The sequence below is a fragment of the Chenopodium quinoa genome, unplaced genomic scaffold (genome assembly GCF_001683475.1).
Source record: "Chenopodium quinoa cultivar QQ74 unplaced genomic scaffold, ASM168347v1, whole genome shotgun sequence".
NCBI lineage: Eukaryota > Viridiplantae > Streptophyta > Magnoliopsida > Caryophyllales > Amaranthaceae > Chenopodium > Chenopodium quinoa.
Window position 1 is genome coordinate 681326 of NW_018742597.1, and position 72089 is coordinate 753414.

The following is a 72089-nucleotide window of genomic DNA, read 5'->3' on the forward strand; positions in this document are numbered from 1 at the left end:
CTCCACCCGATCATAAGCCTTCATCATATCCAGCTTTAGTGCAAGCGTACCATGCCTCCCCTCCCTCTTCCTTTTCATAGCATGAAACACTTCAAAAGCAATCAAGGCGTTATCAGTGAACAAACGCACTCTGTTGGGGGGATATCAGCTGCTGTAGCAAGGGTTTGAGACGATTTGCCAGGAATTTTGAAATGATTTTGTATAAGACATTACATAGACTAATTGGTCTATACTCGGTAATCTTTTTTTGGATCATGACATTTAGGAATGAGGACAATACATGTTTTACTTACTTCCGAAATGTCCACAAGACCATGCCACCAATTAATAATGTAATTCACAATATCATTTTTAACAATATGCCAAAATTTCTGGTAAAAGAGAGCATGCATATCGTCAATCCCAGGTGCCTTATTTGGGTGCATTTCAAAAAGAGCTATTTCAATCTCCTCTCCACAACTCTTCATTCATTGTTGTCGTAATAGCCGGGCTAACTCCACCTAATGCCTCCTTCAAATCTGCTACGCCTTCGGATGTAAAGAGTTGGGAAAAATATTCCGTGATCACGTTATTGATACTCAGCTCACCTTGGACCCATCTCCCACTTTGATTTTCAATACCCACGATCGAATTTTTTGCTCTTCTTGCACTAGCTTTGTGATGAAAATAAGAGGTATTTTTATCCCCATCATGTAACTTGTTATTCCTAGCTCTGGCGTGCCAATAAGACTCCTCAAGTAAGTGAAGATTGTCAATCTCCTCCGATAGTTCCCTGCATTTAGCTAGCCTCACATTATCCATCGCTCCCAACTGAATTATCTTGAGTTGCTCCTCTGCATCCCGTATTCTCTTCGTGACACTACCAAAAGTTTCAGCAGCCCACTTGCCCAACTCATGTGCACAAGAGGCCACCTTGTCCGTAGTATGGCCAACAGTAGCATCATTTCATGCAACCTTCACTACTCTCTCGCATTCCGGGCTCGACAACCACATTGCCTCAAATCTGAAAAGCCTCTTTTTCCTCCTATTTTCCTCTCGTCGTCCAGCCTTCAAGTGTATAGGTGCATGATCTGATCATTTTACTCTAATCGGGAAATGGATTACGTCATGGGCTGGGAACAAATTGCACCATGAATTGCTTGCCAGATTTCTATCGAGCCGCTCTTGAACAAGAGTATCTTGGGACAACCCACGTTGCCAAGTATATTTATTCCCTTTGTATTGCAAGTCTCGAACTCCGATGCTATCAACAGCCTCTCGAAAACCATCCATGCTTCTCTGAACTCCTCCCAATTTCTCATCATCACTCAGAATCTCATTAAAATCACCAAAAAATATGACCCGATCTGGACACTCTTGCCTCAAATTCTTCATTAACAACCATGTTTTATGCTTGTTGATACTTTCCGGCCACCCATAAATGCCTATTGCCCTCCATTTCACCTCTTCATTATCGTCCAGCACATCCACCGCAATATGATTAGCTGAGTAAGACACTACTCATACTCTAATATCTCTCCACCACATCCCCAAACCACCTGACAAACCCGTACTGCTTACCCCAATCCCCTCCACGTACCCACATTTCCTTCTCGCTCCCTCTAGCTTCTTAGCGTCAATCTTGGTTTCCATCACGAAAACCAAGTTCGGCATCTCTCTCCAGCACCGCTCCTGGAGAGAGCTCACTGTCCGAGGGTTGCCAAGCCATCGACAGTTCCAGCTAAGTATTTTCATTGTTGTTCGCGGGGTGAGCTTTTACCCACCTCCGCTACTTTCTTAATTGCATCTTCTAGCTCCATACATTGTTGTGTCCTGCTCTTTTTCTTTACAGCCTCCTCCTTTTCAGCTTCCCCTCCATCCACCTCCATCTCATCAGGGACTTTCCTCTTCTCTCCCATCATTCCTGACATAAGAGATTCTTCTTTTCTCCGAATAGGGGCGTCGTTGCTACTCATTATTTGGGACTTTTGAGCATTCTTTGCAGCGCCTCTTTTCCTCACTCTCGTTATTTTCCTCCTTTCACCCGTCATTTTACCCATATTAAATTGGGTAGGAGCCTCTTCTGGATTATTAATCCCATCAATTTCTTGCATATTATTCGACAATAATCCCACATAGCCCCCCTGGCTTATCTCATTACTACTCTCTTTCACCTTATCATGCAATTCCCCATATATTTTCCCCCCTTCTTCCCCTGCTCCCCTTTTCCCATACACCTCCATTGCCTTCATCTTTCCTTGCATGATCTCCTCCCATAGAACATGAAATTCCTCCCTTATCTCATCAGTTGTATTCATGTTTCCATCCTCGTTCTCCTCACGTTCCTCCGTTCTACCTCCCCAACCCTCCTTCCGGACTGCCCATTATGTTTTTCTGTTATTGAGTGCACACCTCCCTCCTTCTCAACCAACCCCTTCTCCTTAATATGATGAAGAACCTCTTTCTCGGTACTATATAATGCTTCTGTCTTCGATGTGAAAGTCAATCTCTTCCCAGTTAACAACTCTCTCACCTCCATACCCTCCTGATTTGGGATTTGTTAAACATCGCCCGCAAATTACCATATAAAGCCCACAAATATGACTTGGTGTGACAATTATGCCCATTTTCTAAAATTGAACAAATCTCGATTTAAAAAATGTGGAGCCGTACTGGCTCGCCGGGGGAGACCGGAGGGCAGGCCGGAGATGCGGGGGACGCCGGAGGTACGTCATCGTCGACGAAAAACGAGGTAAGTCACCGTTAAAATTCACGGTTTACCGTAGTAGTGGCTCCGGCGCCTAGGATGGACGCCTTTACCGTAGCATGGACGTCCAAGCCAGACGCCAAAACCACCACACCGGCGTCCAGCCCAGACGCCTAGACCACCAGACAGGCGTCCTGGCCAGGCGCCAGTCCATTGGCTGAGGCGGCCCTGCCAGGCGCCATTCTAGTGGCTGTGGCGGCCCTGGCAGACGCCACCCTTTTTTTTATTTTTTGATTTTGTTGTTGTTGTTGTTGTTGTTTTTTTTTTTTTTTTTTTAAATCAAAAATGATTTTTTTAAAAAATTCGAAATGGGTTTTTTTTAAATTAATTTTGAAAATTCGAAATAGGTTTTTTTAAAATTAAGTTTGAAAATTCGAAATGGTATTTTTTTAAATTAAGTTTGAAAATTCGAAATGGGTTTTTTTAAAAATTAAGTTTGATTGTTGAGAAAGGTTTTTTTTTTAAAATTAAGTTTGACAATTCGAAATTGTATTAAAAAAAAATTGGAAATGGTTTTTTTTTTAATTTATTTCAAATTGAAAATTCAAAACGGTGTTTTTTTTTAAAATTATGTTTAATAATTTAATGTTTTTATTTATGTAGTGAGTAGATTTGTGTTAATGTATATCAAAATATTTAATTGTTTATGTGACTTTTATAAATGATTGTGTTTAAAATTTGTATGTGTATGTGTATGAATAATATTATACATAATTATGCTTTTTTTTGTGTTAATTCTGTGTAAATATAGAAATTAAATGTATTATCCGTTAAATGTATTTGTTATAATATATAATTGATGCAGGATTATGGTGGAGACGGAAATGATTACAGTGGGATATTTGGACATGATGGTCCATTCGAAGAAGCTCAACAAGCGATTGATTGGGCAAAACAGGTTGCAATTGCATCTGGATTTTGCTTGGCAGTAGTAACTCATAAATCTCAACGGGATGGTAGAATGGATCGCATTTTGAGATGTGACCGTTATCGCAAAAGAGAAGAAAGAGATTTTCGTACAGCCACTCGGTTTGATACAAAGCGGAAAGGTTGTGGGTGTGAGTTCAGAGTAAAGGTTCGACAACTACGGAGTCCTGACGGTTGGGAAGTGATTGGTTACTCTAAATGGGGGTATCACAACCATGAGATGATAGTATATGAAGAGGGTCATCGACAGTTGAGCGGCTTAAGTCCTGCTGCGATACTAGTTGTGAAAGAAATGAGTGATGCTCAAGTCAAGCCTGCTAAAATATTAGCATCTGTGTTAGAGAAATTTCCAGAAGACCATCCAAACCGAAGACACATTTACAACGTCAGACATCAACTCAGGTTTGAACGGTCAGAGGGAAGGAACCCTATACCGCAGCTGCTACACCAGGCACAATCACGTGGTTACCTGTTCTGGTTTGATTCTGATGAAGATACAGCGGAGGTGACTCATCTTTTCCTTGTGCATCCTGATTGTGCTGATATGATCAAGTCTTGGCCATTTGTGATTTTGATCGACTCAACGTACAAGACAAACAAGTACAAGTTCCCACTGGTTGAGATCATGGGGATGACTCCAACGAACCAGAACTTTCTGATTGGTCATGCAATCATCAAGGATGAGACGGATCCAAGTTATTATTGGGTGTTGGAGAAGCTGAGAAACTACATCGGGCCTAATGTAGCTCAAAAACCCATTAAAGCTCCTCACTTTCTCTCTCTAAACTACCCCTAAGCTGAGAAATTAAAGCTCTTTAAATGAGAACATTAATTTTTTATATTGTATTGCTTATTGCATTCTATATGTTGCATGGGTAAGTTGCGCGGATCCACGAACGGTTATGTCAAAATTTAAAAACATCAATGATAATATGTCAAAGTTGAAAGCTAAAAGAACAATCTAAAATGTTACAAACTTAAAACATAATGTCCAATTTAATAAATTAAAACGATAATATGTAAAGTGCTCTATAAATAAAATGACAAAACCATCAGTAATCCCTCCTCGACGCCGACTCCCAATGCGCAAAGGTCTGTTCCAGACTATCAACAGCAGCTCTCACTGTTGCACTCATGCTGTCCTTCTCCAGAGAGAGTTTTTGTACGTCCGGCATTATCTTTCCCATCCACTGCATACAACAAAAAATAAAACATGAAATATAGTAACAACATATAAAACTTAATTAAAAAACAACGATAAATATTTTATGAGACATACCGCTTCCATGGCAGTAGGCGGTGGCATATAATCATCATCGCTGTGGTCGAGATCTGCGATCAACCTCGGGTGCGAATACCGGTTGAACCATTCCATGTAGTAGTGGTCACACATGGGAGGAACCCCAGATGGCGGCCTCTGCAACTCCGCAGTCCATAAGCGGGCCACCATCGGAAACTGGTCCCACGTCCCAGTCATGATATCCGGCCATTGCACGACGTAGTCCCTCGACGATGCAGGTCGGACCGCCTTCATCGGGCATGCCGGGGGAGGAGGGACAACTTGGACAAATCCAAGTTGGCGAAGACAACGCTGGGGCATATACGCCTCGACGATCTCACGATACTGAATGAGTCCCGTGTAGAGGGTCCTGGGTACCCTAACACTAGGGTTCGGGCCGAAAGGCATCCAGTTCACCTGCACATAGTTTTAAAATTTAATAACATGAATATAATAAGTGCATATAATAAAATGTAGAATTAATTTATAAACGTTACCTCTAAGGGGGACAGCCTGTCAAGCAATAACCGTATCGATCGGAGGCGGTCTACGGACTTCTTCTCCGAGCGCGGACTCCACGCACAAGCATGCGGCATCCCCTCATCAATAGGAACCGGGTCACGATGTGGTCGCAATGCAGGAAAGTACTCGTATATCCAGGTCTGCAATAAAGTCAGACACCCAGTGATACCTGCCGAGTCAGCCCGACTCGCAAATCCTAGTTGGCGATACAAATACGCCAACGTAGCCGATCCCCAAGAAAACTAGCCTACACTGTCGTGGTCACACGCCTCTACTATGTCGCGTGGCCTGAGCTTGTTTCCGCCGCTCTTATCCGGAAACAAGGTACATCCGAGGAGTAGTAAAACATAAGCAGCCAGCTGTGCGTCGTGCGTCCTACGTGCACGGGGGTACAAACACCGCTGCAACATGGATGCGATCTTCACACCGCCGTGTTCCCAAACACCAAGCGCCTCGGTGTACAGTGCAGCCCTATCCACCGCCAACAACTCCGCCAGCAAATCTGCCTGATCCGCATCAGCCACAGCACAAAGTCGTTTACCCTCAACACGAATCCCCAAAATGGCCTCGACGTCATGTAACATGATCGTCATCTCACCGAACGGAAGGTGGAAAGAGTTTGTATCCGGCTGCCATCGCTCAACGAAAGCCGCGATCAGCGTACTGTCAATCTTATCGTGCATGGTGGCAGGAACGTGATTCACCCCAGTGCCCTCCAGTCGCTCGAACATCTCGCTCTCCGCCGGCCAAGCCTCAACCCATGTACGCAAAAAGCTACAAGTATTTTCCCCGGTATGACATTTCAACAACCCCGTAACTGAAGGCCTCTCCTGGTCCTCCCAAATACGGGCAGCTATGTGTCTTAGAAAGCTAGGAATTACACTCCCGTCAACAGGCCCACCGGGCACCTCACTCCTAACAACCCAAGAATCATTAACGGCCCTCGACCGTTTCCTGCTTGCCCCAGATACAGTGGACGCAGATGATGTGCCAGATCTACTGACAAACCTACCACCTCTACCCTTACGCACCTCCACCATATGTGTCTCGTACATGTCATCAACCCTCTGACTGAATGGACCGTAATCATCATACGGTCCACTCCCATCGTCCACATCCTCATCCTCATATGCGTCCTCCTCCTGCTCCTCCTCATGGTCACCCTCCTCAGCATCATTATCGTCATCGTCATCCTCATCCTGACGGTGGATCCGTTCTCTACGAGCCGAGGCCGAAATACCACGGGATCTAACATGTCTATGCCCCGACCTCTCCACTGAATAACTTCTACTAAGAAGCTCTACATTCTTCCCCGCACCATGACGACCTAGTAAATTCTACAAAAAATTTAAAAATATATAAACATACAAAAGTTTTTTAGAAAAATAAATAACTACCTACAAATACAAAATACCAACACTTCCAACTAATTAAACATAGAAAAATATTATACGGCATACACAAATACACACATAATACCCTAATATATTACAAAATTTATGATTTACAAAAAAAATGTATAAAAATTATTTCAAATAATTAAACATAAAAAATAAAAAACAAATATATTACACATACACAAATACACACATAATACCCTAATGTATTACACATTTTAAATTAAAAAAACAATTACACATTAACACAAACAATTTCCACATACTACATCAATTAAGGCATAAAAAATGTTTAAACATCACATAAAAAAAATAAAACATAAACACAAAAAAAAAAATCTGATTTTATAAAAATAAAATATACACGATTTATAAAAAAAACACATAAAGTTGATAAATATTTAAAAAAAAATAAAACACATTAACAAAAAAAAATTAGACATAAAACAAATTTATTTTAAATAAAACTAAATTTCTGATTTTGCAAAATAAAAAATAAAAAAAAGCAAAAACAAAAACAAAAAAAAAAACAAAAAAAAAAAGGGTCGGGCGCCTGGCCAGGACGCCCACCCACTGGCGGTAGCGCCAGCTCCGGCAGCCATAGCAAGTGGGCAGGCGCCTGAACTGGACGCCCACCCATAGGCACAGGCGCCAGATCTGGACGCCACAGCCAATGGGCTGGCTTCTGGTTTGGACGCATGTCCGGTGGCTGGGCTTCCAAGCCAGACGCCACGCAACCGGCGTTGGCTGCCGGACCTGACGCCCAACCACGCGCCACCGTCGCCCTTTTTTTTTTTAAAAAAAATAATTAAATAATTAACTTGCCACCAGGTCGCCGCCTTTCCTCCGCCGTCGCCGCCACCACCTCTTTCCCTTGCCGCCTCGACATTGTCGTAATTAATTTTTTTAAGAGAGGTAGATTTTCTGATTTTTTTTAGAGAGAAGTGGAGAGTGTTTTTTTTAAAAGGAAAAGGGCAATAAAGTCACTTCAACACATATTTGTGGGCTTTATATGTTAATTTGCGGGCGATGTTTAGCGATTCACCCTGATTTTTACCCTTTATCGGTGACGCCTTTAACCAAGCTCCCCACTCATGGCCTTGCTCATTCGAATCATCCGACACCAAGAGACAATCCTTCTCACTATGCCCCATTGTCCCACACGAAAAGCAAAAGAACGGTAATCTTTCATACTTCAGATTTATTCTAATCACATTACTGTTTCGGGGTTTTCTGATGTCCTGCGGGAGAGTTACAATTCCGAGACTGGAACCGGACGCCTGTACCTGCAAAACAACGGAGACTCCTGGTGGTGGGAGCTCCGCCTCCAACGGTCAAGTTAGTACTTGATTAAGGAGTAATTAATGCGGAAATTAAAGTGATTGGGTCTCTCTAGGTGAGAGTGTTTAATGTAGGTAATCTGCTTTGTTAGCGTGATCAGCCTGTAAATCATGTCATCCCCCCTTAATGAGGATTAAGGGAGGTATTTATAACCTTGGGAAACGTGCCAATCCTAGGTTTAGGTTAACCTAGGGCTGATTGGGCTTCCCTCGGAAGTTGGGCCTGGGTGGCCGGTTTCTCCATTCGGCATGGAGTATGCCACGTGTCATGACATAATAGGTCCAAGGTGGACGAATAAGCGTGTGCCACGTGGCAAGCCCTGACAGTTCCAACTGGGGGACACTTGGCAGGACCTGATTGGCCCACGTGGCGCATTCCGATTGGTGGGAGCAAAATCCCCTAATCATTTGCCCCTCACAGGTGGCACGTGACTGGTCACGTGTTACCTGTGACAAGTGCCGCACTGTAACAGGCGACGGCCTGCTACAGGTGTCACTCGGCGAAAGGCCGAGAGATTCTCCCGCCCAAATTTTGAATTCTGGAAGTGACCCTTCGCCTTCTCACTTCGCCTATATAAAGGAGTGTTGACTTCATTCATTTTCACACTTGAGAACTTTGTGAGAGAACATTCGGACCCCTGAACTTGCTCTGACATTTTGGACCCTTTCTGCCTACCGCCTGTTCTGACAAGCCGACTGCACAGAATTTTCAGCACTTCATCAATCGTCACTCGTTCAGGTAACTGTCGGTTCTCTTACTCTTAATTTTCTTTTTATTCTTTTTTTGAAATGGCACCACGGAAGCACACGACACGACCTAGGTTAGTGATCAGCCGGTCACCGGGGACGGCTGAATCTAGGACTAGGAGTGCCGCCTGCCCTTTTCCGGACCCATCTTTGCCCTTTATACAAAGTCCGACTGTATCTGTGTCTATGCAGAGCATGATGGCCAGAACAAAAAAGACTGCCAGGATCTCAAATTCAGACGGCTCCTCCCACAGGGTGCCGATTAGTGAAACATCTGACCAGGCGCCAGATGTGGAAGTGAAACAAAGCGGCTTGAAAGCCGGCTGTTTTGAGGGAGGAATCAAAGTGACCTCATCCCATTTCACAGTTGACAATTCTTCATTCTCTCCTGCTCCTTTTAAAGGAGAGGAGGCGGGCCCCTCCGGGAGAGGGGAGGAGTCGTCCTCTTCGGACTCGTCAGAGGACGATTCCGAGTCTAGCTCTTCTGGCCATGCTTCTCTGGACACAGAAGAGAAAAACAGTCGCCTGCAAGAGGCAAGGCTTTCTCACGCAGTTGAGAAGGGGGACAATTGGGCGGAGCCATCCGCCTCTTACCGAGAGCAAAATACCCCCTACTACTACACGGTACCTCGGGGCCGGATCACGGCCATGCAAGAGAAAGTGGAGAGCTTTATCGCAAACCACACAATGGGCCCCGGCTTTTTAGTGTTTGTGCCGGATCCAGAAGACACAGTCGTCTGGTCGGCTGGTACCAGTTATGATAGCGCCTGCTTTGGCTGCTACGAGGCGGCCATCAAGGCTGGGCTGCGCTTCCCATTACATCCGGCTGTTCAGCGGATCTTGGATGGGTATGAGTTGGGGTTATGGCAGTTAGCCCCGAACTCCTAGGTCAACGTACTCGGCTATGTGGCCGGGTGCGAACTGCACGGGGTGGAGCCGAGCTTCGAGGCTTTCGCCCACATGAACTACCACAGCCGGACCCCTAAGGCAGGCGGTACCGGCTGGTATCAATTGACGAGCCACAGGGGCTACCTCATGACGAGAGGTAAAGCAAACAAATGGAAGGACTGGCGGTGCACCTTCTTCATCATTGAGAGTTCAGACACAGAGCTGAACAAGCGCTTCAACAGGTGGAACAGGAATCCGCCCCTTCTTGCAGGCGGCCGTAGCATGCCGCCTGTTCCCCCCAAGGCTAAGAAAGAGATCCTTGATAAAGGACTCTTTAAAGTAGAGTCGAAGGTGAACTCTACTTCAGGGGTACGAGAGCAAGTACCCCTGCACTGCGTCCCGAGCTTCAAATGGATCTACGACGAGTACTTTTTGGCCGCCTGTGGCCTCAGCAGTCGGTGCTCAAGAGGTAGTCGGCCTGTCGAATACTCTGCTGTTCCGTGCATTTTGTTATAACTTTTATTAACTTTGCTGTTTGTTTTTGCAGCGGACGCCATGAGCAAAATTACCGCCTCCAAGACTGCGGCGGCCATGTTGCGGGCCTCCATCATGCAACAGTCTTCAACCGACTCCCCCAAGAAGGGGGCACCCTTGGTGGGCTTCGAACCTTTCACCCTCTTTTTGGAGGTGTTTATGCATATACTGACTTTTTTCTTCTTTTTTAGACAGGCGCTCCAAGAGCTTCTTCTTCCCAACAGCCGGACCCCAAGGCCCGGAGGACGACTGTTGCGTGCTCTCCTGGTTCTGCCAGGAAACATGCGGCGGCTGAGAAACAGCCAGCCACTTCTTTTAAAACTCCAGCTGGGCCGCCTAAAAGTATGAAGTTGTCCTTGTAAATTTTAGAATTGCTCCCTTTTTTACTAGGTCTAATCCGTTTGTTTATGCTTGATGCAGCCGGCCCTCAGGAGCCTGACTTGGTCGAGGTGGCCAAGTCTATGATCAAGGCCGTTCCTCCAGCTGAAAGGGAGGCGGTCAGGGGTGTCGGCACCCTTGACCTAGACGGGATTGCAGGGGTCCTTGCTGAGGTATACTTAGCATATTTTTGAGTATTTGAATTCCAGGGCGCCTGTTTTCTTTTTGTTTGGAAACTGACGCCTGTTCCCCTTTTTACTTAGGCCCTGCTCCGAGTGAACGGCCTTCGCAAGCCGCTTGACCGGAAGAACAAAGAGGTAAGGGCTGCAAAAGCTATGGCCGCCTCTGACTGTGATAAGGCAATGTTTCAAATTGCCCAAAATGAAGTTCTGACCATCGATATTCTTTATTATCAGGCGCAGGCTACCGCCGCTATCCGGGCTCAGTTAGAGGCGGCCCAGAAGAGGAATGGCGAGCTAGAGGCGACCATCAACAATCTCAAGGCCGAGCTGAGACCTCTTCGCCTAAAGATGTACTCATACGAAGCCTTGGAGAAATCCTTGGCCAACGTAAAGGAACGCCTGGTGACCCAGGAGAAGAGTCTTACTCAGGAGCTCTCAGAAAAGGCCGAGCAAGAAAAGAAAGAGCTGGTCCGGGAGATGATGGAAGACTCTGCTCAAATCCAGCGCATGACTTGGGGCCGCCTCTTCCCCAATGCCGACTTTGCCTCATGGGAAAAAACGTACCGCCAGTGTTCTGATACATATAATCAAGAGATCCTGGCGGCTGCTGAGGAAGAGGCGTTGGAGGAAGCGTTGGAGGAGGAGGAGCCGGTAGTGGCGCTTGTGCCGCTTGGGGGTAATGCATCAAAGAAGGATGCAGCTGAAGCCGAGTCCAGCAAGAAGAGTGCTGACCAGGAGGCAGCTACTAATATTGAAGATCTGCCCCCTTCTTAAGCTTTATGTCTTCTTTCCACGGCCTGCGTGCCGTTTGTTTTGTATTTACCCGGCCAGGGGGCCGGGGCTCTGAATATTTTGCCGGCCTTTAATGACCGGCTTCTTTTTAATGAATTTTTTTTGTTTTGCTTCAAATTTGTCTAAGTATTGAATATTCTGATCCAATTGTACACTATACCGACTGTTTTACATGGCCGATAGTTGCAGACAGGTACGGATAGTTAGTCACGCCGCCTATGCCCCTGGACGACTGGTTGTCTGTTTCCAGGATAGACGATCAGTCGGCCATTTATCCAATCGGTATTCGAACCATTTTAAAGACTGGAAGTGGTTTGACCAAGTAAACATGATTGTTACCTAGTCGCCAAGTATCTGAGTAGTAGAGGTATCAAGCGGTGGGTACCGGTTGTTCCCCTTTATTCGCCAATGTTTTGTTGGCTTTTAACTCATAGGTTGTTAACCTAGCAGGAGTAGTGGTTGAGAGCCCCTGTTTGCTAAAAACAGGCGGACGACTCATACCTTTTAGGCTCCATACTAAGTTTGAGAGAGTGAATATGAGTTAATTTTGGAGTTACTCAATCGTCGTCACTCCTGCTTGAGTAGTAAAGGTACCAGGCGGCGGAGGCCGGCTGATCCTTTTGATTCGCCAATGTTTGTTGGCTATTAACTCAAGAGGTTACCTAGTAGGAATAGGGGTTTGAGTGCCCCTGTTTGCCAAAAAACAGGCGGTCTACTCAAACCTTTTAAGTTCCATACCAAGTTTGAGGGAGTGACTATGAGTTAACGTTGGTGTTACTCAGTCGCCGTCACTCTTGCTTGAGTAGTAAAGGTACCAGGCGGCGGAGGCCGGCTGATCCTTTTGATTCGCCAATGTTTGTTGGCTATTAACTCAAGAGGTTACCTAGTAGGAATAGGGGTTTGAGTGCCCGTGTTTGTCAAAAAACAGGCGGTCTACTCAAACCTTTTAGGTTCTATACCAAGTTTGAGGGAGTGACTATGAGTTAACGTTGGTGTTACTCAGTCGCCGTCACTCTTGCTTGAGAAGTAGAGGTACCAGGCGGCGGAGGCCGGCTAGACCCCTTGATTCGCCAATGTTTGTTGGCTATTAACTCAAGAGGTACCCCCTGCATTTATCCCAAGTAATACAGGCGGTCATCTGACTCAGATGTCAACTGCTACCACTGGTTTGGTTAGTGATAGAGTTATCCTTGTCTCAAAAACGGCTACGTGGTTGCCCTTGGGGACAGCCGTATAGGTGCCGTGTAATTAGTTTATAGAGCAATGTTCCACCCAAAAGGGAGTTGCTCTCTGCGACGAATTTCATCCGGAGGGATGCCGCCGGACGCCTGCTATGATGTTGGGACAGGTCGTATTAGTTTTGAAGATTGGATCAGTTGGCTTGGCGCCTGGTCTGATCATTCGGCCTGTGGCCTTGGTTAGTTCTTGGTGAACGTAGGTGCTAAGTAAAAGGAGGGTAGCCGCCTGTTAGGCACAGGGTCGGCCAGGCCCTAATCCTTTTTAGCTAAGTATAAGGGTGGCTGTGTGTTTGGAACCAGTTGGCCCTCTTTTATGGAGAGTAGCCGACTATATGTCCAGACGGCATGCCCCTATGGTGATAGAGTAAAATATTTAATGTAGAGTAGCCGACTATAAAGGTACAGGCGGCATGCCCCTCTGAGGATAGAGTGAAATACTCAATGGAGAGTAGCCGACTGTAAAGGTACAGACGGCATGCCCCTCTGAAAATAGAGTAAAATACTCAATGAAGAGTAGCCGACTGTAAAGGTACAGACGGCATGCCCCTCTGAAGAGAGTAAAATAAATGGAGAGTAGCCGACTGTAAAGGTACAGACGGCATGCCCCTCTGAAGATAGAGTAAAATACTCAATGGAGAGTAGCCGACTGTAAAGGTACAGACGGCATGCCCCTCTGAAGATAGATTAAAATACTCAATGGTGAGTAGCCGACTGTAAAGGTACAGACGGCATGCCCCTCTGAAGATAGAGTAAAATACTCAATGGAGAGTAGCCGACTGTAAAGGTACAGACGGCATGCCCCTCTTAAGTAAGAATAAAAACTATGGAGAGTAGCCGACTGTTTGTTAGTAGGCGTGCCCCTCTTAGTACAAAATTGAATATTAAGTATGCAAAATTTTATTAAGTAGCCCTTGACTATTTACATCATTCAAAAGAAATATGATCATCCGGCACGGTACCGTTTGTCAGATATGCCCTGATTGGATCCATCCAGGTTGAGCTTCTGTCTAGGATGTCTTTCTCTTCTTGCCGCCTGCTTTTTGAACAGGCGCACTCTCCTTGACATTGTCAAGGTCTGTTTTTCCACCACTTGACCCAGTGGCCATAACAGTGGGTTTGACATCCAAGAGATAGCACTCTCGGGCCATCTTCTGATCTCCCCTTAGGGACCCGACTGTTCCATTATCCCTCTCAAACTTGAGCAACATAAGAGATGGGATTATAACAGCCTTGGACTTATTCAGGGTTGGTCGTCCCAGAATTATGTTGTAGGCCGAGAGTTCTTCTACTACCAGGAACCGGACTACCATGTGTCGTCCTTCCCCTTTTTCGCCCAGGCGGATGGGTAAATCCACTCGTCCCAGTGGGTGGACGACTCCTCCTCCAAACCCTACTAAAGGATGGGATGCCGGATGTATGCAATCAGTCTGATATTTTAGTTTCGACAGACATTTGCTACTGAGGAGCTTCCGGTATCTATGAGGATTCGGCCAACTCTCTGGTTGGCCACTTTACATTCAATAACAATAGGGTCGTCATGCGGCCCTCTTACCCCTCCTAGATCTTCTTCAGTGATGACAATCTCAGGAAATGAATATTTGGAGGGCCGTTCTTGGTGAACGAAATTTACATCTAACCGCCTGATGTTGTCTTTGTTGCCCCTAATAGTGGGGCCGCCTCCTGAGAAGCCGCCTGCAATGGTGTAGACGACTACATCATCTGTATCGGAGTTGTCGGCCTGTTGATTCTTTTTGGCCGACTGCTTTTTTGAGGAAGTGTTCCCCGTAGATTTCTTGACATAAGTGTCAAGATCACCTTGCTCAGCCAGGCGGTCCAGATACCGCATGAGACTGATGCAATCGTTGGTGTGATGACCAACATCTTCATGATAAGCACAGCATTTATCTTGGTTCCGGTTGTTTGCAGAACCCTTCATGGGGACCGGCTTCTCAATTGAGATCCGTCCCTTGATTTCTTTTAGGATAAACTGGTTATCCTTGTTAAACGCATACTTTGGGGAGTATGGTTTGAATTCTTTTTTCTTTTTCTGGGCCGGCTGTTTAGAGGAATCAGCCGCCCAGACCTCTTTTCTCTTCTCATCTTTGTTTGACGACTGTTTCTGTCGTCCTTCTCTTTTGTCGGACCTTTTCCCGTCCGACTGTTTTACCGTACAAAGATCAGTCGCCTGTATATAGGCTTCCGCTTCAATCAAGGCCTCTTGAAGAGTCGCCACCCTCTTTCGGACCAAATCAAATTTGAAGGTCGACCCGTCCTTGAGACCTCTGAAAAAGTCAGTATAGGCTACTTCATCCGGTAACCCTTGAATCTGTATTCTCATCAGGTTAAACCGCCTGATGTAAGAACGAAGCCCCTCCTTCTCGCCCTGCTAAATTGTTCCTAAATCAAGGGTCGTCTTCTTCGCAGGGATGTTCATGGCGAAGTTGGAGGCGAATAAGTAAGCAAGCGTCCTGAAGCTATTTACACAACCAGTCAGCAGGTTGCCGAACCATTGTTGTGCGATTCCTTTGAGAGTCGCTGGGAAACACTTGCACCAAGTGGGATCATCCAACCCTTGAAGGTACATCAGGTTGGTGAATGCCATCAGATGGTCTTCTGGGTTAGTAGTGCCGTCATAGGCGCCTACTAACACATTTTTCACTTTGGCCGGCTGAGCGGCTTCAGTAATTTCCTTGGAGAAGGCCGACGGCTGTTCACCAAGTCTAAGAAACCGAAGCTGCCAGTCCATAGGTTGGACATTTTTTGCTGCATGACCACCAAACGGAGGTGGCTGCAAAAAATACTGTTGTTGCGGTACAAACGGTAAGTTTGGTACCGCCTGGTCGCTATGAAAGCCGGACTGACGGGAGGTGCCGCCTGACTGACTCTCACGATACTACTGAGTATGCCACATTGAGGTATTTCGCAGACTGTCTTGGAAGTTTGAAGTAGAGGCCGACTCTGACAATCGGTCACTCTTCTTTTGCTCTAGCAGTAGCCGAGCGTCTGTGAATGTTTTCCTCGACCCGTCCGCTTGAATATGACGAACAGGTTTCCTATTTCCTGGAGTAGGAAAACGGTATTTTGTGAAATCAAGGGCAGGTGGCTCCCGCTTCCTAGATTTAGGATGAGGAGTCGCCTCTCGCCCTTGAACTTGCTTCCTCTTTAGTGAAGTGGAGGGTTTCTTAGCCGACTGCTCCTTGTCCAGAGCAGGCGGCTTCTTGTTGATCAACTCTTGAATTTCTCCCTTGAAGTCCCTCATGAAGGTCATGAGTTCGTTCCTTGTGATGGGAGCAGACCCATCAGTCGGCTGTTGCCGAACAGGCGGTGCGCCTGCTGGCTCGCTTCCTGTTTGAAGATGTTCCCGTTCCCTTCTTTCGGTATGACGGGTACGTCGGACCCTTAGGGTCCCGTCTGAAGCTGTGTGAGCTTCAACTTCAAATTCATCCTCAGTATCGTGGTCCGACTGAACTTGAGGGTCGTATAGGGGACGCCTCTCTTCAGGAGTTGGTACAGACTTGGATGCCATCTCAGAAGTACTCTCCCCACAGACGGCGCCAAATGTTTCGGGGTTTTCTGATGTCCTGCGGGAGAGTTACAATTCCGAGACTGGAACCGGACGCCTGTACCTGCAAAACAACGGAGACTCCTGGTGGTGGGAGCTCCGCCTCCAACGGTCAAGTTAGTACTTGATTAAGGAGTAATTAATGCGGAAATTAAAGTGATTGGGTCTCTCTAGGTGAGAGTGTTTAATGTAGGTAATCTGCTTTGTTAGCGTGATCAGCCTGTAAATCATGTCATCCCCCTTAATGAGGATTAAGGGAGGTATTTATAACCTTGGAAAACGTGCCAATCCTAGGTTTAGGTTAACCTAGGGCTGATTGGGCTTCCCTCGGAAGTTGGGCCTGGGTGGCCGGTTTCTCCATTAGGCATGGAGTATGCCACGTGTCATGACATAATAGGTCCAAGGTGGACGAATAAGCGTGTGCCACGTGGCAAGCCCTGACGGTTCCAACTGGGGGACACTTGGCAGGACCTGATTGGCCCACGTGGCGCATTCCGATTGGTGGGAGCAAAATCCCCTAATCAATTACCTTCTTTCGTACGTATGGTTTGATATCTATTCAGGGGTTTTTCGCACATCCAACATGACCTTCACTTGACGACTTTTGCATATGGCTACTGAATCTTCTTCAATTCCAACTACGTCGCCTAACTTCGATGCTATCATATTAACATGACTATTAGTACGACAGTTAAACGACAAGTCTTCAATTCTCACCCAGAATGGTGAAAAATTTAGATTCACATTGCGCGGCTGTTCTCCTCCAGCAATCTCATTGAGAATCAGCAGATTATGCTCGAAACACCAAGGTCTACTCATCATTACTCTCTCCTTATCCTTCAAGTGAAGAAATTGGAACGCATAGAGGTTTGCCCCAATACAACGAATGATAACTCGCCGGCCCAAGATTGGGTGATAGTGCGTTTGAAAGCTTCTACGTTAATGCTTCTATCAGTTAACAATCTTCCGATCAACATCAACAAAACCCTAATTTCTTCTCCATTCGTTTCTATTTCTCCTACATCAATAACTTCCTCCTCTTCTGGACTAATTTTGAGTGACGCACACTGGTTGATTAGATCATCGGCCATCGTTACCGAAAACCGCAACGCAGTTGTTGCGGTGAAATTTCCTTTCTCGCAAGGTGGGTTTTCCTCTCTCAAGGTAGGGTTCCCTCTCTTTCAAGGGGGTTTCTAAAATAGTTTTACTTGAACCTAAGCCTACTACATTAAAAGATTAATCTAGCTCATCTACACTTATTTACCAATCAATGATCAAATAGAAGTGGTAACATATTGAAATTTAAAAAAATGCCATTAATATTACTCCCAATCATCTTTTACAACTTAAAAAAAATGCCATTATATCGAACAAAATTGAAAAAAGCCCCTACACCAGAGCTACTATAAAGCTTTTCCTTCGAAGCCCGCCAAATATACAAGGACAAGCCAGGTAAATTCAGTATCTAGCATGCCCACTGTTATCCGCCCTGCTGAGATGCAGAACAATTCCAACTCTTTAGTTACTCTGAAGATTGCCCAACAAAATTGCACTTCACTTTAAAAAGTAGATTTTCCATGGAAGTTGAAATCGCCCAAGTGCATTTCTTGCTTGCCTCCTAAACTTAGTCAGGGATCTTGGCCTGGATAAAATGCCTACCTTCGCTTATACCTGCACATATTGAATAAACTATAAGAAAACATGTACTTGGAACAGAAGAATTCAAATCTCAACAGGACAAAAGTTGCTTGCATCACAAGAGTCATCTACTCATCTACATGTGAAAGTAGCCACTACCAATGTTGCACCCCCCACTAGTACAATGATCCCACTAGTACAAAAGCTCAACTCATATTCTCATAAAATCAATCTCTGCCTTTGAATTAGTACAATGATCCCTTTTATAGGGTTATTTGACTAACACAAACCCTAAAAGATAAATTTCCATTATTAATAAGATATTATATATTAAGATTCCTAATAAAATAAAACAAATAACATTAATAATGATAAGACTAAAGTATCCTAATTCATTACTGACTAATAATAAATGAAAATCCGTCCACTTGCTTCCACATTAATAAACTCCTTTGTACATGTCACTTTAGTTTCTACTTACATTTTCATATTTTATTATTTGGTGAGGGGTAGATTACACAGGCAGGATCATGAAGTAAGCACACAATTATAGCACAAATCTTTTAATAAATAAACATGTTACATGCGAAGCATCAGTAGCATAGTTATACCTCGATTTACTCTTAAATGAATTTCTTGACTTCTTTTGAACATGCTGAAGGTTCTTTTTCCCCCGTTTCTCACTCATATCAGTCTGGAATAGCTCCTGCATCTCATCTGTTCTTGACTGAGGTTGTGCTGCTTTCTTCCCCATCTTTTTGATATTTTTACCACCATCTTGTGCTTTTTTCCCAGCCTTGATTGCTTTTGCTTTGCGATAGGCAACATTGACAAGCGGTATTCCACTTTTATCTTTCTTACTCTTTTTATTCTCCTGCCATCACACAGATGGTTGATTAGAAAAAAAATAATGTAATTCCAAACAAAAAAGATAATATGATGCTGATCAGATTAACTATTAAGAAACAGAGCTATTCCCCAATGTAGCATGTTAAAATGAGAGATTCAGAACCTGAGGACATGGGAATTAAAAGGGGCATGGTGAACATGTGGAGCAATAGCAGTCAGGATGCCAACCCAAATTACAAGCAGAAAAGTGTAAATAAGCTTCAAAAAATACCAATTCAAATAATAAAAAAAAAAAAGTCTTCCGTGCAACATAAAGTATAAATCCAAATACACATTAATGAAAGCACAAGATTGATACTCACCCCTTCTGAATCATCAGACTCATTTTCCTCTTCCAGCATCTCTCTCTCCGCTTCCAGCTTTCTGCGCTTTTTCCGGGGCAAGTTTTTCTGCTCAAAGACAAAGTATAACAATGAGATTTTATCACCATAAATCATTACACAATTGCCAGATGATATAACTGTGGGAAATAGGACAAATACCTCACGCTCTTGTTTCCTCTTTTCCTTCAATTTCAAATCTTCTGCTTGCTTGGCACTGACAATGACATTACCAGATTTTTTCTTCGTCTCCGAGGATCCCTATTGAATTTATATATTTAAATTAAGTCGAGAATCAACCAACATTTACACTTAACAGACAGAATAATCTGCATCCTAAAAAAAAAGAAGATTTTTCTCAACTGTCATAATTAGCATTAGATTCCAAGCTTTCTTGACTCAAAGGCTTAATAAAGTAACACCATTTCCCTCTAAGTTAAAATGGACAATTTAAGGCGTCTAGGTTTGACCAAGCTTCACCAAATAGTATTTAAGGGATTTAGTTTGATATACTTATAACATTCAAGAGCCTCCATAGTTACCCCCATCAAGTGAATATGGAGGCTCTTGAACTTAAAAGGGGTCAAAACAGATTCAAAATTAAGATTCCTGAAGGAGCTTTACAATCTGTGGGTAAAAAATAATTTGAAAATGTATCCTCTAGATGCAATCATAGAGTACCATAAATATATGGATAGTGTTATAGGCTGATTTTGTTCCTTCCTCAACGCCTCAAAGTACTCAACTATGGCACGTTGAGCGGCCTCAGCCACTCGATCCATGGCTGCTGTTATGGCAGCCTGCAAATCCTTTTTTTTTTTTTGATTGATGATCAGAGGGTTGTTTCCGGCAGCGAAAGCCCAGGACACTGCTCTGATACCAACTGTTATAGACTGATTTTCTGATTGTAAATATTGTATGAATTTTAAGAATTAATAAAGATAAAGGCTTGATAATTTGATTGATAATGGCTGAAAGCTTACAAAGGTAGTAGGTTTAGCCTAGAACTCTCCTATTAGCAACTTGAGGTTGCCACTCTCTATTTCCAACAACCTAATTCATGCCTGCCTTTACCTTTCCCCCCTCTATCTATTTATACTAAAGCTAGGGACTATAAACCTAATAACACTAGACTTCCCAAATTGCCCCTCCTAAGATTAGTCTATTACAGATAGGTAGCTGGAACCATAATTTTGTGGTCATATTTCAACGAAAATACTTATTGAATGGCATTTCCAGCAAAGGTGTAAACACAACCACAATGTATTGGGAGCTAAAGCAATTCATAGCAATACCAATGGTAAACAAACTACAGCTTCATAGAAGACAAACAAAGCCATATCCTTCTTCAGTTTCTCAAATTAGTGTCCTAATAAAATACATTTCAGACAGAATAATTTTCTGATTGAAATTTTGTAAAATTAAGAAATTAAGAGGAACTACCTAATCATTACATCCCAGACTACAATATTCTGATAAAATTTTAAAAAATTAGGAAATAAAGTGGAGACTATCATAAAAGTATTTAAGGGATTTAGTTTGATATACTTATAACATTCAAGAGCCTCCATAGTTACCCCCATCAAGTGAATATGGAGGCTCTTGAACTTAAAAGGGGTCAAAACAGATTCAAAATTAAGATTCCTGAAGGAGCTTTACAATCTGTGGGTAAAAAATAATTTGAAAATGTATCCTCTAGATGCAATCATAGAGTACCATAAATATATGGATAGTGTTATAGGCTGATTTTGTTCCTTCCTCAACGCCTCAAAGTACTCAACTATGGCACGTTGAGCGGCCTCAGCCACTCGATCCATGGCTGCTGTTATGGCAGCCTGCAAATCCTTTTTTTTTTTTTGATTGATGATCAGAGGGTTGTTTCCGGCAGCGAAAGCCCAGGACACTGCTCTGATACCAACTGTTATAGACTGATTTTCTGATTGTAAATATTGTATGAATTTTAAGAATTAATAAAGATAAAGGCTTGATAATTTGATTGATAATGGCTGAAAGCTTACAAAGGTAGTAGGTTTAGCCTAGAACTCTCCTATTAGCAACTTGAGGTTGCCACTCTCTATTTCCAACAACCTAATTCATGCCTGCCTTTACCTTTCCCCCCTCTATCTATTTATACTAAAGCTAGGGACTATAAACCTAATAACACTAGACTTCCCAAATTGCCCCTCCTAAGATTAGTCTATTACAGATAGGTAGCTGGAACCATAATTTTGTGGTCATATTTCAACGAAAATACTTATTGAATGGCATTTCCAGCAAAGGTGTAAACACAACCACAATGTATTGGGAGCTAAAGCAATTCATAGCAATACCAATGGTAAACAAACTACAGCTTCATAGAAGACAAACAAAGCCATATCCTTCTTCAGTTTCTCAAATTAGTGTCCTAATAAAATACATTTCAGACAGAATAATTTTCTGATTGAAATTTTGTAAAATTAAGAAATTAAGAGGAACTACCTAATCATTACATCCCAGACTACAATATTCTGATAAAATTTTAAAAAATTAGGAAATAAAGTGGAGACTATCATAAAAGCATTTGAGAAGAACTCGAACAACCAACAAAAGAGAATATCTAAACAACTACCTAATTCCTACAAGCAAGCTTTTGTTTTGGCGGCACAGCCAATTAATGGAACTGTTTGGCAAATCCATCCAAAAGGCCACTCCCCCCCACCCCCCCCCCCCCCCCAAAAAAAAAAAAAAAAAAAAAAACTCCCTTGATGGCCTTGAACACTGATAGATTTGTCACACAAAAAGTGTGCAATTTCAAAAATCCCAGCAACTAACTTATGAAATTGGGGAATTGCTTTTTGATTAGCTAGGGTAGTAATAGAAAATTAAGTAACTATAAACACATGCTTTTTAATCTTTAGTCATCAATTTCCAAATTAGGATTTCATTTTGAGGGTAGTTGTTCATCATATTGACCAAAAAGATTTCATTGGGAGGGTTTTAGTTGTGAAACTAAAATGAGGGGTATAATAGTAGTATAATACTCCCTTCGGTCACATTTGTTCTTTCCCATTCAGAATTGGGGAGTAAATCAAGAAAAATTCTATGGAAAAGAGAAGGTAATAAATTTTGGCACATTCACCAAATAAACATAAGAAAATTGATGGGAGTTTCTTAACATATATGGAAAGAATAGAGGGAAGAACTTTTTATATTTTCCTAAGAGGGAAATGGGAAGACCAATTAGGATCGGAGTGGGTAGGATGGTAGAAGGGGTGGAACCATGGAATGGAATGGAATGGGTTTTCTTGGATGAAGATACTAAGGGGGCGTTTGATTGAACAACGGGAAAGGTAAAGGGAAAGAGTCTGAGAAAGGAAAACAAGGTAATGGAAACCTAAACCCCAAAATTCACTAAGTTGTTTGTTTTAAATAAGAAAGGGAAAATCATCCAACAACCCAGACTTCCCTTCAACCACCAGCCCACCACCAACACCACCACCCTATGCTTCCATTTACCCTTTACCATACAGAACTGCCTTGTTGACAATACGGGAAAGTGAGACGTAGCATGAAAACTGGTGCTCAATGAAGAATGATATGAAACATACAATGATGTCTTCAACGATGACAACTAACTGCAAAGATCTGCGTTTGGCAGTACTTCCATAGAGAAAGAAATTATAAGCAGGGCAGAAATGAGATACTACTTGAAGGGCAATATCTAATATCTTGACTAGGAGGGTATGATAATGACCACCCCATTTTTTATTTAAATAGTTGTCATCTTACTCAGCAATACGATTTTTAAGGCCATAGTTGGAACTTGAAAGAAGCACCACATATTTTAAAGGTAGGAAACATATGTGAATTAGCAAAAGGGTTTATTAGGAATTGCTGCAAGTATTTTATAACTCAAAAAAGTTCTTAGCTTAAAAAATGTACTGCAGGCTACACTGTATCTTATAATTGGACAGCATATGAGTATCTCTTGCAAGTGGTAGACTGGTAGGTGCTCTTTTGCTATTGGTTAGTGGCATCATAGTACATATAGATATTGTTAATTTGTGGCATCATAGAACATATAGATATTATGATATTGTGGCATCATAATACATAGAGATATTGTGATACATGAATCATATACTGAATGTCAGATTTTAGTTACATTTAACATTGTTATGTTCGTATAAATCTCCAGAAGTAGAATCCTTTATGACAGACTTATCAGATAAGTTAACTCTGACCTATAATAAACAGACATTTAGAGGCATTTCTTCCAAGCAAGTGCGATTCATAAAATTATGTCCCCTTTATGACATTTTATATAGATAATCCAGAACGGCACATCTTGTCTTTTAATAGCCACTGCATCACATGTTAAAAAAACAAAAGATAATACAGCTGACTCACAACTGCATCATCGATCAATGACAGAATTTTAGCATTTCAGTAGCGGAGTCTCATCTTTCTTTTATAACTTCGTTTCAGTGACATAAATGAAAAATGAAAATTAGAAAGGATCTCCAAGTATCTTGTGATATCAGTTATTGAATTGAAATATATAATTAGCAATCTATTCCAAAGTAATAGCATCATCACCATGGCTTCTAACTACAAGTAATTCACAATAATCTCAAGAAACAGTACCTTCACCTCCTTTGCAATTAAGTTCTTTTCTTTCTCTGTTATAAACCACGTCTTTTTAGGCCGGGAAAATATTTCTTCCCTGTGCTCAATCATATTTTCAGCCTGAAAAAATGAAAGTAAATGTACATGTCAGCAATGATGGAAAGTTCAATATATCTGGACTCTGAGATAAGATGCAGAACATTAGTGGCCAACAAGTAGTAACATAATGGAATTAGTTAGCTTTAAGATAATCTGTTAAACTTATACTCCAACTCCTCGCAACGATTTAGGATATGATATTCAAGCAAGTTCATAATTTCATAAAGAACGTGAGAAGACCAAAATCTTCCATATTTTTTTATAGCAATCCTCTAGGATGTTAAATCCAAGCATGTCAATAAATTTACAACTTATCAAAAACTTCAAAGTCAATTAGTTTCTGAAGATGCAATTTTTCATAAGTTAATCCATAAAAAAAAAGTCACAATTGTTGATGCTAGGACAATAAATCATCAAAGTCAAGAAAATTTTATGCAAATTCAAACCACACTATCACTGCATATAATGCTTCAATGGACAGATCAAGCTATTACATTCCTCAAGTTCTATATTTAATTCACATTCAGACACAGTATTTAATTATGGATTATATGGACTTCTGATATATAGTGTGTTTTCCAATCACTATAAAATTCATGATCTGGTTGATAATTACCAAGCCAAAAACTCCAATTTGCAAACAATTTGACATCAAATGGATGTGAGGGGGTAGTAGTTGCCATGCAGAAAGAAACAAAGCATAAACAAACCTTTGCTGCTTCCATCTCTGCTTTTCTCAAAGCCATTTCTTCTTTCTCTTCTTGAAGAATAGTAGCAACCTGATCTTCCATCTGCTCAATTGTTTGCGCCCACTTATTAATTGAATCTTCAGCAACAATTCTGCTCTTTAACCTAGAACCAGCCTTTTTAGCAATGGCTTTTAGTAGAGAGCGATCATTATCAGTGACAAATGTGACTGCGTATCCTTCCCGACCAGCTCTTGCTGTACGACCCACTCGGTGTACATATGTTGTGAGATCACGAGGACAAGCATAATTAATAACTGTCCGAATCCCAGCTATGTCAAGCCCTCGAGCAGCAACATCTGTTGCAATCAAGAAGTCTACTTCCTGTTTTCTGAAAAGCTCAAGAGAATCAAGACGCTGCGCTTGTGTAAGATGGCTATGAAACTCGGCTGCTTTTAAGCCTGCTAATCCAAATAAGATCTTCAACCTATGAGCAGCAAGCTTGGTTCCACTAAAAATGATTACTTTGGATGTGAATGTTTTTGAGCATAATGCAAGAAGCACTGCCTCATAATGTGCTTCACGAATTCTTCTTATTCTCACAACCTCCTCAGTCAAAGCTGCTGGTCGTTGGGCAGACGGATCAGCTGACAACCGTAGTGGTTTCTTTAAGGATAGTTTGACAAGCTCTGCAACCTCTTCAGTCATTGTGGCAGAAAACAGCATTGTCTGCCTCCGTTTTGAACACATACGGACGAGTTCCTGGATCTCAGCATTAAATCCAAGCTCCAAAAGTCGATCAGCCTCATCAAGAATCAAGACAGCAAGATCATCTAGATCCACAGACATTGAATTACGTAAATGGTCAATCATACGCCCTGGAGTTGCCACAACGACATCTGGCATCGACCTTAATGCAGCCTCTTGCACCTGAGTTCATTTATAATGTCACTCAGTTATGACAGATATAGAAAAGAAAGACATCTATAACAGCCAAAACCGGAGATAGTTGAAGCAATGAAAAACTTTCAATGTTTTCCGTAGTAGAAGTATTTAGTGAAATTATGGTTATTTCCATTTGAACAAAGGAAGTCACATTAAAATATCAAGAGGACTGAAACACACACATGCGTAAACAACCAGCACAAGCATGTAAGGGTCGCAGGCTCATAGTAAAATTCACACTTGCACACATTTCAGATAAGGACCCACTAAAATTGTAAAACCATTGCATCAAACCAATCTCAATCAGGGGACAAACTACTTTGAAATGTAAAATGGCAAACAACAGACATGATAGATTAATTTTACCAAAACAGAAAAGAGCCAATAAGAAAGTATCATAACCTTATTTGATAGCCCACCAACAATCAGGCAGCATCTTATATCTGTAAATTGAGCAAGTTTTTCTATCATACTGTGAACCCTGAAAAGCCACATCAGAGCACTAGAGTGAGAAAAAAAAAAAGAACACTATATGTTTGAGAAAGTTTACAATTACGAATCAAGACAAAAAAGAAACATGTAAAGGATATACACAAAATTATGTTCCACAAAGGCCAGTATCTTAGGGACTCGTTTACTGCAAGTAAAAGGCAAGAAGAAGTGGAAGACAACCCTCAAAGACTTTAAATGTCATACATTGTTAAAATTCTTTGGAAGCTACAAGCTTTTTCTATAAGATGGACTAAATCACAAGTCCATGGAAGAAATAACAAAAAGGTATTCTGTTTCAGTCTGCTTTTAAGTATTTTGATAATCAGGGATTCACTCAATCCATTGATTACAAATCCAATTAATGAATGGGAATATATATAATTTTATTAACTTAACAAGGAGAAAGGAACTTTGTTTGAGGATATTGCAACATAGCAACAAGGATCCTGATCTCAGAGACAAAGAAGTATTTCTTATGATACTTTTCTGGTGCATTATTCACAAAATATACCACCAAAAACGAGCACTATATCCTGTGCTCCTTACACCCCACAAAACCTTTGGGCGTTCTCCCAATTCTTTAAGGCAAAAAAATTTAGAAGTGATATTATGGTGGAGTTTTTATTATAAAAAAAATGAATATTAGTGTAAAGGTAATTGAGACCAATACTGAAACTGTTTTTATTATAGAAAAAATGAATATTAGTGTAAAGGTAGTTTTAATCTTATTTTATCAAGTAAAGAATATGTACAGGAAACTTTTTATAAATGGTGGGCAAGGAAAACAATACTGAAAACTTTTTTAAGGGGAAAACATTAGTGTAAAGGTAATCGAGACCAACAAAAATGAAAATTAGGACAAGTTTGTGGTACAATTGTACAAGGATAGTATATCACTATACAAGTATACATTATGCATAGATGCTTCAACATTTTGACAATCCTTTTTCCAAATAGGATTGAATTTCACACACAGGCAATACTTTGTTTTCGCTTTAACAGATTTTTATAAAATCAAAGATGCTGGAGGAAAAGAATAATAGCAAGGCAGCACTCTTTTAGTTTCTAATGCCTATATAAACATGCACCAAACCTCATCTTACACAGTTACCCTTGACCACAACGATTACAGCAATGTTCAATGTGTCATCTGTAATGTTAGATCAGGACATGTTATTCATGACTATTTGATATCCTTTAAATTGGAACCTTTATGAGAATTTTAATTCAATAAGTATATAAACACATGCTTATGAAAATATACATTCAATATAATAAGGAAGAAAAGAGTTCCTCAGTTTTGTAGTTTGTTGATGTAAGTTATTAGGTTTACAGAAATAAAATCTTCTTGATGACCAAAAAAATGGAGTTAGTAGTGAAACTTACTGGACAGCTAGCTCCCTTGTAGGAGTAAGAATAAGAACCCTAATTGCCGGCACACGCTTTGGGCGGTATAACAACCTCTCCAAGGTTGGCAATGAAAAAGCTGCGGTCTACAGAAGCCGAACAGAGAGAAATATAAATAACAATTATATCCAAACCCATCATATTTCCCCCCAACAAAAGAATAATGCACACAAGAGCAACCCTTGAACAATTCCAAATATTACCAGATTCCAGTACTAGAAAGCATCCTTAAACAGCAGCAATCAGCTAGCTACAATCAGATTCTTCTTTTTCTTTTCTTTTATATTAAGTCAGTCTAAGATAAATCCAATAACAAACAAAGTCCAACCTTTTTATAAAGTTTTTATTTTAGAATTAAGAGCTTGTTTGATATCGTGTTTCTAAGGGGTGGAAGTGGAACCAATTAACCATTTACCAAGTGTTTGGTATGAAAGGTAGGATAACACACCCTATTTCTCAAAGGTAACCATTAATTCCTTCCTCTCTTTAGGTATATCGAACATCTAATAATGGTAGCACTTCCTTCCTTTCTTTAGGTATATCGAACATCTAATAATGGTAGCACTTAACAACATTACCCCTTCCTCTTATTATTCGTTTCCATTCCACTTCCTTACCTAGATTCAAATCAAACAAGCACTAAAGGGAGCTGCAATCATGAATTCCAATCTTTTCAACAATTAACCTAAATCAATGAAATAAATCAACGATTTACCTTCCCAGAACCGGTTATTGCACTCGCACAAATATCACGCCCGGCCATTGCCAATGGTATACAAGCAGCCTACAAACAATGCTTCCATTTTCAGTCATATCACAAATTCATTTGAGCTAATAATTATAGTAAAATCCTAGAAATTCATTTAAAAAAAAAAAAAAAAAAATTGCTCCTAAAAAAACCTGGATTGGTGTAGGCTTAGAGTACCCTAACGCTTCGCAAGCTCGAAGCAACGGCCTCGAAAGATTAAGCTCCAAAAACGATTTAGCTTGATAGGAAACACCTTCAGCAGCTGCAAAGAAAGGTTTATCACTTTCAACAACATCGTTTTCATCATCATCTCCTTTCTCAGCCTTGTAATCCTCCTAATAAAATTATCAACCATTATCAAATTTACAATTGAACTGAAATTGAATTGAAATACAAAACAGGAAGAAAAGGAGAATGAAATAGTACTTGTTTATTGGATTCGGAGTCGGAGTCGGAGTCGTTAGGGTTAGGGAGAGAGACGGCGCGCTGTTGACGAAGCTTGTGGATTTTTTGGTCGACGGAGGTGGTGTGACGGCGGGCGTGTTCTTCAGCGACGGCTTCGGAGTAGGCGGCGAAGTCCCAGGCAGATTCGGAGGCATTATCGTCGCCGGAATGAATGTCGTCTTCGAGTTCTTCGTCGCTAGGAGGCTCGAATACGAAGCCTGAACCCATTATAGTAGCTCTGTGAACAAACGTTGAAGAGGGTTTTTGTGTTAGTTTTATAGGGTTTTAGAATAGTAGAATAGGAAATTTTGTTTAAAAAAACCTTTTAAATGTCTTATTTTGGGTAAATACAAGTTAATCTCGGTGATAAACACGTGAAGTTTATAACAGGGTATTGTGGTCATTTTGCAGTTAAAATAAGGGGTATTTTTGCCATTTGAAAGAGGAGATCCTCCAAGCAGCTTTAATGGGAGAATGCAAATCTGATGAAATCGAAGAAGCTGACGAGCTCCATCAATGGTGAATACCAATAGAAGGGGGATATCAAATAAGCAAACAAAAACACTTTCCCTTTAGGGATTAACCATTCCCTTAATTTCTACATATTTACACAGGGTTTTCGTTGGATTTGGCGACGAAGTCGCCGAAAATGGTGTTGAGGTTTCGTATTCACCATTGAAGCATCTTGAAGAAGAAATCAGAAGATTAAGGTGTTTGGGGATCAGAGAAGGAGGAAGAAGATGAAGGTGCTAGCAGGGTTGGGAATGTGAAGGAAGGAAGAAAGGAAACCATGGATTAATCATGGAGATGGGTCACGGTGGAGTGAGGAGGAAGGTGATGGTGATTTTTTTTTTTTTTTTTTCAAAATTTAAAAATATTTACAATTTTGCCACCAAGATAAACGTATCCGTTTATCACGGAGATCAACATGAGCTCCCTCGCAAGAAAAAACCTTTTAAATAGAGGTGATCATTGGGCGGGTCGGGCCGAAACTAAAAAATTATGCCCACTTCTCGGGCAGGGCAAGGTCGGGTCAAGCTTCGGGCCGAAACTTTTGTGCCCAAACCCGCCCAAAATGGTCAGGCCGTGCAGGCTTTTTGGGCCATTTTCGGGTCGGGCCTACAAAATCAACTAAATATGCATAAAAACACATTCCCAAACCCGCCAAAAATAAAATTTTGGGCCTAGCCGGGCCCAACCCGAATTCGAGCCAAAAAAATATGCCCAAAATCGGGCCGGGCTAACTTTGATCACCCCTACTTTTAAACGATTCTTTGTTTAAAAAACCACCACGATCACTTTTTTTGTTTACTGAAACCTCACCCCTCTTTTCTGACATTGACTCCAACTTTCAGGCATTTACTCAAGATTTTCCCGACTTACACCCAATTGTTTTTATATTTTGCACTCCCTCTTTATTTTTCCCTCTTATTTTCCCAGCAAAGTCTTTCCCCTGTATTCTATATCTCCTTTCTTCCATGAATGCTCTGCAACACCATCACATCAAATTGGGTTTCTCTTTATCTCTCCTCTGCTACGCCATTAATACTTCAAGTCTTCAACCACAACCTGAGGTAAGTGTAAATTCATTAATTCTTGACTCGAAATAGTAAAAAAAAAATTGGGGTTTTTTTTTAACAATAGAAAAACTCGGGTTCTTTTGGTTTTCAATGGCTAAAGGAGGGAGAAAGGAGACGTTTGGACGCAAAACAAGGTTTCCTAATTACGTAGTTAAGTACAAACTCAGGTAAGTTCTTCAAATTTGTACTCAATTGTAGAATTTGCGTTTAAATGATTAGGGTTTATCAGAATAATTCGACTAAAAATAAACTCAATTAACCTAATTGTTGCTGGTTATTTGGTGATTTTGAACTGTGACGCTTAAATATAACACACAAACTTGCTTGGATTGTTGAATTTCTTCAATAAAATTGTTCAATTGTTGCCCTAATTTGTTGAATATCTGCAATTTTGTTTGTTTTGGTGTGTTTGTCAGTGTTAATGGTAGAGTGAATTAGAGAAGATAGAGGAGAGCTAGATTGAGTGCTACAATGGTGAATTAAGCACTACAATTGTTGAACAAATTGTTGAAGAACCTTAATTTACCTATCAATTCATATGGTTTGGAGGAGATATGCCCTCATTTTTCGTTGAAATGATTTGTCCTAATTTTTCGTTGAAATGATTTGGGGATATTTATAGAGGGGAAATTAGGAGCCAAAAAAGGAAAAAGAGGGAAAAATACCCAACAGTGGCTGCAAGTAGGGAAAATCTTGAGTCAACGCCTGAAAGTCGGAGTCAATGCCGGAAAAGAGGGGTGAGGTTTCATTAACCAAAAAAGGTGATCGTGGTGGTTTTTTCAAACAAAGAATCGTTTAAAAGGTTTTTTCTTGCAAAATGAGGCATTTAAAAGGTTTTTTCTGACAAATTTTCCAGTAGAATATGCCACAAAGGGGATATTTTTTTTTTATTTATTTATTTTTTAAAATTGGGAATTTCGACTCTCTATTATTGACTTTTCCAAGTTCTAGGGGTGTAGGGCGCTTAATTGCTTATGATTTTATGAGACGAGACAACTTGCGAGCTATTAGAGCTTGAAATTGACTCGAAATATTGATGAGTCGAGTCAACTTGAAAGCTCGTGGAAACTTGAATTTCTTTATACGGTGTTATATTTAATAAAAGAAAATTTGTTTTAAATTTTTTTTATATAATAATAATTAATAAACGTACATTATTTATGTAGTCATATGATCATATGTATATTTTTCAAAAGACAAAATAAAAAAGAAGGAAGAAATGTTACACAGAATAGGGGGTTCTATTAAGATGGATCAAATTGCAAACTACTCGAGATCGACTCGGTTAAATTTGGTCAAATCTCGACTTGGTCAAAGCTCAGCTTGATATGTTAATGAGTTGAGTCGAGCTACCCCAAACTCGAACTCGACTCACATCATAAGCACCCCTACCAAGGTGTGACCCTGCCCTCTTTTTGGAAGTTACATATTGTGACCCGCTTGTCTAAAAAAAAAGTGCATAGTAACTAATTCGGAATTGGTCCTTGATCAAGAGTTCGTGCAAGCCAATGAGTCAAGTGGTCCAAGTGGTCTAAACACACATTCAAGGGTCCAAAAGAATCAAGTTCCTATTGTCCATGGGCTATTCATTCAAGGGTCCAAACTTGATCATGTTTCACGCATGGGTTTCAACATATCCTCATCTTTGTACAAGTCATGCGTGACTTGGATGGATGAGTAAGCATGGAATTAATTTTCCTTGGATGCCTTAGATATTTTCATGAGCATTGGGGGAGGAATATTCCTTGTTCCTTTCTGATTTGAAGGCAGCTAAGACAAGGGAAATAAATAGGGGGTTACACATGTTAATTAAGCATTCAAGTGGGTTTTTATTCACTTGTTTAGGCGCCATTCATGGAGTATAACCTCCTTAGTTTAATTGATTTTTATTACTATTTATTTGCATGTTTTATTTTCAGTTTATAGTAGTAATTAGCTTAGTTTAAGTTGTTGTAATAAAAGTTATAACTGTCAGCTGTTAGAAGGGAGAAAGCTGGGCGCATCTACAGCGAGTTCCCCAAGGAACTGATTAAGGAACTCGTTAAGGAACAGCAACAATTATTAGTCTTCGATGTATGACGGTTTGCATGGAACTAATACATTGAGGGACTGCTCATTGTGGCGACTGTTGAGTTCCCTTTTGGCTGGCGACTTTTTAGTTCCCTTTTATTAAATTAGCTAAGTAAGATAATTAATGTAACTACTTCCTTAGTCTATAAAAGGAAGTCTAGTCTAGCTTTTGTAATCAGATCAGATTATTATGAATGAAATATTTACCTTTGAAATATACCTTGTGTTATTTCTTGTTTTAACTTGTGGATTCAAGTTACTTGAACTCGTGGACTCGAGTTTGTGAGCTTAACTCGAAGTGTTCGGGGTTAGCTTGTCTTATGGTCAGTAGAGTGAGTGTTCAACTCTAACCATACCTATCCTTGATTAGTATTGCGAGTGTTCCTTTCTAGTCAAACTTTGAGTTCCTCATTCTCAGGAACTAGTTCCTGTTCCTTACCCCTGTTCCTACGTAAACACCTAGCCTAAACACTGAACCACTTAAACACCTAGCCTAAACACTTAACCCATAACCCGAAACACCTAACCCTACCTTAGATTCCGCATCAGTAACCTACATTAGCGTTTATTTATGACGAACATCAAAGGGACATATAATACGTCACCTAACACTCCCTTTCTTCTATACCTTTCTCTCTCCTTCAAATTAAATTCCCTCGCTAACTTAGTCTCAATTTCATTTATTCATTCCACTCTAATCATAAATGACCTTAATTTGCGAAACACAAATTCTTGAAGCGAAGATTTTGTTGTTGTATTACTTGAAGAAAGCTTTCCTTAAGTTGCAATTTGTTGTTAGTGGGTGGCTTGCAATAGCATCGTGGGCTTATAAATTCCATGCACAAGTCGAATTTCAAGGGAAGGAGCAACAAGACTTTTGTTATTGACATGATTTGATGTGAGAAAGACAACAATGGAACCCTAAAAAAAGTTAGAGGGGAAAGCGAATTAAATAAAAGGAGGAAGAAGGCCAGATTATTTGGAGGGAAACTTTCCCAGCAAAACAAAGACCAAAACGCTGCTTTTAAAAAGATAATAACGAAACCTTATTAACGACAACATAACAGCAAGGTCACAATTAACTTACTATATAAACAACATTACAGTATGTAACTTCCAAAAAGAGGGGTTACAAGCCTACAACTTGAAAAAGTCAACAGTAGAGGGACTAGAGGGTCACTATATAGAATTTTCCTATTAAATTTTATTCTCATGGTTTACCAGACCTGATAATTCGACCATAACATACCACAAAATCAGGAAGTTTTTTTTTTTTTTGGTTGGTCAAGGTTCTAGCTCGTTTAAGTTGATTTCTTGTTTTTTTTTTTTTTTTTTTCTGTTGTTAATTTGTGTGTATGCAATTCAATTCCAAGGGGAGGGATCCGGTGAGAATAGGTTTATACGTGAGAACCTTATTATATATGAGAACAAATCTCAACCATTAGATACCTCATGATCCAACTGTTGAGATTGCTCACATAATAAAGGCAAAAATGTAATTTACATTTTTTTTGTTTGGCTCATTTTGAGCCATAATTTTTGTTCATTTATCAAATGAGCAAACAATTATTTGCTCATTTATCAAATGAGCAACAATTCTTTGTTCATTTATCAAAAGAGCAAAAAAAATGTAATTTACATTTTTTTTTGTTTGGCTCATTTTGAGCCATAATTTTTGTTCATTTATCAAATGAGCAAACAATTATTTGCTCATTTATCAAATGAGCAACAATTCTTTGTTCATTTATCAAAAGAGCAAAAAAAAAAAATTTTTTTTTTTTTTTACATTATTTTTTTTTTGTTTTTTTTTTTTGTTTTTTTTTTCTCATTTATCAAATGAGCAACATTTATTTGTTTATTTATTAAATGAGCAAACAATATTTCTTTGTTTTGTTTGCTCATTTATCAAATGAGCAACTATTCTTTGTTCATTATCAAATGAGCAACAATTCTAAAACATTCAAACTTATATGAAACCTTGAACTTACTTACTATATCTGAAAATGTAAATAATTGTTGGACCATAAGAGACCAACCGTATACTAATTTATATTATGCACTTCATTTTCTGCCTATTTTTGAAGTAGATAGTTACAAGGATAAGTTAATACATATTGTTCCGCTCATATCCTTCACAAATGAGCAAACTGAAATTAAAATGAGCAAACTAAATAAAAATGAGCAAAAACACATACAATAAAAATTTAATATATATAAATAAAGTAGGCATTTTTGGAGAGCATTCGGCGCGCCACATAAGCAAAGGTATTTTTTTGACCAATTAAAAATTAGATTTCTATTTTATTTTGGAATTAAAAAAATTCGTTTGCCACCTAAACAAAAGTGACGAATGAGATCTAAGAATTTTTCCACGTAAGTAAAAACAACGAATATTGATTTATTAGGATTTAATTTATTTAAAAAACTAAAAATTATCTTTTAAAATAATCAGTTTTAGATATAGGATTTATATACCTACTATTATAAGATAAATTTTGATAGTGTTTATGATAAGAAATAAAAATTATTCCTTAATTATAATTAAATTAAAATGTGTGACATTTAACATTATAAATTGACGCATCCTATAACACCAACAAAATTTCGTATCTATACTAAACCAAACCAAGCAAATTTTGTGTCGTTAATTTTGTGTCCGTTTTATTAGGTCATCAATGGGTGGGTAATTCTTAGCCTAATTTTTAAAACCCATATTTAAATGTATATTTGTGATTATTATTACTTAAATTGTGTTTATTGGGATACTTAATGATTATATATTTATGTTTTGTTTACTGAATTTTGTTTTTACATGCAGATCTAATTTAATCAGAGAATTATGTTTGAGAAAAAATCTTTGGAATATCAAAGTACGAGTTTCTCGTCTGATAATCCTATTGGATGAGGAGGTATTATATCTTTATAAATCGTTTATATTTATTAAATCTTTTAATGAACCTTTTAGTTTTTATCAATTAATTTTAGGCCAAATTGGAAAGTAACACCTAATAAAAACACTAATTTTGCTTATAACACCAAAACATTTCGATATTTTATTATAACACCTGTTAAAAAATAAAATTTTTGGTTCCACCACCTAAATGGTTATGCCGTTAGTGAAGCTGTTAGTGGGGCCCACTGCAACGACTATTTTTTGCTCAGTGATGTACACAGTTACGATAAACTTCACAAACATTCAATTGTTGATGTTTACACAAAATTTGGGTCAAATATTACGAATTGAACAACAAAATTGCACATATTGTTCGATTTTAGCATAATTGTCCAGGAGAGGAAGATTTGAAATTAGGTAATTGCATCAAAACCACTGCAGAAAACCCCAATTTATCTTACTTAAATTTCATGTAATTCAAACTATGTTGTTGAATTAAGGGCATTATTCAGTTTGCATGTGTTAGTATTCATCAATTTCATTCAAATTAGGGTTCATTGTGTGTTAATTGTCCTATAAATTGCGAAAAGATGAAATTAGGGTTCGTCGCAAAAATTAAATTGGGGGTTTTGATTTATAGTAGTAATTGTATAATTTCCTTGGTGGAATTGTATGGTTTTTCAAAGTACGAATGGTTTTGCTTATTGTGGTTGGCATTTTGATGCAGGAAATGTCTTTCATAGCTTCGTCTCCTTCAAGGGAGAAGAAGTGCAAGTGTGGTGTTCCTTTTGCGAAGCTTACCAGTTGGACAAGGGAGAACCCTGGTCGGAGTTTAGAACGTGCAAGTTCTATGATCCTGTAACTGAGAGTAGAGGTTGCAAAGCATTTGAATGGGTGGATGAACAAGATGGAACAGCCTGGCAAACAGAGGTGATCAACAATTTGTTGTTGGATAAGAAGCTGTTGAAGGGTGAAATTAGTGACTACAAAAGGGAAGTTGATGATCTTGGTGGACAGATGAGGTGTTTGCTCAATGAAGTGGACAGGCTGAAGTTGAAATGCAAGGCTCTAAACTCTGACAGGAAGAAGATGAACAGAGAGATGCATGGAAGAAATGGAAGATCAGAGCACTCTGTTGTTTGTGTTGCTGTTGGGATTAGTCTGGTCATATTAGTGATGCTAGTTATTGGGGGAGGGGGGTTTGTAATGGTTAAATTGTAATTTGTCCTGAGTCATTACCATTAGTAGTAATGATTTTGTATTGTTTTATAAGTGGGAGTGAACCACTTTTTCAAAGTAATGAACACATATTTTGTAAGGAATGATTTGATCCAAGCACCTAAATATATGATATTCCAATGAACAAAATGAGTAAGTTAGTTGCATTGCTTAATCATATTGGCTTTTACAGCCTAGCACCAAATAGTTACTTTAACAAAATAGGCTGCAACACTAATTGTTCAAAATATTGCATGCTAATGTTCATAATATCAACCTAACACTAACTGTTCAGAAAAACAACAGCAACATCATATAGTCAAATTTGCATTTTTTAAAGTCTGCAGCTTGGCCCTCCTTGTTTGCACACCACTGAGTTGAACTTTGTCTGTGTTTCTGGGCTCTGGTTGACTGGAAGAGGGGGTGATATGTTGCTTGGATTGTGGTTGGCCTTGTTGACTTTGTGAACCTTTCCTCTTACTTAGTGGTTCACAGCCTGGTTGCTCTTAAGGAAAGGTCTTGTTCCCAATGCTGTTTGGACTAGCCCCTACTGCACTCTGTGTTTGAAAGATAAGTAAACATTAGTATAAAAATCCAATTCCATCACAAAATATACCCAAAAATAAGTAACAAAGAATACCTTCTTAGCAGCTTTAATCTCACTCTTCTTCCTTTGCTCAACAACCCATGGTGAGTTTAAAGGGGGCCTTCCTGCAGTTCTTTCATCAGTGGGTTCAGGTACAGTTGGGCGCTTGCAAGTCTTGGCATAGTGGCCAAATCCACCACAGCTCTTGCACTGACTCTTCCTTCTCTGTGCTCTTTGCTGCCCCCTTGCTGCAGATGTTCCCTTACCAGGCTCAAGCTTTCTTTTCTTGGATTTTGGTCTTCCAAGCTACACTTTAAAGGCTGGTGGCTGAGGCTCTCTCATGTTCACTCTCCCAGTGCTTTGGGCCTGGCATTGGTTGAATTGCAGGCTCATATGCAGCTCTGTAGCTCTCCATACTGTAAAAGGGGTGCACATATTGCTCAGCATCACTCCTTTGGTCCATAATGCATGCAAAGGCATGAACACATGGGATGCCTATCAACTGCCAATGATTGCAGGAACAAGTTCCATTCTCCAAGTCAACTAGAACTTGGTCATCATTCAGCTGCACTTCAAAAGTGTCATCCCTGGCAGCTTGCACAATCAATGCCTAGACACATAGCTCATCCTTTGAAATAGCTTATGCACATATGGAGTGAGGTTGCTTGTCAGTTCCTTGGAGTCCTCCCACTTCTCATTGTTCCTCCTCATCATGTACCTCCTCATCCATTCCATTTGGGTGAGGATAGGTTTATCTCTTGCATCTCTAATAACTGAGTTGAAAGTCTCACACATGTTGTTTAGTAACATGTTGGACCTGCAACTATCACTGAATGCATGCCTGCACCAGTGTTGAGTGGGGATGTTGTTCAAGTACTGATAAGCCTGCTCATTAAGCTCCCTTATCTCTTGCATTTGAATCTGAAACTCAAGCTACAAACACAACAAGGTAATGCATCAAGTCTAAAACTATCTAAGCTCACTGAATCCAGCTCATTTTGATACTTGAATTTGTTCAACATACTCTAAGCAACAGATAAGGTCTTACATGTGTTGTTGCTCTTGCAGCACTCCAGAAAAGCTCCTTGAACATTGATCCACTGAACTTCAGCTTGAAATTTGACCAAATGTGCCTAACACAGAACCTTGTTTCTGCACTTGGCACAACTTCAGCTAGGGCTTCAACTAGTCCCTGTTTAACAAGAAAAATAAAGCCTTATCATACTACTCAAAACAAATAATAGCATTGATTGAAAACTACAAACAAACAAGATGCTTTTACCTTCTGCCTGTCTGACATGAAGGTGAAGCCAGAGCCATCTGCACTCCCAAGGCTGTGCATTAGTGATTCCAGAAACCAAACCCAAGTCTCCCTATTTTCAGCCTCACAGGTTGCCCAAGCAATAGGGTAAATGTTGTTGTTCCCATCTTTGGACACTACAACTAATATCTGCCCAGGGTAAGCTCCTTTCAAGTGGAAGCCATCCACCCCAATGATTGGCCTACAACCCTTCAAGAACCCATCTTTCAAAGGCCTCAAACATAAAAACATCCTCATAAACAATGCCATCTACCACCACATTACAACCAGACCCTGGGTTGTATCTCATTATTGCCTTCCCATAATCCCATACCCTTGCATATTGCTCTGTTGCTGAACCAAAAATTATCAACTTAGCTCTACATCTAGCCATCCAACATCTGTAGTAGGTCACTTGAACCCTAAGATCTTGCAGCACCCTATCCCTGATCTGCTTAATTTTCCAGGTTGGGTTACTTCTAAACTCCTCAAGGTACCTCTCTACAATGAACTCTGCAGTGACCTTCTTGTTCTCCTTGCTTCTCACACACATATGCTTTAACCTCATGCTTTTAATTTGCCAAGTCTGCGTTTTTTTAACTTAGTAGCATGGATCTTGAAATTGCACTTCACTCCACCCTTGCATATACACAAAGGCATCCTACTTGTCTTTGTTTCATACTTACACCCACATCTATTCCTACATTGAGTAGTAATCCTACTACTATCATTGTGCAAAAAGTAGTACTCATTCCTATTTTCTATGGCATGCACTCTAAGAGCTTTCCTCAAAACAATCACATTGCTGAACTTAAGCCTATTAACAAGTACAATAGGCTTACTGAAGTCATATTTCTCATTAAACCAAGGACGTCTGTCCTCTTCATCTGATGACCCATCCAAGCTCCTTAAATCATCTGAATCTCCCTCAACTTCTCCCTGCAGTTCAACCTTACTCACATCTAAGTTCTTTGTCAACTTGGCCCTAGGATCCTTTGCAGCCCCCTGATCTTGTAAATCTAAGTGCTTCCCAAGACTTCTTGTTACCTTCTCCAATATCTCTTCAGAATTCTGGACAAACCACCTCTCATCCCCACTATCCTACTCCTCCTCACCAGGCTCCCATGTTATGTCAATGTCACTGCTATCAGTAGAAGAATATCCCTCCTCACTACTAGACTCAATGCCCTCACTGTTATCCCAAAATCCAATCCCTTTGCTTTAGATTTCTTTTTCCCCTTCCTAGTACCATGAACCCTTTCACACTTAACTTTAGATTTCCCCTTATCCAACAACTTCCCTGTACCGAAACCCCCTCACTCTTAGCAGAAACCCCTTCACTCTTTCCTCTCCCCTTACCCTTATCCTGTCTAGATCTAGGTTTAGGAGAATCTGAAGGGTGACTTATGTTAAGTCTTGGGCTCTTCCTAACTGGTACAGGGTCCACTGTACTTTTCTTGCCCTTTCTCTCTGCCTTTTTTGGAGTGGCCTGGGTCTGGGCCTCATGTATGGGCCTTAAAGTTTCATCTACAGTGACAAAACTTCAACAAACCCATCCCCATTCACTATCTCTAAAAGCCCCTTGACTTCCTCTTCATTTACTAGTTCCCTCCTCCCTGTGTTAAAGGTCCTACCTCTTTGTTTATACCACAGTCTATAGTTTGGAGGGACATGGACATTATAATGCACAAACCCATGCACAACACCTTCCCTTAAATAATGTACATCTATCTTATCCACTACCACATCCCTCCTCCAATAGCATAACCCACCACACCAGCAAAGCAAGGCTTTTGATTTTGACACTTTTTTGGGAACAAAAGCACCCCCAACTCTGAATACTATATCAATTAAGCCTTCTTGATTGTTGGCCATCTATGTAACCAATAAACAGATGTAAAGCAAGTCAAAAGAAGCCAACATATGTTACCCCATTTAAACAGTCAAACACACTACTTTTATCAAAACAACCAAACATATTTTACACCAATAAAAGGACAAAGTAGTCAACAGTTCACCTAAATCAATGAATTGTACTAAACAATTAACCATTAAACAATTACATACTTAATTACTCACATATTACTTTAATTTCGCACATTACAGACAGAAAATCACACCCAATTTAACATTTTTTAGGGTTCTAAAATTTTTTCCCAATTTACCCAACATTTCTCAACACAATGGCATATTCACATCATCAGTTTATGAAAACTACTTTAAAAAGATCGAAAGGTACCTCTTTTGGAATCTTACTGCAGTTGCTGTTAGAAACCACGAAAAATCCAAGCTTTTTGGATGTTGAAAATGGCCGACGAACGCTCGCTAAGTTGTTTCGCTGCAATGCTGACACCTACCCGTTGCAATTCAATTCCTCAACCACAAATTTCAGTTTAGGGTTTGATAATTCTCAGTAAATTTCGTACTTCAGTATGAGCAGATAGAATTCAATGAAGATGGAGTAGTTGTGTAATCAATGGAAGGAGAGAGAATCGAAGGGAAAATGAAGAAATTTGGACAGTTAAGTTAGTTGTGGGCCCCACACAGATTTTCCGTCACAGAATCTGTTAACTGGTGGTGGAACCAAAATTTTTATTTTTTTAACAGGTGTTATAATAAAATATCGAAATGTTTTGGTGTTATAAGCAAAATTAGTGTTTTTAAGAGGTGTTATTTTCCAATTTGGCCTTAATTTTATGATTAAAACAAATTTTTTGTGATTTAGGTAGCTTAATTAATTCATAAAATTAACTTAATTTTTTATTTTTAATTACAGGGTAATTGCGTTCATGCCTCAATTAAAGTAAACTTTATTCTACAATTTTGTACAAAATTGATTGAAGGAAAATTTTACTCCATTAGATACTTTTCAGTCGTTACAAATAAGAAGCAATATCGCACACATTGTCAGCGACAACAAAATAATGATTCAATTTTCCAAAATACTATTGTTTGGGCGATTAGGGACGATGAAAAAATCCAATGCATAGATTTAATTTTGTATAATTACAATTTTTAGATTAATTTCTCAACAATTATTCACTTTCTGGTAAATATTTTAATTTATTTTATAAGACTATAAAGATTAATTTTATATAAATTTTATTTTTGCTAACATGTTCTATTTATCCACTTTAATTAGATGGAAGAGATATCAGTGTGAACTAAGTTGGTGATCCTATCGATTTTTTTTAATACAAATTTTTTTACATCGAAATATTACATCTAATAACTATTATTTTTAATGTTCAAAAATATTATGAGTATAATCTAATTACAAAAATTATTTTTATGAGATTTTATGTATAAAAAACCGTGGGATATTAGGATTTAAATTATTACAATAATAAAATTATCTTATGAAATTAATGGTTTTATCTAAATACCCGATTAATAAGATGTTTTTATTTCATAAAAAAAATTTAAAACTTTTAACGCAATAAAAAACTTTACCTTCTTTAAACATTTTATGTCTAAAAATTTGAAAAGACAGATAATTTGTTAGAGATCAAGAGATCACAAGAAATATACAAAATGATATATAGATTTGAGAGTTTAATTTCAAGTGTAAAAAGCAACGAATAATGATTTAGGATTTAAATTATTTTAAAAATAAAAAATTATTATCTTTTCACATTAAAGATTTTATCCTATTATGTAATCAATGAAATATCATATTTACAATTTTTTTTTTTGAAAGATATCATATTATTGTCATATAACTAACAACAACGAATAAAATACAAAACAATAATAAATTAAGTCGCATTATATATTACATTAAAAAAATTATACTTTTGTAATTGGCAATATCATTTTAATTAAATTATTATTATTTTTTTTGTCTGAAATTATTAAATTGTAAAATAAATCAAAGAATTATATATATATATATATATATATATATATATATATATATATATATATATATATATATATATATATAAAACTTAGAGTATATAGGAAATATCTTTTCTTGAGATATATGTATGAAAAATCGTGCATCGCACGGGCTTTCATCTAGTGTATAAATGAAAATGAACAAACTTATATTAGAATCTCAGAAAATTGCTCCATACTATCATCACATAATACACTCTCATTAAACTCATTTTCGATCGCCAAAATCTTTCAATTTCACGGGAACGCGCACCATAATCGTCATTGAGTGGAGCTCGAAAATGACATATTTGGTCTGAATTTTAAGCTTGATTTCTTTGTTATTGATGTTGCAAAGTTAATAACAATTATGTTAATGACGATGTTGTTGATGGCGAACATAATAGTCGCCGATTGGAGCTCGAAGACGCAATTATTGACTTGAATTCGAGCTTAATTTCCTTGTTTTTAATGGCGCGAAGACGATGGTGATATGAGCATTGTACAAAGACGCCATGGTTAATTAGAAGTTGAGCTTAATTTCTTTGAAATTAATGGCGTGAAGTTGATGATGTATACCGAACAATAGGTGAGAGGAGAGAGAAAGAGAGAAATGTAGAGGTGAAAGAGAGAAATAAGGGGGTTGGTTCAAAATACTCTTTTGGTTTTGATATTTAAGGAATAATCAGAGCCCTTAGGTTTAAAAAATTCAAATATATATATATATATATATATGTATGTATGTATGTATGTATGTATGTATGTATGTATGTATATATATATATATATATATGGTTAGGATCCGGTGAGAAGTGTTCTTATGGTGAGAAGTGTGAGAAGATCAGATACATCAAAAGCACATTGCAGGTACATTGACTAAAAATTATAGATACATTAGAAATTCATTTCAGATACATCGATTATTTATTATAGATACATCAAAAAAATTACTCGTAGTTTAGATACAATAAAAACACATTACAGATACATTGACTATTCACTATAGATACATCAAAAAAATATGTTCAGATACATTAAAATAAATAAACCCACCGCATGTATGCTAAAAGACCATTATTGTGAATATTACCTGCACTATGCATGAAAACTTGCTTAATTAAAAAGACATTTAATGAAGGTAAACCTCTTCAATCTTCATGATTTAATTTGGGAATTATGTTTTATTTAGCTAGCGTAAATTGATTATTATAAAACATTGGACATTTTCAATTCAATTAAATTCAATTAGCTGTTGGTCATCTTCTTCATTCAAACACCATTTAGAGCATAATTCAATCAACCAAAAAACAAAACTAGAGCTCTAAACAACAATGGAGGAATTGCAGACATGTACGACGAAGCCGACTGAAAACAACATGAGCCGTTTCGAGCTCCATAGCAGCACTTGAAGTTGATAGGAGGTTGAAGAGAGAGAAAGGAGGAGAGAGAAAGAAAATGGGAAAGCATTCTATCGGGATCTAGGAATTGTACGAAGGACTTGAATTTTTTTGGGACATTAAAGCTCTATTATGATACATTTAACACCATTATAGATACATTAAAGAATTTATAGAAATATATCAAATAGATAATGTAGGTACAACAAGAATTAACAGATGACAAATATGGAATGACGCCATTTTCAACTTTCATTGCTCCATGAATTTATGGAAGAAAGAAGGAGAGATAAAATGAAAATGATACTACCAAAGTACGTATTAGTTTTTGGGTAGAATCACGTGGAGCATATATATATATATATATAAAAGTTAGATACTCTATCTTGTTTTAGAGTATTAGGGGGATGCCCCTCGAGTTACTGGTTTCAAAGATTGATAACCTTGCTAGCGTAAAACAAACAAATAAGGAAGATTTTCCAAAAAAAGTAAAACAAGCAAGTTAGATTGCTCAAAGAAATGAGTAGATAAACATATGACAAAAGACACAAATGCATTCCATTAATAAAAGGATAGAGTCAGGTCTACAATTGTACAAGTTGAAGAAGAGGTTACCTCCATGGTTATACAATTGGAAAGGACGAACGATCTTCAATACATGCACGTGGCTAAGAACATTGATCTGCCTTCTACTTCGGCTGCTGAATCCTTCAAGACTTTGCAGTCTGCAGAAATGGGGTTCGGTTCTACCCCCCTGGTGTCCGTTCTTGATGCTGCTAGGAACGCTCTTCTCTCTCACCGAACCTCAGCAATTGAGTTCTTCGGTGACCTGTCCGGCCTATCCGATTTGGAGAAGGCGAAGATTTTGTCCCCTCGGGCCGCAGCTGGGGTATCTGAGCCCTTCTTGAGGGTTCCAAATCCATTTGTTGAAAATCAGAAGCTGCTGATGCAGGTAAACTTGGTTATACTTAAGCTTTTTCACTTGAGCTTTTTCTTCTTCTTCTTCTTCTTCTTCTTCTTCTTCTTCTTCACTTAAGCTTTTTCACTTAAGTTTTTTTTTTTACTTCGGTTATTGTTTTTACTTCGGCTGATGTACCTTTGAACCTTGTAGGCCGTTCATAACCATTTTATGGCTATGGAAATGAACGAAGAGCTGAAGGCCAAGGCAGACTAGGCCGAAGAAGCTGAGTGCCTAGCCAAGCTTGCCGAGCTAAAGAGGCAGAAGGCCAAAAAAGATGCCACTGCCCTCCGAGCTAATATGGACTCAATGACTGCTAGCTTCCATACTTTCTTCCAGGAAATGGAATAGGCCATCTTCCCCTAGCTAGATGAGGGTTAGGCACTGATCCAAGATTATGGGGCTGTTGACATCCCAAGCTTCAAGGCTCGCATTGAGCAAAAGATGCAAAGGGAGGCTGAGGCTCGGCAGTAGATGGCCGAGGAATTTACTGAAAAAGCTGCTCTGGCCGAAGCTGAGGCCAAGCAAAAGCAGTCCAAGCTTGAGGCTAAAATTCTGCGACTGAAGGGCGAGCTGGATGCTCGGGACGTGGAGCTCTCTGAGGTTGAGCTGAAGCCGGGAGGTAAAGATGCCGAGCTTTCCCAGGCTCAGGCTAAATTGAATGACATCCAAGGTCAGCTGCAGATTCAGACTGAAGGGGTTGTAAGGGCTCAGGCTGATCTTGAGGCTGCCTTGAAGCTGTTGCAAGTCAGAATCTACGCCCAAGATCAATACGACGAGGGTTTTGACAACAACTTCAAGGTAGCTCGGCGCCTGGCTTTTCATGCTAATCCGAGCATTAACTGGGATGCAGTTGAAGAGTGGTCGATGGATCCTAACCACCCAAATCTACACGTAGTCCATGATGCTGAGGTTTCTTTCCTTGCTTGCTAGGCTGAAGCTGAGAGGGAAGCTGAAGAAGCCATGAAGAAAGAGCCTCAACCTGCTTCCTCTTCAGCTGGTGCTGGGACTTCCAAGGGCCTAGCTGCTCAGCCCGATTCTGCTGATGCTGAAGCATAGGAATTCGGGTAGTCGTCCTCAGAGTCTTGCGGATCCACTTGTGCCTAACTGCTATTTTTGCCGCAACTGCTTTTGCCTTTCTTTTGCTTCAGCTTGCCTTGATTTGTACAAACTCTTATTTTTGTTTACTTTAAGTAGTTGTACTTAGTTCGGAAGCTGTGTTTTCTGCTTGTGGGCGGCTGCCGATGTAGATTTTCTATGTACTTGACTTGAAATTCTCAATTTGAATTATTGATGCTTTGCCTTGCTTTTCTTTTCCATTGCCTTGCTTTCTTTGTTTAGCTTTTCTAGAATTTTGAAATTTTTTTCTAAGTGTTAAGCTTCGGCTTGGAATTATTATTTTACCTGAGGACTTCTTGCCCTCCCCCTATAAATCTGAAGTTATAATCTTCAGGTTTCTGAGGTACGTGCTTTAACTTTTTCAGTACAGCTGAGGCTTTGCCTTGGCAAAATTTTTGTAATAATTCAGATTTTGAAGTTTATGCTCTTTTTCTTTTCTCTTCTACTTTATTTTTGAAGGATTTGATTTCATTGTTCAGAAATCTTAGATTCTGTGAACAATATTCTCCTGATCCTTATAATTTATCCGAGGGAATAACTATCCAAAACATAATGCCAGAGAACTGATTCATCTGACGTATATTGCTACTGGTGGGCGACACTTCAGGGGTGTAATCATTGTTCCTGGAACTGATTCATTCGAAGTACATTGCTGTTGGTGGGCGATACTTTGGGGGTGAAATTATTGTTCCTTGTTTGGCAGGTTTGACAACAATCCGAAGTACAATGCCTCTGCTGGGCTATACTTCGGACAATGCCGAAGGGAAACCTCGTTTTTCAAAAAATGTAGAAGACAGAAAAATAAAAACTTACTAAACTTATACAAATGGTGGCTCAAAGGCCCTTTATTAATTTAAAAAGATGTACTTACATAGATTGTTCTTCTCCGAAGGGCTTACACATGATATTTCTTAAGTACATCAGCATTCTAGTAATTCTTCAGCTCAGTTCCATCCATGTACTTACATAGATTGTTCTTCTCCGAACTGCTTCGACCTCGATCCATTTGTTGAAATAGTCAATTCCGACTATTAGCCATCTTTTCTGATACGGAGCATCGGGAAATGACCCCAAGATATCCAGCCCCCATTGAGCAAATGGAAGCGGGTTCAGGATCGGCTGAAGATCTCGGGCTGGCTGATGGATGACTGGTGCAAATTTTTGACATTTTTCGCATTTTCTGACTAGCTCCTTAGTGTTTAGGATCATGGTGGGCCAATAATACCTAGCCCCTCAATGCCTTGTGGGCTAAAGCTCTCACCTTGATATGGTTTCTACAGATGCCAAGGTGGATCTCCCGAAGGATGTAGTCAACATCTGTTGGTCCCACGCATTTTAGTAATGGGCCTGGGCCTTGTGGCTGCTCTTGGCTGGTAGCTGATGCTAAAATCAGTGAACTCGAAGGCCCACTTTGCTAGCCTACCAGATTTTTCAACATTGTCGAGGACTATTAAATGGCAATCAAAATAGGGCCTCAGCTTTCGAGCGGCTACTACTACTGCATATGCAACATTTTCGAGTAGGGGGTAGCAAGTCTCGGCATTCGTTAGAGTGTGATTGACGAAGTAGATCGGCTGTTGAACTTTTTCTTCTTCCCTTAGCAAAACCGCGCTTATAGTGGTCGGGCTAACGACCACATATAAGTACAAAGTTTCTCCTTCAGCTGGGCGTGCCAGCGTCGGGAGTTGAGCCAGATGTTCACGGAGTTGCTTAAAGGCCTCTTTTTGCTCGTCTTCCTAGATGAGCTCTTTAGATTTTGGGAGTTTCGGCGCTTTGAAGAAGGGATATCCCTTGTCCGAGGCTTTGGAGATGAACCTGGATAGGGCAACCATTCTCCTGGTGAGACGCTGAACTTCCCTCTTTGTTCTTGGCTCGGGAAGATCGAGCGCTGCCTGCACTTTGGCGGGATTGGTATCAATCCCCATTTTGCTGACCATGAAGCTAAGGAACTTGCCTAACTTCACGCCAAAGACACACTTCTTCAGATTCAGCTTCATTTTGTGCTTTTTGCGGGTAGTGAAGGTTTTGGCCAGGCCCGTGTCATGGTCTTTATCCTTTTTTCTTTTGACGATCGAATTGTCAACATAGACTTCCATGTTACGACCTTTTTGCTCAGCGAAGACCTAATCAACCAGCCTTTGATATGTTGCCCCCGCATTTTTCATTCCAAAGGGCATCATTTTATAATTATACACCCCGGCGCTTGTAACGAAGGTCGTTTTTGCTCGGTCGTCGGAATGCATGAAGATTTGATGATACCCCAAGAATGCATCCATGAAACTAAGCAGGGCATGCCCACTTGTCGAGTTAGCTAGCTGATCGATCCTCGGCAAGGGATAAAAGTCCTTCGGACAGGCCCTATTTAGGTCCATAAAGTCAACGCACATCCTCTAGGTGCCATTTTCCTTCTGAACCATCACCACATTAGCGAGCCATTCCGGATACTGGCAGGGTTCAATGGAACCTGCATCCAAGAGTTTTTTTTTTACCTTGGCTGCGATGTCTTGGTTCTTATTTTCCGAGTAATTCCGCTTCTTTTGCTTAATCGATCGACATGTAGGATCGACGTTAAGCTTATGGGAGATGAGATTCGGGTCAATCCCGGGCATGTCTGCTACCGAGAAAGCGAACACATCTTTGTTGTCCCAAAGGAGTTGGATAAGTATAACGCGGATGCTCGGATCGAGTTCGAGCCCGATGTTGACACATTTTTCAATATCCCGTTCGGTCAACTCTATTGATTCAGTATGATGGTCCAGCTCCCATTGCTTTGGCGGTGGACTTTTCACAATCTGGCTTGTTGTCAATATCAGCAAGGTTCCCAGACTTTGGCTGGTGCTCTGAGTCCTTCGGCTCAGATGTGGAACCAGATTTTTCTTCCCCAAAGATTTATTTCGTGTTGGGGTGCCTTGGGTCGAAGCACTTAAGCCTTTAGGCTTCTTTGTGCATCGGTCCTTTTGTCTTTCTTCCTCATCATCCTTGTCGCCTCGGTGACTTTTGGATGGCTTGAGGTAATTACATCTCCGAGCCTCCTTTTGGTTGCCTTGAACTCTTTCGGAGCGTCCCTCGTCCGAGACATATATCATCATCTGATGGTATGTTAAGACGAGTCCTTGAATCTTGTGAATTATGGGTCTCACCATAATCACGTTGTACACAGACGGAATGTCCACGACCAAAAACTCAGCCATGATATTCCGGGCTACTCGGTCTTTGCCGATGATACAGGAAAAGAAAGTTTCCCGTCAGGATATGTTGAAGAACCATTAAATCTTGATACTGGGTAGTGTACTTGAGTCAGGTGCTTGGTTTCCAACTTCAGCTGGTCGAATGCCTCCCAAAAGAGGATATTCGCACCACTTCCACCGTCGACAAGAGTTCGCCAGACGTTGTGGTTCGCGATGCCCGTAACGATTACCAGCGGGTCATCATGGGGGTAAGCCACCCCCCCGCATTCTTCGGCTGTGAACGTGATGTTTGGCACCTGAGACTGGGGTGCTCGGATGTTAGCATGATTTACTTGATGGGTCAAGCCCCTCAAGTGGCGTTTTAATGCTTTTCGAGTGTATATTCCTTTGGAACTGACAAGGATGTCAGGATTGTCTTTGCCTTGCGGCTTGTCCTTTTTCCGGGGGAAATCTAGTTCTTGTCGAGAATCTTTCTCGGCTCTTTTCTCTTCACGTCGGTCCGCGAGATACAATCCTCGGTGTGATTCCCAGGAGATTTGTGGAATTCACACCATCGGTCCTTGTTTTACTGTTGATGCCATGATGGTAGTGGCCTCGGCTTTTTGTACCTCCCCTCGTCCTTAGTTATGCTGTAGATTTTAGCACGTGGAAGCGCGAGAGGAGTGTACGATTCATATCTCCCTATGAATGGGGTTTTTTCTTTCTTCGGCTTAGGAGCCGAGGACGGTTCTGAGGCTTTTGCCTTCCCTTTCCTCTGGCCTTGGCCTTCGTACTGCTGTCCTTTTGCCTTCCCAGCCCCGGATTGGGACTGGGATTTGGTTTTGTTCCATTCTTTGGCTCGGATGTATTTTACCGAGGCATCCAGAGCTTCCTCCAAGGTCTACGGTGGATGCATGACCACGAAGTCAAGGAACTTTCCAGCTTGCAGGCCGTTCCGTAGTGCGAAAACGGATAGCCCTTGGTCCAGACTTGTTATTCTGGACGACTCGTTGCTAAAGCGAGTCAAATAGTCTCGGAGGCTCTCATCAGTTCTGAAGTCGTTTTCTCTCGGCGGTTCACCGTAGAAAACTTGCTCTTAAATTTGTTGGAAAGGTCTTTCCAACCAGTTATTGATCCTTCCTTCACTCCCTTGTTGATCCATGCTTGTGCAACACCCTTGAGAGTGGTTGGGAAGTACTTGCACCAAGTTGCCTCGGACTTGGGGTTAAGGTACATGTGCCCCTCATAAGAGGCAATGTGGTCCTTCGGGTCTGAAGTTCCATCATAAGTGATGTGCGCCGAGATTTTCACCATTGGCACATGCTCCTCCAGAATCCAGCTTTGGAAGGGTGAGCTGGTAGGAACCATTACGGCCTTTCCTTTGTGTCTAGCCGACGGGACCTCGCTTCTCGCTCTTAAAGAGGTGGAAGTGGTTTTTGTCCCTGGCTGTGACAACTCGGGACAGGGATCAATTCCTTTTAGTTAGGTGAGGCGACTATGCACGCTCACTTCCCTTGAGCCAAGATGTTCGTGAACGTTTAGGCGAGCAGGCTCTTGCCACACGGAGGTGGTATTGCTGCTTTTGTAGCTCTGGGAGTCCGGGGTTTTGGAATTTTCAAAGAACTGGGGGTTCTTTTTCCTTTCCTGTTCGGTCCTCTAAGTGTCCTCGTCCCATTTATCCCCAAGCTCCTTGAAGGATGGAGCCCGTCCACTTTCCTCTTGGCCGGTCTTCCTTCCTAGGTCTCTTGGTGGAAGAGGTGAGTGATCATGGTGTGGTGGAAAGTTACCTCCTTGGGCCTTCATGAGGTCCATGAAGACCGCGACAGCACGTGCCACTTCCTCCGCAGAGGGTCCCGTTTGAGGAGTTGTTCTCGGTTGAGACCGAGAATGGAAGCTTTGAGGAGGACTCTTTGCGTTGGACTGACTCGGTCTACATGAGCTAGTCGGCTGGCGAGTATGATTGGATAGTGACCTCTCCGGTGCTACCCTTTCTGTGGAAGAGGGAGCTTTCGAAGAGGAGGACGAAGGTTCCGGTGATGGCGGAGCAAGTGGATTCCTTCTCACAGGAATTGGACCTTTCCTCAAAGAGGAAGGGTCGTTTTTCTTAGTACTCTTTCCACTCTTAGTCATTTTTGCTAAGATTGGTTGATTTTTGGCTTGCCTTTTGATGTCTTTCCCCACAAACGGCGCCAAATTGTTTCGGTTGAAAACAATAGGACCTTCGGCTAGGCCCTTTTTTAGGATTGAAGACTGATCTCGGTCCAAGTTATGACTGGGCCTAGGATTTCCTGCATAGAAAACACACGTGAAACTGGCCTCGGGGGTTGTGCCGAGGAAGGCCCCTCCGATGCCGAAGTCAGTACAGTGTTAAAGAGAGAAAGTTATGCAAGAGAATTAATTGCTTGAGGCTTAATGTGGATGACTATAAAGAAAGACAATGGAAGGCTTTTATACCTTTGATCATTGGATGAATTGGGCCTTAGACCAAGTGGGCTTGCCCCGTTGACTGGACCATTGACTGATTTGGCATTTGGACTGGAGAGTTGAACCTTGCTTTTGGGCTTTTGTAATTAAAACATTTGGACCGGCCCAATTGGAGTGGATTGGACCCAAACAATATGTATTTTGGATTTTGATTTTAATTTTTGAAATATAATTAGTATGTTTTATAATTGTGTTTTGATTATTAAAGAATTTAAATTTTAGATTATAAAGTGTTTTAAATTTCAGATTTTATAAAGTATTAAAAGTTAGGGTTTTAATTATAAAAGAGTTGATTTTTAGGGTTCTAACTTGCAAATAATTTGGAAATTTTATATACCTATTGATTGTAAGTGATTATAAAGCTTAAAGACTATATTTTTATGGAGTTTTTATGAAATTAATATTACTGGAATTTTATTTAAAGCACTACTAATATGTTTTTATAAAGAGAGTTTAATTACCCATAAGTAGAGAAGGTTTTAATTGTTTTTAATATAATTTTCAGATTTATTTGAGGGGTTTATACCTTAAAAAGTATGCTGGAATTTTTATATAAGCAATATAATTATGTTTTTTACTTTGTGGTTTTAATTACCCACTTAAAGAAAGAGTTTTAAAGGTTTTAAACCAAAATTTCAGCTTATTAGAGAGGTTTTAAAGTACTTAAAAGTTGCTGGAAATTTGTGTAATCAAGAGATTGATTGAGTTTATGTATTTGGTATTGTAGGAGACTTAAAGGTTGAGTAATTTCTAGCATTGTAGCTAGTTAGAAAGATGATTTGAGGTACGTATGTGTGTAGAATATGTTGATTATACGTATTACCATGTTAGGAAGTTGAATTTGGTATCAAGAATGAGATTAGTATCATGTTAAGTTATTGTTGTGTACTTGAAATGATTGATTTATTACCCATGTCTTATATGTAAGCATGTGAGTACGTTGAAATTATTACTATGAGCTTGATACTAGAGGAAAGAGATTGAATCATGTATATTATTTATTATTCATTATCAAGAAAGTATGAATTTATTAAGCAAGGCTTATATATGTTTAAAAGAGCTAAATTTATATATTAAGCATGAGTCATGATTTTATTCTCACCCATTTATTATTAGAGTTGAGTTAACAAAGTTAGTTTATTTATTTACTCACTCACATAGTTGAGGTCGAGTCAAGAAAATTAGTTTATTACTCACTCACATAAGTTGAGATTGAGTCAACAAAGTTAGTGCTTTTATGCACCAAGGTAGTAATCGTTCAATTTTGTGCACAAAACTAGGCAAGGAACCTTAATTAAAATAAATAGTATGTGCTCACTAATTAATTCTAGAATGAAATGGAAGTATGTGTTGAATGTTGTTCTTGATTGATTGGTTGGAGTCATCACAAGTTAAATTGGTAACTCATGTAAAGTGTAAGAGGATACGCACCAAAACTCTTGGAACGTATATACCTTGAGTATGAACATATGGGGAGAGTTATGGGGTTTTATATTTAACCATAGCTTTTACAGGGGTATAGGACGCTGTACTTTCTTTTATTATTAATGCGTTGGAATTCCGTCACAATATGACATAGAAGGTGCCAATTGGGGTAGCTCCCTAATTGGAAGCTCCATGTTTAATGAGCTATTTTTAAGGAAGGAAACCCGTTCGATGCATTATCCAAAGCTATATATTAATAAATTAAAGTAGATTCATGAGTCAAAGATAAGTTGACTTTTGTTGTATGACAATCATGTTTTATTTATATATTTATTTATTGTCTATTGCTAGGATATTCATGTTAGTGTGATTATTCTTATAAGTGTATATGTACTCAGGTTTTGCCGATTCGTACTTTGTTGTTTGTGTGTTGGCTTTTCTTTGGATTGACCCTACTATGACCCATTTTATATGATGAGTAGTGAGGTTGAAATAAAGAGAAGTACAGGTAGAATGAGCATATCAAGCATGATGGGATTGAGCGAAGAGGGTTATGTGTTTCTTTGTTTATTTTTATTGTATTGAATTATTTATGTAATTGTTGACACTAACATTAATCATTGTTTTAATATTTTAGTTTAGTTTTTAAGGGCCTTTATTGGTTCCTGGTTAATTGTTTAATGTAAATTGGTTTTAAAGTTGGAGTTTGTTTTATTAAACTTTATTTTATTCGAGTTTTTGAAAGTTAGTCTTCCGCTGTGTGACTTTGAAAATAGCCTTAACCGTTAACACGGTGGCGGTAATATTTTGGTTATTTCCTAAAAACGAGTTTTATTTAGAGTACGAGAATATTTTAGAAGAAGAGAATTTCCAGGGTATTACAAACAAACCTCGACATATAGAACAACTAGTGAGAAGTGAGAAAAACAGAGACTGAATAACTTAAAGATACGAGTGAAGAGAGAAAATATATATGAGAGATAGAGGAGAATAGGAGTACGGATGTGACATACAATAGGAGTGAAGGGTGTGACACCTAGTGAAGGAGTAAATGAGTGATATTGGTTAGAGTTTTTTAATTTTTAATTTCGGAACCGATATCCTAAACTTGATTTATTTCGATTTTTTTGAATCGGATATCCGATCTGTATTTGATTTCGAATTAAATATCCATAATTTTCGGAACGGATGTAGATCGATTTTTCAGTTTTTTGAATAGTTTTGCTTAGCCTAAATATTAGAAATTCGATTTTCTTATTTTAATATATGATGTCTTTCTTTTAAGTATCTTAATTTAATTAATGAAAATATAATATGAAATATGAAATTAAGTATCTTAATTTAATTTGTAATATAATTGATTCCTCTATTGTCATAAAATATATGACTTTTGTGTGTTTTTTTTTCCTACTACTTTTAGTCTTTTTTCACTTGCCCTCATTATTCTAACATTGTTCACTATTAAACAACTATTAATTTACTATTACTTGAGTTACTATTACACGTTTTAATTTTTAATTACATGTTATAGGGTGAGTCTAAAATCCACCTCTATAAAACGGGATATTCACCGCATTCTTTTTCTTTATCACCGTCCTCTTATCACCTTTCCTTTTTCTTTTACTTCTCTTTCTCCGTCATAAATTTATTTCTTTACCCATCTTCTTCAAAAGAGATTTTGACAAAATTAGATTACACTCATATCTAATTGATTTTTTTCGTTTGAATGTACAAGGATGATGATATGTGGTAGATCTCTTTGTAAGAAGACATATAAAATCCATTTTTAATTTCATTCTCGGTTGGTTAGAGTGTTTTATTAATTAACGACGCACTAAAATTATTATAGAATCTTAGTTTTAAAGTAATATTATCTCGTGTATTCATTCAAGTATTTCTTTAATAATAAATCTTGGTGGAGATAAGCATATATATAGTGCATAAGATTTATTATCATAAAATAATTATCACATAACTTATAGTAAATAAAAATGAGAGATCTCATGAAAAAACATTTCAACATCATAGACTTGTTTGGAAAAATTTGTGGAACGGAAAGTAGATGCAATGATAAATTTAAAAGTTAAGTGATTGGAGCATGTATGCCATGAAAAATAACAAAAGTCCGTTGATCAACGAACAACTATTATCACTTTTACTACTACGTTTGTCACAAGCTGTCACTGAACAAGAAAAGACAAAAGCCTTACAACTTGTTTGGATACAAATTTAGGAAGGAAGGGTAGGGAAGGGAGAGAAGCGAAGATATCCTCGTGGATTCATTAAGTGATCCCAATCTAGTTTCATCGTCATTGCATTTTATGTCGATTTGAATATCAATGGAACACCAAAAGAACTTTATTTAATTACAAAAACCAAATTCTGTCTTGGTTTGAAAAGAGAATATATGAAACTAACATGGAATATTTGTCCATCAACAAACTACATAAAAACATTTTATAACGATTTTACATGGACAAAGCCCTAAAACCTCTTTGGTGATATTTCGATCTTTGAATGTGAAAGATGACCATTTAATTAGGTTCGAGAAGAATATGAGAAGTTCTTGGTCCAAAAGTACCATACTTAAATTAAGTGCAATTTGGTACTCTAATGTACCTTGCAAACCATACTCGACTAGAAATAGTTTTCTCAATGAACTTGATTAAGACCCAACAAGTCACCAACAAAAGCGAGATAAAACACTTATTTTGTGATCTCAGATGACAAGGGGTCTAGGTTTTTTCTACCAATCAAAGTCAAATTCAACCCTCGCTGCTTACCCGGATGCAGGATATTTATTATCCAATTCATAGAAAGCTAAATAAATAAAAAAAAGGATTCGTGTTTACTTATGACAATACTGAAATATCATGGAAATCAACAAAACAAACTTTGAAAGCAACATCCTCATTCAATCATGCAAAACTAATTGTTTTATGAAATCGGACGTGAGTGCATATGACTTAGATCAATGGTTAGTCAAATTCAACAAAAGTATGGAATGTAAATAGCAACTAATGGTCCAACCACAACTTTCGAAGACAACACTACATGTATTACTCAAGTGGATGAAGGGTAGATCAAGCGAGATAGAATAAAACCACTCATCATCAATGCTCTTCTACACACATGATATCCATAAGGAAGGAAAGATTGACACAAGTTCGGTCATTAATTGATTATCTCGCTAACTTGTTACCAAATCACTCCCATTGAAGAAAAATTTAAAGAGCTGGTGTATGAAAATTAAATGCGTCATCTTTAAGATACGGAGTATATGTTAAAATTAGAGAAAGTAATCATATGCATTGCACTATTTCCCTTCGATTAGGTTTTTATTCCATTTGAGTTTTTCCTGACAAGATTTTTAAGTGAGATAATAAATTAAGCATATCTTAGGTGAAAGATTGCTATATTTTTCTCATAGCGATGATTTTTTCCTGTTGGGTTATTCTTTGAAAGATTTTTAATGAGACAACTAAATCTAGTGTTTATTGTACTTAGATGACTAATGTGCCATAAACAGTATAATATATTATATCATGTACGAATGTTCAATGATAAAATTTCCGCTATAATTGTATAGCACAATAATGAAAATCAAAAGAAGATGAAATTGATACCAAAATCCATCTTCTACTTTTTTTTTTTTTTTTTTTTTTACTTCCTAACTAAAGTTTATTTGTCTAACATCATCATTATTTTCCTCTTGATTTCTTACATGACGTATGTGTATGTCCATTATTTTTACTTAGGACCTGTTTCGATTTACTGAACACAACTGAACTAAACTGATTGAGGCTAAATTGAACTGAACTAAACTGAATAGAGGTGAAATGAATAATTTATGAGAGAAGGAAATTAGGAACTGAACTGAACTGATTGGAGCTGAACTGAACTGAACTAAAATTAAGTTGTTCTGTTAAACTTAATTTCAGTTCAGTTCCTTATTTCCTTCTCTTATAAACAATTTAGTTCAGCTCAGTTCAATTCAGTTCAGTTCAGTATAGTTCAGTATAGTCAACTGAGAAAACCAAACAAAATAAAACATTTTTTTAAACAAAGTTCCTACCAACTCAGCAACAAACAAACAAACTTTTTACCGGTTATTCCCAGTCACCTTCTCCATCACGTGCCTCTCATATGATCCTCCCAAATTTACACCAAAAATAAAAGAAAAATAAATAAAAAGTAAAAAAAGTTATGTTACGAGAGAACAAAGTCATGTATTTTTACGGAGTACTTTTTTTTTAACGGTTTTTATGGAGTACTTCTTAAGAAAAAACAATTAAAATCAAAAACCCAAAAAAAAGGAAAAAAGAAAAAACGAAAGTAACGTTTGCTCTTCTGGTTTGAAAAAGTCACACAGAGGAGAGAGAAACTGAAGGCAAATTTTTGTTTCAAATTCTCAATTTTTTTTTGTTATTTTTTCATTAATTTATACAAATAAATTTCAATTCAGTGTTGCGTCAGCTTTAGGTTTCAGGAGCGTATTGTTGAAGAAAAGATTTGGGGATTTTTTTGAGCCAAAGTTAGGGTTTTTGGTGAGTATTTTTGTAAATTTTTATATTATATTACGTTTATTTCATGATTTTGTTATAATTCTCTTTTAATCTTTGCTTTGTTTCTTGTTTGGGTCCAATTCAATCCAATTGGGCCGGTCCCAATGCTTTAATTACAAAGCCCAAAAGCAAGGTTCAACCTTCTCAAGCACGCCAAGTCAGTCAGGCCCAGTCAACATGGCAAGCCTATCTGACTTCACGGCTGAGTTCACTTATTTGAGCAAGGTATAAAAGCCTTCAATTGTCGCATTCAGAAGATATCCAATTCAGGCCTTAAGCACAAAGTCTCTTGCATAGCTTTCTCTCTCAAAACACTGTACTGACTTTAGCATCGGAAGGGTCTTCCTCAGCACAACCCCCGAGGCTAGTTTACGTGTGTTTGCTGTGTAGAAAATCCTCGGCTTAGTCATCACTTGGACCGAGATTAGTCTTCTCCCACCGAAAAGGACTAACCGAAGGTCCCATTGTTTTCAACCAAACAATTTAGCGCCGTCTGTGGGGAAGACATAAAAAACAAGCCAAAAATCAACCAATCTTAGCAAAAAGTGACTAAGAGTGGTAAAAGTGCCAAGAGTACTAAGAAGAACGATCCTTCCTCTTCGAGGATAGGTCCAATTACGGTGGGAAGGAATCCACCTATTCCACCATCAGCGGAATCTTCTTCTTCTTCTTGAAAGCTCCCTCTTCCTCAGAAAGGGCAGCATCGAAGAAATCACCGTCCTATCATACTCGCCAGACGACCAACTCATATTGCCCGAGTCAGTCAAATGCGAAGAGTCCTCCACGAAGCTTCCATTCTCAATCTCAACAGAGAACAACTCCTCAAACAGGGTCCTTTACGAAGGAAGTGGCGAGAGCCGTCGTGTTCTTCATGGACCTCGTGAAGGCCCAAGGAGGCAAATTTCCACCAACACCCCGTGATCTCTCGCCTCTTCCGCCAAGAAACCTAAGAAGGAGGACTGGCCAAGAGGAAAGTGGACGAGCTCCATCCTTTAAGGAGCTCGGGGATAAGTGGGAGGAGGACACATGGAGGACAGAACGGGAAAGGAAAAAGAACCCCCAGTTTTTTGAAAATTTCGAAACCCAGAACTCCCAAAAGCAGCAATACCACCTCCGCGTGGCAAGAGCCTGCTCGCTTAAACGTTCAAGAACGTCTAGGCTCAAGGGAGGTGAGTGTGCATAGTCGCCTCACCTACCCAGAGGGAACCGGGCCCTACCCCGAGTCGTCTCAGTTAAGGACGAAAACCACTTCAACCTCTTTGAGATGGAGGAACGAGGTCCCGTCAGCTGGGCGTTAGGGAAAGGTCGTGATGGTTCCCACTAGCTCACCCTTCCAAAGCTAGATTTTGGAAGAACATGTGCCAACGGTGAAAATCTCGGCGCACATAACTTGTGATGGTACTTCGGACCCGAAGGACCACATTGCCTCTTACTAGGGGCACATGTACCTTAACCCCAGGTTCGAAGAAACCTGGTGCAAATACTTCCCAACCACTATCAAGGGTGTTGCACAAGCATGAATCACCAAGGGGGTGAAGGAAGGCTCAATAACCGGTTGGAAAGACCTTTCTACGGCGAACCGTCGAGAGAAAACGACTGTAGAACTGATGGGTCTGCAGCAAGGGGAGGACGAGAGCCTTCGAGATTACCTGACTCGTTTCAGTAACGAGTCGTCTAAAATTACAAGTCTGGACCAAGGGCTAGCCATTTTTGCACTGCGGAATGGCCTGCAAACTGGAAAGTTCCTTGACTTCATGGTCATGCATCCACCGCAAACCTTGGAAGAAGCTCTAGACGCTTCGAATAAATATATCCGAGCCGAAGAATGGAACAAAACCAAATCCCAGTTCCAATCCGGGGCTAGGAAGGCAAAAGGACAGCAGTCCGAGGGCTAGGGCTAGAGGAAAAGGAAGGCGAAAGCCTCAAAACCATCCTCGGCTCTTGAGCCGAAGAAAGAAAAAACCCCATTCACGGGGAGATATGAATCGTACACTCCTCTCGCCCTTCCACGTGCTAAAATCTATAGCATAACAAAGGACGAAGGGAGGTACAAGAAGCCAAGGCCACTCCTATCGTGGCATCAGCATAAAGGCAAGGACTAATGGTGTGAGTTCCACAAATCTCTTGGACATTATACCGAGGACTGCCTCCAACTGAAAGATCAGATCAAGGATATGGTCCAAAAGGGGTACTTGAAAAAATATCTCGCGGATCGCCACAAAGAGAAAAGAGCCGAAAAAGATCCTCGGCAAGATCTGGATTCCCCCCGAAAAAAGGACAAGCCGCAAGGCAAAGACAATCCTGATATCCTTGTCATTTCCGGAGGAACCTACTCTCGGAATGCGTTAAAACGCAACTTGAGGAGCTTGACCCATCAAGTGAATCATGCTGACACCCAAGCACCCTAATCTCCGGTGCCGAACATCACGTTCATGGCTGAAGACTGCTGGGGGGTGGCATACCCCAATGATGACCCGCTGGAAACTGTTACAGGCATTGTGAACCACAACGTCTAGCGAACTCTCGTCGACGGTGGTAGTGGTGCGGATATCCTCTTTCGGGAAGCCTTTGACCAGCTAAAGTTGGAGACCAAGCACCTAACTCCAGTACCCTTCCCGGAATCTGGATTCAATGGTTCTTCAACATATCCTGATGGGAAAATTTCTCATCTTGTCACCATCGGCAAAGGTCGAGCAGCTCGGAATATCATGGTCGAGTTTTTGGTCGTGGACGTTCCGTTTGTGTACAACGTGATTATGGGGAGACCCATCATTCACGAGATTCAAGGAGTCGCCTCGACGTACCATCAGATGATGATATATGTCTCGGACGAGGGACACTCCGAAAGAATTCAGAGCAGCCAAAAGGAGGCCCGAAGATGTAACCACTTCAAGCCGTCCAAAAGTCGCCGCGGTGACAGGGATGATGAGGAGGAAAGGGAAAAGGACCGATGCGCAAAAAAGCCTAAGGGCTTAAGTGCTTCAGCCCAAGGCACCCCAACACAAGAAATATCTTTGGGGAAAGAAAAAGCTGGTTCATCATCTAAGCCGAAAGAGTCAGAGCACCAGCAGAAGTTTAGAAAGCCTGCTGATATTGACAGCATGCCAGATTGTGAAGAGTCATGTTCCAAAGCTATGGAATTGGACCATCAGACTGAATCAATAGAGTTGGCCGAAGGGGATACTAAAAAATGTGTCACCATCGGGCTTGGACTTGATCCGAGCGTCCGCGTTGAACTTATCCACCTCCTTCGGGAAAACAAAGATGTGTTCACTTTCTCGGCAGCCAACATGCCAGGGATTGACCCGAACCTCATCTCTCACAAGCTTAATGTCGACCCCACATGTCAACCAGTTAAGCAAAAGAAGCAGAATTACTCACTACCTCCTACTCGAAAAAAGTTGCCTATGAAGTAGTGGTAGCCGCTCGAAAGCGTAGGCCCTATTTTGATTGCCATCAAATAGTGGTCTTAACAGATCAGCCGCTGGAAAAAGTCCTTGGCAATGTTGAAAAATGTGGTAGGCTCGCAAAGTGGGCCTTTGAGCTCACTGAGTTCAGCATCAGCTACCAGCGGAGAGCAGCCATCAAGGCTCAGGCCTTGGCGGACTTCCTGGCTGAGTGTTCTTATCAAGAAACACTAGACAAGAAAAGAAAGTGTGGACTGTTTTCACGGATGGATCCTACACCATAAATGGTCCGGGGGTAGGGGTAGTCATAACCTCGCCCGAAGGCAAGTCCTTTGAATATGCACTGAAATTCTCATTCAAAGCTTCAAATAATGAAGCCGAATATGAAGCAGCAATTGCTGGCTTAGAATTGTGCATAGCATCGGAAGTCGAGCATGTCTGTTTAAAGACAGACTCTCAGCTCGTCGTAAACAGATCCGAGGTGAATATAAGGCCAAAGAGCGCTCAATGATAGCTTACCTTGTAAAGATCAAAACAGTTATTGCGAAGCTGAGAACCCTTGAAGTCCAGCTGATCCCAAGGGGTTAGAATGCACAAGCCGACGAACTCTCCAAACTTGCAAGTTCAACTCTAATTGAGCTGAACCGATCTGTATATGTGGAGGTGCGCCGAGAAAGAAGTGTGGACAAAGCACATGAGATATGTTGTGTCGCACATGAGCCGAGCCGGATGGACCCCATCCTAGCTTACAAGCTTCGGGGAAATATTCCCGAGGACAGGAACTTAACCTCCAAACTAAAGAGAATCAGCTAAAGGTTCATCTTCTTCAGAGGAGAGCTGCTGAAAAAATTCTTCTCAGCCCCACTACTGAAATGCATGGGACCAACAAATCCTGACTACATCCTTCGGGAGATCCATCTCGGCATCTGCGGAAACCACATCGGGGGAAAAGCCTTAGCCCACAAGGCATTGAGGGCTGGGTATTATTGGCCCACCATGATCCTAGATGCTAAGGAGCTGGTAAGAAAATGCAAAAATGTCAAAAATGCGCACCAGTCATCCATCAGCCAGCCCGAGATCTTCAACCGATCCTGAACCTGCTTCCATTTTCTCAATGGGGGCTCGATATCTTAGGGTCGTTTCCCGATGCTCTTTATCAAAAAAGATGGCTGATAGTCGGCATTGACTATTTCGGTAAATGGATAGAGGCCGAAGTAGCCTCGAACATCACAGAGCAAACTGTCAGGAAGTTCATCTGGCAAAACATTATCACTCGCTTCGGAATTCCGAAGGTCTTTGTCTTCGATCATGGGAGGCAGTTTGATAATTTTCCGCTAAGGCGGTACACTGATCAGTTCGGCATCAAGTTGGCATAATCCGCATTATGTCATCCGCAGAGTAATGGTCAAGCTGAATCTGCGAATAAACAAATCCTCAACGTTCTCAAGAAGAGAGTTGAAGATCAATAGTCTAAGTGGATAGAGGAACTTCCAAAAACCCTCTGGTCACTTCGGACGATTGAAAAAGAGGCAACGGGGCATTCACCTTTTGAATTGGTGTATGGATCCGAAGTCGTTCTTCTAGTGGAATTGGCACAGAAAGTCTACGAGTAAATCTCTTCTCGACTAAAGAAAATGAGCAACTCATGAAAGAATCCCTTGACTTTCTAGACGAGGTTAGAGATTCGGCCCAAGACAGAATGACTGCATATAAGCAAAGAATCAACAAATTTTACAACCGAAGAGTCTGTGTAAGACTTCTCAAATTGGGGATCTTATCCTTTGGAATGCTGCAGCTGTGCAAAAAGGCCGCATTCATGGGAAACTCTCAGCCACTTGGGAGGGACCCTATGAAATCTATGATGTACTTCAGCCTGGAACATACACTTCGGCAGTTGGGGGGAACTGAGCTGAAAAACCACTAGAACGCAGATGTGCTTAAGAAATATCATGTGTAAAGCAGAACAATCTATGTAAGTGCATCTTTCTGATTAATGAAAGGCCTTTGAGCCACCATTTCTTTAAAATTTAGCAAGTTTCTATTTTTCAGTCTTCGATGTTTTTTGAAAAAATTCAAGGTTTTCCTTCGGCGCTGTTCGAAGTATTGCTCACCAGCAGCATTGTACTTCGGTAAGCCGTCAAACCTGCCGAGCCGAGGATATATGATTTCACCCCCGAAGTATTGCCTAATGAGGCATTGTACTTCGGATGAATCAGTTCCTCCGTGGATGAATCCAAAACATTGCCTTAAAAATAGGAACAATGATTGCACCCCTAAAGTATCACCCACAAGAGGCAAAGTACTTCGAATGAATCAGTTCCAGGAACAAGGATTTCTTCCCCGAAGTATCGCCCACCAGTGGCAATGTACTTTGGATGAATCAGTTCCCTAGCATTATTTTTTGGATAGTCATTCCCTCGGATGAACTATAAGGATCAGGAAAATATCGTTCTTGGATTCTAAGACTTCAGAACAACGAAATCATATCCTTCAAAAATAAAGTAGAAGAGAAAAGAAAAAGAGCAAAAACTTCAAAATCTGAATTGTTACAAAAATTTTGCCAAGGCAAAAGCCTCGGCTGAACTGAAAAAGTTGAAGCAAGTACTTTAGAAACCTGAAAATTACAACTCCAAATTTCTCGGAGGGCAAGAAGTCCTCAGCTAGAAAATATTTGCAGGCCAAAGCTCAACACTTAGAAATTTTTTTGAAAAAGTTCAAAGAGAAGCTAAGTAAAGAGTGCAAGGCAATGGAAAAAAGGAGCAAATCAAAGCATCAATAAATTCAAACTAAGAGTTTCAAGTTAAGTACAAAGAAACATCCTAAATCGGCAGTCTCCCACAAGCGGAAAACACAGCTGCTGAACTAAGTACAAAGTAAACAAGAATAAAGTTTATACAATTCAAGGCAAGCTGAAAGCAAAAGAAAGGCAAAAGCAGATGCGGTAGAATTAGCAGTTAAGCACAAGTGGATCCGCATGACTCTGAAGACGACTGCCCGCATCCCTATGCTTCAGCATCAGCAGAATCAGGTTGAGCAGTTGGGCCCTTGGAACTTCCAGCACCAGCCGAAGAGGAAGCAGGATGAGGTTCTTTCTTTTTGGCTTCTTCAGCTTCCCTCTCAGCCTGAGCCTCAGCCTCGGCTTGACGAGTGAGGAAAGCAACCTCAACATCGTGGGCAATGTGCAATTAGGGTGGCTAGGATCCATTGACCACCCTTCAGCTGCATCCCAGTTGATGCTTGGATCAGCATGAAAAGCCAGGCGCCGAGCTACCTTAAAGCCATTATCAAAACCCTCGTCGTATTGATCTTAGGTATAGATTCTGACTTGCAGCAGCTTTTGGGCAGCCTCAAGATTAGCCTGGGCCTTAGCAGCTTCATCAGTCTGCACTTCCAGCTTCATCGGTCTTGGCCTTAGAAAGTTCTGTATCTTTGGCTTCCACACTACTACATTTTAGACCTAATACAACGGATTTTTTCGTTGTATTAGGTGTTAAAAACCGTTGTATTAGACCTAATACAACGGCTAGCAACCGTCACATTTGCTAGTGTTGGATTAGGTCTAATACAACGGTAAAATGGACCTAATCCAACGGATTGAGAAATCCGTTGGATTAGGTATCTACCTAATCCAACGGATTGCTCAATCCGTTGGATTAGGTTCCTTTTTTTTTGGAATACCTGAACCTAATACAACGGATTGCTCCCCAATCCATTGTATTAGGTCTTTCTATCCGTTGTATTAGGTCTTTTTTTTTCTTTTTATTATTATTATTCTTATTAATAATATTATTATTAATATTAATATTATTATTATTATTATTATTGTTATTATTATTATTATCATTATCATCATTATTATTATCATTATTATTATATTGTTCATAAGTGACCAGATTGTCCAAGTCCAGAATTGATCAATGTCTTCTTAGTTTGCATCTTAATTTTGGTATTGTATCTCTATCACATTTTCTAAGATAAGAAAATATGAAAAAAGATCTGAAAATTTGAAAACCGAAAAACGAAAAAAATTGAAAAAAGATCTGAAAATTTGAAAAAAAAACAAAAAGTAGATCTGAAAAACGAAGATCTGAAAAATTGAAAAACGAAAAACGCAGATCTGGAAATCAAAAAATGAAAACGAACATACCAGATCAAGAATTCGAAAAAACCAAAAAACGAAAATGAGAAAAACGAAAACATGAAAATAGTCAAAACGAAAACAAGAAAACGAATGAAACCCAGATTAAAAAAACTAGAAAAATTAAAAGAAAAACCCAGAAATACAAAAAAAAAAACCCAAAAAAATCAAGAATTCGAAAAAACCAACAAAAAAATCCAAAAAAGAAAAAAAATCTAGAAACTAAAAAAAAACCAGAAAAACGAAAAAAAAACAAGATCTGAAAAACGAACGAAAACTTGAAAAATTGAAAAATCTGAATAATAGAAAAATCTGAAAAATTGAAAAATCTGAAAAAATTGAAAAAAGATCAGAAAAACGAAAAACAAGTAGATTTGAAAAACGAAAAAAAAATAGATCTGAAAAATGAAGAAAGATCAGAAAAACGAAAAAAAGATCAAAAACGAAAAAAGATCAGAAAAACAAAAAAAAAGTAGATCGGAAAAATGAAAAAAAAAAAGGAAAAAAGATCAGAAAAACGAAGAAAAACAAGAAACAATAAAAAAAAGCAGATCTGAAAAACGAAAACAAGAAACAATCCATAAATAAAACTGAAAATACCTTATAGACAAGAAACAATGAGAGAACGAGAAGTGGACGCAAAGAGCTTCTAGAAATGCAATGCGAGAGAGAGAACGAGAGAATGAGAGAGAGGGTAGACTGAGAGAGAATGAGAGAGTTGTACTGTGGCGAGAGAGGCGAGAGAGAGAGAGAGTAGACTGAGAGAGAATGAGAGAATAGAGTCGAGAGAGAGGGAGGGATTTAATAAATGCCTAAGTAAAAAAAAGCCCAAGTTTGAGGTCTAAAACAACGGTTGCCTCATTCCGTTGTATTAGACTACTCAATCCGTTGTATTAGCTCGTCTAATACAACGGATGAGTTTATCTAATACAACGGTTAGTATGAACCGTTGTATTAGACCTGTTTTAGTATAAACCGTTGTATTAGCCTAGTCTAATACAACGATATGAAATTAGCCGTTGTATTAGCTAATTTTGTACCATTGTATTAGATAAAAAATGTAGTATTGCAGCCAGCCAATCCTTCAGTTGCTGAACCTCAGCCTCAAGCTCAGATTGCCTCTACTTTGCTTCAGTCTCGGCCAAAGCAGCCTTCTCATTAAAATCCTCGGCCAGCTTCAGATTCCTTCTGCATCTTTTGCTCGATTTGAGTCTTGACGCAAGGAATATTCACAGCCCCACACTCCTGTATCAAGGCCTGACCTTCGTTAATCTAAGGAAAGATGGACTGCTCTATTTCCCGGTAGAAGTTGCAAAAGCTGGTAGCCATGGCATCCATCTGAGCTCGGCACGCAGCGAATTCTTCCTCTACCTTTTGGCTCTTCAGCTCGGCACTCAGATTCTTCGGCCTTTTCTGCCTTGCCCTTCAACTCCATGTTCATTCCCATAGCGAAAAAATGGTTATGAACGACCTACAAGGTTTAAAAAAAATTAAGTGAAAAAAAAAATCTTAAGTAAAAAATTTTAAGCATGAGCAAGTTTACGTGCAACAACATTTTCCGATTCTCAACAAATGGGTCTGGAACCCTCACAAGGGGCTTAGACACCCCAGCTGCAGCCCGAAGGGACAAGACCTTCACCTTCTCCAATTCGGACAAGCCAGACAAGTCACCGAAGTACTCAATTGCTGAGGCTCGGTGAGAAAGAAGAGCGTTCCTAGCAGCATCTGGAACAACCGATAGTGGGGCAGACTCAAACCCCATCTCAGAAGACTGGAAGGTCTTAAAGGAGTTTCCAACTGAAGTTGAAGGAACGTCAAAGTTCTTCGCTTCTTCAACTCTTTCCTCGGCCTTCTTAAAATCTTTGGGCCTCCCATCCAATATCTGCACATCATCATCCTCGGGCTGGATGATCAGTGCATCAGCCTCCTTCCGAACCTCATCAACAAAAGGTTCGGCTATGTGCCGAGGAGATGGTGAGGAATTTAAATTTGGGGGAGTCCTCTACTGAACTTCCTCATCCCGAACCTCGGGAGGAGGAGGAGTCTTCTCTTTAACATCCTCGGTCGGGTCTTCACCTAGCCGAGGTCTCTTAGCAGCAGGTTCGACAGCTTGAAACTGCCCAGGGTTTATAATAGCTCTTCTTCTCCTTTGACCTGCCATTTCTTCGGCGGAAGACTCGTCCGAAGAAGATGTTTGCCTTGTTGGCTCTCCTCTGTCTTCTTCTTCTTTGGCAAACTACAGCAGAAAAGACAGTGGGGCAAAGAGCAGTATGAGCATCATCAAAAAAAATTTCGAGCCAAAGCCTTCAAAATTCAAAGAAAAAGCTAAGTAAAAAAGAGCAAGGCAATGGGAAAAAGGAAGAAAGGAGAGAAAGGTTGAGGCTCACTGAAGTCTTCAGCAATTACCCGTTCAGCACTTCAACCACGAAGGAGTGTAGAGGATACCGAAGCCCGAACTGCAGCTACCTGGTATACACCCCAATGTAACCAGGAGGGGAGCGATGAATCCTGTCCTCAGCAGTGGGCATTCGGCACCAATATCCATCCTCTTCCATAATGCTGTAGAAAACTCTATTTGTTCGGCCAGGCAATGGAGAACACTCCCTTTGACCCACTAATCATACGTAGCGGTGGTCATCAGCCCATAACTTCGAGGGGGTTAACTCACTCTGAGGCCCCAGCTGGCAACTCCCGGGGTCCAGTTGCCGAAACGCTGCCGAAAGTGCTAGCTTCTTCCGAGCCTCGGAATGGCACCGACGTCAACGACACTGCAACAATAGGAGCCTCACCCGAAGAAGCCCTAGTTTCCATCTCGGGACGTGGGATTCGGTTGCTCAAAGGCGGTATCGGCCCAAGTGATCAATTGCGCCGAGGAAGTAATTGAGGAGTTTCCTCTTCCTCTTTAGCAACTACTGGTCTCTTGCCTCGATTTTGAACCATTTTTGTGCGAAAAATCGAGAAATCGGGAAAAAGGGAATGCTTTAAAAAATCAAAGAAATCCGAACAAGTTTCGGAGAAAATTACCTCTATCGGAAGCGAAATTCGCCGATCTATAAATTCGGAGCAACGAACTTAGGTCCCGAAATGCAGAGAATACTCGGAAAAAGGAAAGCGTTTGTCAAGGGTTGATTAGCGAAGGACGGAAGAAAGAGTTTGCAAGAAATGAGGAGAGAGAGTGGGATGAGTGGTTTAAATAGGTTTTCCAAAAGTGAGAATTCCTGAAGTTAGTACCACTAAAAGCCCCACTAACTCCACTTAAATGCAACCGTTAAACACCTTCCCTAATTAATTACCCACTAAACCTTTCATCTTCCCTAATTACTCTCTAAACGGCAGTTACTACCTCAATAACTACCCAAATTCAAATTTTAATTAAACCATTTACTTCCTCCATTTTGCAAGTCAAAACCCGACCCGTTATGATTCCGAATCGGGTCCGGGGGCAAGTTGTTTGGATCCAATTCAATCCAATTGGCCCAATCCAAATGCTTTAATTACAAAGCCCAAAAGTAAGGTTCAACTCTCTCAAGCATGCCAAGTCAGCCAGGCCCAATCAGCATGGCAAGCCCATCTGACTTCACGGCCCAGTTCACCTATTTGAGCAAGGTATAAAAGCCCTCAATTATCTCATTCAGAAGATATTCAATTCAGGCCTTAAGCACAAATTCTCTTACATAGCTTTCTCTCTCAAAACATTGTACTGACTTTAGCATCGAGGGGTCTTCCTCAGCACAACCCCCGAGGCTAGTTTACGTGTGTTTGCTGTGCAGAAAATCCTCGGCCCGGTCATCACTTGGACCGAGATCAGTCTTCTCCCACCGAAAAGGACCAGCCGAAGGTCCTATTGTTTTCAACTAAAACATTTCTTATTTTTGTATTTTTTTTATAAATTATACGTTCGATGTTTGTTGCAATTTATTTATTTTTGCTTCTGGGTAGTATTAATGGAGTTATAAATTTCTGGGTTGTTATTGTATGATTATTTTATTTAATATATATTGATAGGTTTTTGTTGTAGCAACACGAGGAATTTGAATTTAGGGTTTTTGTAAAGTATACAATCACCGTTTATTTGATTTTTGGGTTTTGAAGGTGCGCTGAACTTGTTATTGGTGATTTGGGTGTGGAATGTTGCGCAATTTGATCATTTAGAAGTTGATTTGGGTATGTTTTGCGCACTTTGTACTGTAGCTCTGAATTGGGATATTGAAATTTCCGCTATACTTCTGGTGGGCAGTCTGGGCACTGTTCATTTGACTAGCCATTATGGCAGTTTAGCTTTTGGTTTATGGAACTTCATTGTTAGGAGGAAATTTCGAAACGTTTATTACTAATTTGATGGCGAGTATAGATGTTAAGTTCCTGATCTTTGCCGCTCATCCTTGTAGAATAGCTTCTGTATTCTTGATTGCCTCGTAAGTCAGTAACGGTGATTATGGTTTGCATTATTTCTACTCTAGGTTTTCTTTGGTATGTTTTCGTGACTGTAATTACCGGTCTTTTTGTGATTGGAATTACAGTGCCTCGTTGTCTTCGATGTAGCTGTATTTCCTTAAGTTACAGTAAACAAGAATTTATTAAAGCCTTCTCGTAACATGTGCTGTAATTGCTGTATTTTCCTGTTTAGTGTTAGTTTCAAATAGAGTTCTGGATATCAATACCCCTTTCAAGATTTAGTTTCTGAAAAGGACTTACTTTTTTTGGCTAAGCATTTGTTTTTTGAAGCTAATACCCTTAATTGGTATTCATCACGAATCTCTCCTTTTACGAGATTCTTTTCCTTGGTCGGACCAGCCTAACTGGTGATTTCTGACAAGTCGTTTATGTGTTTCAACTTAATATTCCTTTGTTATCTCTCGATATTTTATTTGTTTCAAAAGGAAACGATTCCGGTGCGAGTGTGTGACTGATTGTGTGGCAACCAACTAGGTTTTTGTACTGTAGTTGATGACCCTCAGTTGTTAGTTATAATGTTCAACTAAAGAAATAACACAAACATTAGGTGGCTTCCTGGTAGAAATTTTTGATGCTCAAGTCGATAGCGAATTACATATATGTACAATATAGAGAGCTCCTCGGATTAATGTATGCGATGGTGAGGATTGTATAGTATGGCTTCATGATGGATTATCCATCCCTTGAAATGGTGGTTTCCTAGACTCCTGGGCCTTGTGTTAAAAATGGGCTTCTGAGTCCTCTATGGGGATGGGGGTTAAGACGTCAAGTCTTAATTTAGTACTCCCTCTGTCTCGTAATATAGTTTCTGCTTTTCTATTTTGGAGATCCAAAATATTGTTCCTGTTTTTATTTTTGGATAGTATGTAAAGAATATTATACCATCACTTTTTTAACATTATTCACTGTACTTCCTAACTTATCCTTAAATTTTGCATATATTCATGTAGTTTTGGATAGTATGTAAAGACTATTATACCATCACTTTTTTAACATTATTCACTGTACTTCCTAACTTACCCTTAAATTTTGCACATATCATGTATTTTTTCCACTTTCTCTCTCTTAACTTTTTGTTTATAATTGTACTTTTCACTTTTATCAATGTCCTTCATCCACTTTCTCTTCCTATTTCTTAAATACTGGAAAAACCACAAATAGGAACTATATTATGGGACGGAGAGAGTAGTTGTTTGGCATAGGACCAGTATGATGATGACTCTGCATTTGGAACACATGCTTTTAATCTCTGTTGATTTTCTGATATGCAAAGAGCAGAAATGGTAGAATAGTTATAATTAATGTCAAGATATGATAAATGAGAGTCAAGTAAGCTTGTATGAAAAATGTAAGCTAATTGTGTCTATGCATTATTAGGATATTGATGGAAGGTCAACTATATACCTTGCACGGTCTTAACTTGGATTTTCAGTTTGATCTACTCTGAAGAGCCCCGAAAAACAGTGCTTCAGTGCTTAGACCAGAATTTCTAGTTAGGAAAATAAATTTTAAGACTTGGCTTTTGCTTCGGTGTTTGGTTTTGCGGAAATCATTTAGGCAATATATGGAAAGTGGTTTATATGCTTGATATTATTGAAAATACATATTGTCTGGGTTTGAGGAAGCCTAACATAGAAATTTTGATATGTTTTGGGAAGGAGGTAGTACTATTTTTTTCCTGTTAATGACCTTGTTCATTGGGAGTGAATATTTCTCCCTTTGGTGAGAAACTGAGAATATAGCTTTACGAGAATTTTGTAAAGATATAACATACCGACTGATTGGTTACACCTGTCATATATATATTTTAAGGGTTTATAGTCTTTTAAACTATAAAAGCCCTAGAGTTCAAGATAAAGCAAGAGCTCTCTTTGATAGTTGGGGATCTAAGGATGTTGATCTCAAAAGTATGGATGTAGAGAAGGCCCCAGTTTATAATGATCCGAAGTTAGATAATCAAAATGATTCAAAGTTAGATAATCAAAATGATCCAAAGGTAGATACTCAAAATAATCCAAAGGTAGACAATCAAGATCTTGAATCTCAGTTCACTACAAATAATGGCTCCCCAACAAGATCCTATGGCAATCATAAACCACGTCTTTTTAGACCGGAAAAATATTTCTTCCCTGTGCTCAATCATATTTTCAGCCTGAAAAAATGAAAGTAAATGTACATGTCAGCAATGATGGAAAGTTCAATATATCTGGATTCTGAGATAAGATGCAGAACATTAGTGGCCAACAAGTAGTAACATAATGGAATTAGTTAGCTTTAAGATAATCTGTTAAACTTATACTCAAACTCCTCGCAATGATTTAGGATATGATATTCAAGCAAGTTCATAATTTCATAAAGAACGTGAGAAGACCAAAATCTTCCATATTTTTTTATAGCAATCCTCTAGGATGTTAAATCCAAGCATGTCAATTAATTTACAACTTATCAAAAACTTCAAAGTTAATTAGTTTATGAAGATGCAATTTTTCATAAGTTAATCCATAAAAAAAAGTCACAATTGTTGATGCTAGGACAATAAATCATCAAAGTCAAGAAAATTTTATGCAAATTCAAACCACACTAACACTGCATACAATGCTTCAATGGATAGATCAAGCTA

General features: G+C 39.7%; 3 protein-coding genes across 3 annotated transcripts in view; all 3 read right to left on the reverse strand.

The window, feature by feature from the left end:
• Positions 1–17825: 17825 nt before the first annotated feature.
• On the reverse strand, positions 17826–29113 carry LOC110721137 (DEAD-box ATP-dependent RNA helicase 28-like). Its single transcript, XM_021900269.1, has 11 exons — positions 28811–29113; positions 28537–28719; positions 28352–28420; positions 27616–27722; positions 26140–26218; positions 24817–25722; positions 24026–24127; positions 19562–19660; positions 19382–19468; positions 18782–19044; positions 17826–18203 (listed from the first exon to the last, which is right to left on the reverse strand). The coding sequence occupies exons 1-11, from the start codon at positions 29054–29056 to the stop codon at positions 18188–18190; spliced, it is 2157 nt and encodes a 718-aa protein (XP_021755961.1). The 5' UTR covers positions 29057–29113; the 3' UTR covers positions 17826–18187.
• A 7982-nt stretch (positions 29114–37095) lies between these two features.
• On the reverse strand, positions 37096–39043 carry LOC110721116. The gene is made up of 7 exons (XM_021900245.1): positions 38696–39043; positions 38458–38625; positions 38224–38367; positions 37894–38108; positions 37524–37762; positions 37230–37423; positions 37096–37146 (listed from the first exon to the last, which is right to left on the reverse strand). The coding sequence occupies exons 1-7, from the start codon at positions 39041–39043 to the stop codon at positions 37096–37098; spliced, it is 1359 nt and encodes a 452-aa protein (XP_021755937.1).
• A 32377-nt stretch (positions 39044–71420) lies between these two features.
• LOC110721138 (DEAD-box ATP-dependent RNA helicase 28-like) overlaps positions 71421–72089 on the reverse strand; it is a 5193-nt gene continuing 4524 nt past the window's right edge. The window contains exon 7 of the mRNA XM_021900270.1: positions 71421–71621. Coding sequence (XP_021755962.1) covers positions 71442–71621 — 180 coding nt within the window. The 3' untranslated portion in view covers positions 71421–71441. The remainder of the gene's footprint in view (positions 71622–72089) is intronic.

What these genes read in the sequence shown, in the direction of transcription:
- LOC110721137 (XM_021900269.1), bottom strand. Translation starts at nt 29,056, where the DNA reads ATGGGTTCAGGCTTCGTATTCGAGCCTCCTAGCGACGAAGAACTCGAA. An exon ending in TTGGTGGGCTATCAAATAAG is followed by an intron (nt 25,723 to 26,139) that starts GTTATGATACTT and finishes AAATGAACTCAG; the next exon opens with GTGCAAGAGGCTGCATTAAG. An exon ending in TAATTGCAAAGGAGGTGAAG is followed by an intron (nt 19,661 to 24,025) that starts GTACTGTTTCTT and finishes TAAATTCAATAG; the next exon opens with GGATCCTCGGAGACGAAGAA.
- LOC110721116 (XM_021900245.1), bottom strand. Translation starts at nt 39,043, where the DNA reads ATGAGGTTAAAGCATATGTGTGTGAGAAGCAAGGAGAACAAGAAGGTC. An exon ending in TCATGTCAGACAGGCAGAAG is followed by an intron (nt 38,368 to 38,457) that starts GTAAAAGCATCT and finishes CTTGTTAAACAG; the next exon opens with GGACTAGTTGAAGCCCTAGC. An exon ending in CAAATGGAATGGATGAGGAG is followed by an intron (nt 37,763 to 37,893) that starts GTACATGATGAG and finishes GCAAGCTGCCAG; the next exon opens with GGATGACACTTTTGAAGTGC.